At 43.2% G+C, this 72,089-nt stretch overlaps 1 protein-coding gene across 1 annotated transcript; it reads right to left on the reverse strand.

Annotated features, from left to right (window-relative positions):
* Positions 1 to 3,444: 3,444 nt before the first annotated feature.
* On the reverse strand, positions 3,445 to 16,134 carry LOC134601611 (ubiquitin carboxyl-terminal hydrolase 38-like). Its single transcript, XM_063446132.1, has 4 exons — positions 16,082 to 16,134; positions 12,787 to 12,880; positions 5,096 to 5,202; positions 3,445 to 4,327 (listed from the first exon to the last, which is right to left on the reverse strand). The coding sequence occupies exons 1-4, from the start codon at positions 16,117 to 16,119 to the stop codon at positions 3,445 to 3,447; spliced, it is 1,122 nt and encodes a 373-aa protein (XP_063302202.1). The 5' UTR covers positions 16,120 to 16,134.
* Between the last annotated feature and the right edge of the window lie 55,955 nt (positions 16,135 to 72,089).

Raw genomic sequence — 72,089 nt, forward strand, 5'->3', positions numbered from 1 at the left:
TTGTTTCCTGTACCCGGCCGCCGGCGGAATGACAGGAAATGCTCACTGAGTGAGCACTTCCTGTCATTCCGCCGGCGGCCGGGTACAGGAAACAAAGGTTCCTGTCCCGCGCCGCCCGGCCACGCTACATGGAGAGACCGGCAGGAGGGAGCGCTCTGCGCTTCCCTCCTGCCGGTCATAAACCCGGCCGCCCTCCATGCTGCAGTGCTGCGCCGCCTGGGGCTTGCTAAAGCGCTCAGGCGGCGCAGCATGAGGAGGCGCAGCGGGGACAGGGATCCGGCGCCCCCTGGTAAGTTGCGCCCTAGGCGGCTGCCTAGGTCGCCTTACAGGTGGCGCCGGCCCTGGTCCTAACTCTAACCATTCACCTTGCTTCCTTGAGCCTCTGGCAAAAATCTCGAATGAGACAGAAAGGGGTATTTTTTATATACACCCCTATACATTATTAACCCTTAATAGGGAACACATGGGATGGGCGGCTGCATTGTAACAAGGCCTGCGCTCACTCCCATCACTACTGGGCGGCTGCAATGACTACAGTACACATCAGCCCCAATATATAGTAAAAACCAAAGAAAAACAAGTTACCTGCGCTCTCTCCTTTATCCCTATGTATTTTTAAAACAAATGGAGGTCTTTTAGTTACCTCCAATGTATTATGTATACATAGGGATAAAGGAGAGAGCGCAGGTAACTTGTTTTTCTTTGGAAGGGGTCCAGTCGTGCTATTTTACGGCCGCAGCACTGACCGGGCCCCTGAAGAGCTAGGGCCCATTTGGTGGCCCTAAATGCTTGGCCCACATGATAGGCTCCATCAGCGTGTGAGCCCCGGATCAAACGTACCGGCGGCAGTTCCGCCACTACACATGGGGCCCATGACAACCGTCATGGTTGTCACCCCCTGATGGCGGCCCTGCCGCCCCTCTCTCCCCCCAAATCTATACCAACCCTACTCCTAATCCTATGCTTACCCTAACACATTTACGCAGGGCCGGACTGGCCAACAGACAGGCCTAAACATTAGGCTAATGCAATTTAAATTATTTTCCCCTTGGACTGTGACAGGAATTAAGGAGGGAGGTGGTGGGGGAGGTGCGGCCACATTTAGGCTGCTGGAGGCCACAGGGAGCACTGTGAGTCTAACTTCACAATTCCCAGCAATTAGGTGCCTCTAATGCTCCACCCTGCACTCAAGCCCTGCCTCCCACATGCAAGCCCCGCCCCTACACTCAAGCTGCTGACCTTGTCAGCAGGAAGAGCCAAGAAAATGGCAACTTCCCCTCCCAGTGGTCCCACAGCCTTCAGTTTTAAGCAGTGATAATTTTAGTGGCAAATTTCAATTTAGTTTTCGTCATAGTCTTTTGACTAAAAAGCGATTTTAGTTTTAGACATATTTTAGTCATCTGAATAGTTTTAGTCTAGTTTTATTCGACTAAATTTCACAAAGTTTAGTCGACTAAAATTGTTACTCGACAAAATTAACACTGGTGCCAGGTAGGCTTTAGCCCATGACAGTGATATTCTGTGTGTATGTGCCTGTTAGTGAGTGAGCCTGTATGTGTGTGTCAGTGAACATGCATGTGTCAGTGAGCTTGACTTTGTGAGCATGTGTGCTACAGTGAGCTTGTCTGTAGGAAGCTTGTTTGTGTGTTTGTCAGTGAACTTGACTGTACGGAGCTTGTGTGTGTGTCAGTGAGCATGTTTGTAGTGATCATGTGTGTCTGTAAGCTTTTCTATGGTGAGCTTGTATGTGTCTGTCAATGAGCTTGTATGTACATAGTTTGTGTGTGTGTCAGTGAACTTCTCTGTAGTGAGCATGTGTGTGTCAGTGAGCTTGTTTGTAGTGAACTTGTGTGTCAGTGAGCTTGTCTATAGTGAGCATTTGTCTGTCAATGAGCATGTGTGTCTGTCAGCAAGCTTATCTGTAAGTGAGCTTGTGTGTGTGTGTGTGTCAGTGAGCTGATCTGTAAGTGAGCTTGTGTGTGTCAGTGAGCTTGTCTCTAGTAAGCATGTGTGTGTGTCAGTGAGCTTGTCTGTAGTAAGCATATGTGTGTGTGTCAGTGAGCTTGTCTGTAGTAACCATCTGTGTGTGTGCCAGTGAGCTTGTCTGTATTAAGCATCTGTGTGTGTCAGTGAGCTTTTCTGTAGTGAGCATGTATGTGTGGCATTGAGCTTTACTGTAGTGAGCATGTGTGTGCCAGGGAGGTTGTATGTAGTGGTCATGTGTGTGCCAGTGACCTTGTATGTACTGGTCATGTGTGTGTCAGTGAGCTTGTCTGTAGTGAGCATGTGTGTGTTGGACAGTAAGCTTTTCTGTAGTAAGCTTTGTTTGTATACCAATAAGTTTGTCTGTAGTAAGCGTTTGCGTGTATATACAAGTCAGTGTGACTGTAGTAACATTGTGTGTGCCAGAGTTTGTTTGTACAAAGTTAGTGTGTGTGTACCAGTAAGCTTGTCTCTGTGTGTCAGTGAGCTTGTGTTTTTATGTCAGTGAACTTATGTGTATCAATGAGGTTCTGTGCTTGTCAGTGAGATTGTCTGGGTCTGCATGTGAGTATGCTTACCTATAATTTTATTTTTTACCCTAAAAGGACCAATATTTTAAATTAGAAAAAGAAACATACAAATAATATACACACACACACATACTCTCTTTCACACACACACACACACTACATGGCACAATGACTTATGAGGACGGCATGCATTTTTTTCCAGGGCCACTTTGTATCCCAAATCAAACCCTGCATATACCTTTCCTAACCTTAAACCTACACCATTGCTAACTCTAAAATAGACTAAACACTAAACCTACCCTAATCCAGAGAAAATTCTCTGCTAATATCAGTACTGTTAACAGCTGATGGGTTTCCTAGTTAAAAAAAAATTATAGAGTGGTCTCTGTCTGCTATCTACTGCCTGTTTTCAGCATAATGAAACACTAGCATGTTGATTAGACTGTGAATCATAGTCTGTGATCACTGCTAGACTGCTGGCAAACCCCAGCACCAATCACAATTGGGGTATGCAAGCAGACACTGTTACAGTGTGTTCACACCCTGGGAGTCTCCCTAAGACTGTTACAGGCTAATGGCAGCTAGAGAATCACTAAGGCTGAACACTACCATTTTAACCCAAGTTTAGGAATATTTTATGGCATATACCTCTTTTTTGTACACTTAATGAAAAACAGAAACAATATATTTTTTCCACATTTAAATGTCTGTTTTATCATGTTTTTCTAGGTTAAAAAAAACAGGAAAATACATCAGTCAATATTTCTATTATTATAGACACATTACTACTCAGGATTGTTACAAATAAATGTTATGCTTTATTTAAAATTTTTGAATATGTTTGTTATTTTTAATGATGACAGCTTTTGGAGTGAAAAATCCCAGTTTATCCTGACTTCACGCGTTTCGATTGCTTCTGTTTCCCACAGCTCTACTTTTTATAAATTAATATATATGCAGAGTCCTCTGGAGACCGCAGGCTGGTGTTTAATACATAGCGTTGGGATGTTACGGTAACGCTGGTGTCGTTTAAGCAAAGCCATTCTTTGGGATTACACGAGGATTCACTTCTAGACACAGAGGAACTCTTCACAGGCTTTACAGACCATAAACTGATGTCCCTGGCATAGCAATAATAATGGCCGCTTTCAGATGTTGCTCCTGAATGCACCACAACGGAATTTAAAACATAAGGCACTCGTCGTTGGGTACAGCGTCGATCGTCTATTGCAACTGATGTCCGCTCAATACCTTTATTCTCACCAGCACCAGAAATATCAGTGTCCAGAGAGGTAGATCTTTCCACGGGCAACTTCAGTACTGGTGGAATAGACACTGGATTTAATATTTTGCGCTTCACGTGGCGCTCTGGATCATAGGAAAACCTCAGCAAGTTTAGAATGAGGTATTCTGGCTCCTCCGTAATTTGCACGGTCTTCTCTGCTTTCTGGAGGGAAGCACATTTTCCACACTGATAGCAGTTGTCTCCATCAAGAATTTCTGGTGCGAGGAAATAGCTAAACATGTCGTTGACTGAAAGCTTTTCCTGGTGTTCTTTATTGCCAGTTTCACTGGATGATGTTGGAAATTCCAGTGAAAGGTCTGTAAAAGCTTCTGTCTTCTGGGAAATGATTTTACATGTTTGGCAGAAGATTTTCGTTTTCAGCTTTCCCTCAAACATGTCTTGTATCACAGTTGTTTTATCTTTCCCCCAGCTTGTGCTTTGTGATGCCTCCTTAGGTGGAACTTTTGTAGGCAGAGCATCGGCGGTAGTCTCTGAAGATAGAAGCTTTAATCTCTCTTCCTCGTGTAAGCTAACATAAAAAGTTTAAAAAATACATATATTTAATATGAATCATACCTAACAATAACCTTAAAAAAAGAATTGGTTTTAAAATAATGTATATTTTATTTGGTTGATGCAGTTCTAGCTAAAGGGTATTTTATTACTATTGGCTTACAGAGGAGGGCTGGAGAGGGAGGCAGGGGACATTCCTCCCCACCCCAAGTCTCTAGTGTTGAGAGGTTTCTGAGCTGCTCCATTCCCGCACAAAACTAAAAAGATTACGTAACTATATTATTATTATTATAGTCAGAGGTGAATCTATACTTTCAGAGGCCTTAGGCAAAGCTTGAGTTAGAGGCATTATAACATGGGTCAGCAACCTATTTCTGTACAAGGACCAGATGCTATGTCTGTGAATGGATGGACAGCAGCCTTCATCTCTATAGCTAAAATTAAAAGAAAGATAATAGCAGTAGATAATAGTAGATGGCTCCCTAATTTGGTATCCTTATTTGGAATTGCCATGTATGGGAGGGGGTAAATAGGGGTTGTAGTGTGTATGGGGGCAATAGGGGTTGTATTGCATGGTCTGCTTTGAGGAAACAAGCACTCAGACAGCCCTTTTAAAGGCACAGTGCCCTGTGTAACCTACTCTCTTACTTGCCCACTGTTCAGGACATTAGCAGGTTTGCTACTCTAGAGAAACTGTTCCTTTTGTAATTTAATACCATGTTTAACATTACAGTATACATTTAGTACTAAGTAAATAATCAGGATATAAGAATTTTTTAAATACCTGTTTAAAAGGAATCGAAGATATTCAGAACTGTCTTCCTGGGAGAAAGAACTAAACCACGGTGGACGAGACGCATTGAAAAATTTCAATGGAGAATATGCTTCTCGCTGATTAGAGAAGAGGGAAAATGCCAATGTTACTTTTAGTGGGGTTGGGAAATGGATATTAACATATAAAGAAGAATCTGTATTTTTCTTGTTTGTTTGGTAGGCAACTCTATTGACTCAATGGAAGAGATGTTTAAAATGCTGTGTCGTGAAATGGGCAAAACGGTAAAAGGGATCAATCACCAGTGGGATGTGCCTACTGTTCCACTAGTGACAATGGTGACTACGTCTTGCACCTTGATAAATCTTACCACTTGAAATAAGTTTTTCATATTGTTTGCTATTTAAATCCAATTCTGCATATTAATTAGTGTCTGTATTATGGAAAATTGTTTCATACTTACCGTAATTTTCTTTTCCTGATCATTATTCATGGCAGCATTTACTCATGGGTTAGCTCCTCCCCTCACAGCAGAAAGGACAGGAAATAGAACTCTGAAACTGGTATAAATAGATCCTCCCCCTTCCCATCAGGCAGTCTTTGTAACTAGTTTCACAACTCTTATAGTATATGGGTGGGAACGTAATGCTGCCATGTATAATGATCAGGAAAAGAAAAACTACGGTAAGTATGAAACCATTTTCCATATTCCTGATCATGGCAGCATTTACTCACGGGGAATACCCAAGCAGTATATATCGAGGGAGGGACAGAGTTCAAAAACAGCTAATTGCTATAAAACCATTATTGAGCTTTATAAACCTTAGAAGACTTTAAAAAAGCCAAACAAGTAATCAATAGGATATTGTCATAAAAATCTGCTCAGACAAGTTAATTTACCCTAGAGGCTACAAGGTCAGCAACCACCTGGCATTAAAATGTCTGAAATATCCCAAATAAATATTGAGCCAAATAGGCATTAAGGCCCTGACAGCCTAGTCTAGAGAAGGAACAAGGCTAGACAAACTCTCGTAAGAAATAAGGATATATAAGAACCCATATTGTGATGGATTAAAATAAAAATAAATGTAGAGAACCTCCATGAAAGCCAGGCTAGGTCTAGAAATTATAGATCTATTATGTCAACAAGAAAGGATAATGTCCTTCTCTGATGTAAATTTAAAACCAAATGGATGGCATCAGCAAATCAGAACCTTAACAAAAGGATTAACTTCCAGATATCTTACTGGAACAAGCAGATAATGTTGGATGAGAACAGTCACACCATGCTATTAAACAGGGGGAGAATTACACTGAGAATCCCACTATTTTCTGGATGTATTTATTAAAGACAATTCACATTGTGTCCTCTTGCCTAGTGAACTACTTACCTGTAGATACAGGAAACAAATCAATATCTGCCTGTCAGAAAGAGGCAGAGCCTAGTAGAGAAATAAGAGCCGGTTATAAAAACACTGCAACAATGAATATATATATTGCAAAATCAGACTCACAACAATACCACACACCGTGGATGAACTGATACATTAATGTTCAGTTACAGGAGAGGTATAAACCAATAACATTACTAGGCAAAGGCAAAAAGAATCATATACAGATTAGTTGAGGAAAAAATATATATCGGTATGAACCATAGAATTTGTGGCAACTACTAAAATATAAGTAGTACAGATTATGCCAAACAGTATATTCAAATTTATTAGAGACTGTTGTGTAACATGAGTAGGAGATATGCAATAGGCACATGATACATTGTGGCAACAGACATAAGCAGGATAGTAGAAGATATTCAGTTATCCTTATGAGAACAAACAACCGCATACTTACTCTTACCTTATCTTCAGTTAGTGATGAAGTACTTATGGCAGAGCCTATGGTGGTAAGCAGCTTGTTTTATCTGCAAGATATCAACACCAAACCAAGCATATAATCCACAAGTATTAAATCAACGCAATGTTAGGAGTGACCATAACTGATACCGATCTAGGTACAGAGACCATGTAAAAACATATCAGTCAAATGTTTGTCATCAACCAGCTGCATTACATTAAATTTTGCAGGATGAATCAACCATTTGAAGTCACACATTGGTTGCAAATTCCAGATATAAGGACACCTAGAAGAATCCCCATGGATATCAGAAGAGAGGTCCATAATGGAACTACCGGTTCAGGGATTTCCTCTATTGTTCTGGTAGCAGGTGAATTTTACCTGAAATAGTAAACCTAGTAGAATGGTCTGGGGACTGGAAAGACCTTCCAATGTCAATTAAAAATACTTGCAATACACAGCATCAAAGTTACCTGGAGCATATGAGCCTAAAAGAATACCTTTTATTGCAGAAAGGAAATTATAATGTCCCCCTTCACAACAGGGGAATCTGTGAGAAAATTCTGAACATTAACTCCTTAACCCCTTCAGGACCGGCCTGTTTTTGCGATGTTTGTACGTTAAGGACCAGAGCATTTTTAACACTTTTGTGGTGTTTGTGTTTAGCTGTAATTTTCCGCTCTCTCATTTACGGTTCCCATACAAGTTATATATTGTTTTTTTCAGGACAAAAGGGGCTTTCTTTACATACCATTATTTGTATTATGTCCAATATTGTATTTAAAAAAAAATAATAAAATATGGTGAAAAATTAAAAAAAAAAACATGTTTTTGGACTTTTACTTGAAAAATCTTTTACTTATCTACAAAAGCTAATGAAAAAAACTGCTAAATAGATTCAAAATTTTGTCCCGAGTTTAAAAACACCCAGTGTTTACATGCTTTATTGCTTTTTTTTGCAAGTTATAGGCCTATAAATACAAGTAGGAAATTGCTGTTTCAATATATATATATTTTAAATGTATCAATAGTGACCTTGTAACACCGTTATCTGTCATAAATCCCCGAAACACACCTAACATGTACATATTTTTTTAAAGTAGACAACCCAGGGTATTCAAAATTGGGTATGTCCAGTTTTTTTTAGTAGCCACTTGGTCACAAACACTGGCCAAAGTTAGCATTTATATTTGTTTGTGTGTTAAAAATGCAAGAAACGCTAACTTTGGCCGGTGTTTGTGACTAAGTGGCTACTAAAAAAGGCTGAACATACCCCATTTGCAATACCTTGGGTTGTCTTCTTTTGCAAATGGTATGCCATCATGGGGCTAATTCTCATTCCTTGGCTACCATACGCTCTCAAAGGCAACCTAACCAATCCGACAAATTTCAATTAAAAAAAAAAGTAAAATCAAGCCTTATATTTGACCCTGTAACTTTCACAAACACTATAAAACCTCTACATGTGGGGTACTGTTATGTCCAGGATACTTCGCTGAACACAAATATTAGTGTATCAGAACAGTAAAATGTATCACAGCAATAATATCCTCAGTGAAAGTGCTGTTTGTGTGTGAAAAATGCAAAAAACTTCACTTTCACTGACAATATCATTGCTGTGATATGTTTTACTGTTTTGAAACACTAATATTTGTGTTCAGCGAAGTCTCCCGAGTAAAACAGTACCCCCATGTACAGGTTTTAGGGTGTCATAGAAAGTTACAGGGTTAAACACAGTGCTAGCAAATTAAATTATCTGGACTTTCGGCCTGGGTTGGCAGGCAGGTCCCTCAAATTGCAATCATTAAAATTACTTAATTAGGTAAAAATATTACATAAATACACATGTAGAATTTTAATATATATACATATTTATATATTTGACGTCTACGTGTATATTTATGAAATTATTTATGTAATTATGTATATGGACATATGTATATTTCGTATTGTTTTTATTTATTTATTTATACATAGATATATATCATTACATTCTAAGTATATTTTGATATAAATATATATATATATATATCAAAATACTGTTAGAATAAAATTGCATATATAAATATTTTTTTATAATTATTAAAAACTATTTTTATTTTTTGTTATTTATTTTTATTAACATATTATTTGTATTTTATAATAATATATATATATACCATATATATAGCAATTATATATTGTATATATTCGTGTGTAATTTAAATATAAGTGTATTTTTATATTAATATACGTATATATAAATATAAAAATACACTTAATATGACATTATATATATGATACATATACATATATTATATATAGATATAATACATGTATATATATATATATATATATATATACACACACACATTTTTTATTTTTTTACACTGATTTTACACTGTTTTTTTTTAACTTTATTTTTTTGATTTTCCACTTGCAGGGAGACTGCCTGTCAGCACAGACAGTCCCCCTGCAGGCAGATACACAGACACCTATTGCGGTCATGTGATCGAGTGATCACATGGCCGTGGGGTCCTGATCTGCCGAGGGGGGACTGCCCGGGCAGACAGGCAACCCCCCTGGACCCGGTGGAGCACTGATCGCCGCCGTGGGACCGACGGCGATCAGGTAAGTTGCCCAAAACCGTTATGACGGTTCAGGACCGTCAGCGGTCCAAACGCACGTTTTACCGCTGACGGTCCTGAACCGTCAGCGGTCCTGAAAGGGTTAAGAACCAAAAGCATGCCACCCCTGACATATACTCAAGGGATTGCCAAACTTACAGGTCCCCAAGGAATAAAAGAGAATACTGAATAAAAAGTATAAACCAGACCAGGAGTAGTGAATTTTTCAGAGCAGAAGCTTGCAGAAAAATAAAATGATAGAAAAGTTATGACCAGGTGAAAGAAAAAGCCAATATGAACAGCTTTTAAATCAGGTAAATTCGATTTTAGAAAGAAAATATACCAGAAAAAAACAGTCAGGTAATTGTTTCAGAGTTACCTACTTATGAGATCAATTAATAGCCCAATTTGTGCTCCTGCAACCAGTATGATCTACTAAGCTGTGCATTAGTAATCAGCATATATCTGAAGGTTAACACTGCCACCAAACTTGAATAAAAAAAAACATTCCCTATCTTGATCAGAGAGGAGATGATACCTGGCAATAGAAACACTTCTATGGAATGGTCTCATGTATAAATACATAGGTGTGTGCACACAAAGAAACATTGATTTTGTTAAACATTACCATGCTCCATTTTGGAAATTAGGTCTCATTCTCTCTCCTAGGAGAGGCACTCAGACAGGTTCAGTAACACCTGCAATCTATCTGAATTGATAAACTGTGTTAATTGCTTATCCTGAAACACCTGTGGGAGAAGGAATCTAATACAAAGCCAAAAGCAGTATGTTTCCTTTTCCACTTCATTTAACCCCTTAAGACCGCAGCCAAATGTACAAGTTGTGATCCAAAAAAAATGTAAACAAACCACAGAATTTTACTATATGTCTGTTCAACAATAATTTACCTCTTTCATACTAAGTGCACCCACACTTATTATATATCATTTTGTTCAGGGGAAACAGGGCTTTCATTTAACATCAAATATTTAGGTATGGAACATAACGTAATATGAATAAAATATAAAAAAATGAGAGAAAATATGATTTTTTTTAAATTTTCTTAGTTCTATGTGACATTCTAACTGTGAATGTCATAATACTGTTTGCTTTTACTGCAATAAAATACACATATTTGTATTCAGCGATGTCTCACGTGTAAAACAGTACCCCCTATGTACAGGTTTTATGGTGTTTTGGGAAGTTACAGGGTCAAATATAGCATGTTACACTTTTCAGTTTTTTCACATTGAAATTTGCCAGTTTGGTTATGTTGCCTTTGAGACTGTATGGTAGCCCAGGAATGAAAATTACCCCCATGATGGCATACCATTTGCAAAAGTAGACAACCCAAGGTATTGCAAATGGGGTATGTCCAGTCTTTTTTAGTAGCCACTTGGTCACAAACACTAGCCAAAGTTAACGTTAATATTTGTTTGTGTGTGAAAAATGCAAAAAACTAATTTGAAAGCCAATTTTGGCCAGTGTTTGTGACTAAGTGGCTACTAAAAAAGACTGAACATACCCCATTTGCAATACCTTGGGTTGTCTACTTTTGCAAATGGTATGCCATTATGGAGGTAATTCTTATTTCTGGGCTACTATACGGTCTCAAAGCCAACGTAACCAATCTGGCGAATTTCATTGTGAAAAAACTGAAACGCAAGCCTTATATTTGACTCTGTAACTTTTGAAAACACCATAAAACCTGTACATGAGGGGTACTGTTATACTCAGGAGACTTTGCTGAACACAAATATTTGTGTTTCAAAACAGTAAAAAGTATGACAGCAAAAATATCGTCAGTGTAAGTGCCGTTTGTGTGCGAAAAAGGCAATAAATTTCACTTTCCCTGACGATATCATTGTTGTAATAAATTTTACGGTTTTGAAACACAAATATTTGTATTCAGCGATGTCTCCCGAGTAAAACAGTACCCCCCATGTACAGGTTTTATAGTGTCTTGGAAAGTTATAGGGTTAAATATAGTGCTAGCAAATTAAATTCCCTATACTTTCGGCCTGGGTTGTTAGGCAGGTCCCGCTAATTGTAATTAATTAGGATACCTCCTGCAGATCGCGGTAATTGGCCACAGGGGGAGTGCCTGGGTGGCCAGGCATGCCCCCCACCGCGATCTGCAGGGGGATCCTGCCTGCAGTTACTATGGGTCAGCCAATAGGCTGACACATAGTAACTCTGATCGCAGTGACAGGCTGTCACTGCGATCAGATCGCAGGGAGAGGCTGTCTCTGCATTCAGATCGCAGAGACAGCCTCTCCCTGCGATCATACTCTGCAGATCGCGGTCACTGACCGCAGGGGGACTGCCTGGGGGGCCAGGCATGTCCCCCGACCGCGATCTGCTGCAGAGAATTCCGTCGGCTCCATGTGTCAGCCGATTTTAAAATCGGCTGACACATGGTAAATACCGATCGCAGTGACAGCCTGTCACTGCGATCGGAAGCTGCAGACCGCGGTCCCCAGGCACAGGGGGGCTGCCTGGGGGGCCAGGCATGCCCCCCGACCGCGATCTGCAGCGGCCATGTTCCGCCGGCCACGTGGGGGGTAAGACCGCCCAGGACGTACCATGCCGTCCTGCGGCGTTTAGAGCCGCCCAAATAAGGACGGCATGGTACGTCCTGCGGTCTTAAGGGGTTAAAAACTGAAATAGAAAATCCACAGTAAGCAATATTTACTTACCCAGTACAACAGGGTATTTGTATTTTGCTAGAATGGGCTGTATTACATTAAAGCGCAAAACAGACCTTAGAATATTTGGATATATTAAATCTACCAAGGCTGTGAATAAATTGGGGTTATATATTAATACCAACCTGCATACAGAATATAGGAATCACATACCTTGTGGGTGTTTCTAACAGCACCTTATGTACAGATATATCAGATACATATACTGAGTCTGTTTAAACAGTAATCATACATAGCCAACATCTGCTATATACAGTGACACTGTGCCTGCACCCATATTAAGATTATATGAGTGAAACTGCCTGATGGGAAGGGGGAGGATCTATTTATACCAGTTTCAGAGTTCTATTTCCTGTCCTTTCTGCTGTAAGGGGAGGAGCTAACCCATGAGTAAATGCTGCCATGATTGATCAGGAAATATTATTTTGTGTAACAGGAAAGTTCCATTTTGTGTTCTGTTGTTTTCCTCTGTTACATGGACAGATAGTTATTGTATGTGCCATTTGCCCCCATTGTTTTTCCATTAACAGAAGCATACCTGAGAATAAGCCAAGATCTTGAAAAGCCGTTGCAATTTCTTCATCAGCGAATCGCATCCTTTCAAATTCATGGATAACACTCGTCTCCTAAAGCTGAAAATCAGACCATGATTTATAGACTTTGCACTAAAGGATGCCCGATTAAACAAAGGGAAAAAACTGTGTTTTCATAGAAGTAGACAAATTAACAGTTTTATATATTAACCCTCACACATAGGTCAGTGTGCTCCTGTTGTATAGTTGTATAATGCTAGAGAAGGACCTGCCAAGAATGGGGTACATTGATGTTGTGGCAGGCTTATGTGAGGTATGATCATATACTGTGTAACGGATCGCCTGGCACCCCGACTTGGTACCTCCGTTAAAGGATGCTCCTAGCGCTTCCTGAGGACTCCAAGCACTCTGGCAGACACCACAATCACTGAATCCGAGAAACCTTTAAATCCTCCCAAGCGTATGAATGCTGTAGACCATTGAATAGGAACCATACGAATAGGCTTGTACTCCTAGCAGTCAACTGGAACAGCATGCAATAAATCCTTCCCCCAATAATGAGACGACACATCACTTTGAGGGTAAAACAGGAACTCAGGACTGGCTCATCCAGCCTGGCTTTTATTTTCATCTTACACATACAGGCCACACCCAGGGGGAGGCATAAAATAACCAATCCGAGATATGGTACAACCCACACATCCCCTCCCCTTAGCCTGAGAGATAATCCACTTATTATACAGTTTAAAACATAACTTTTACACAATATCTGTAACTTCAAAACCATACATCACATTCACATAAAAATACATATCCACAATCAATCCATTCAGGGGAACAACATATTAAAAATGGCATGGATCAGACCAGGGGTTCAAAAGTTAGTAAAGTATCTTTTAAAACCCCTAGCTTTCCAGGTTTACAGGGCCTTCTCTGTGCTGGAGAAGTAATTCAATTATCTCCCAGCACAGAGACAGACTCCATTAAGCACATGGGGACACAAAGACAGTCAAACACTTTAAAATACATAAATTCACCTTTTACACATAACACACAGACATTTCACCTATCCCCAGATAGCTGGGATCTGCGCGCACAAAACTACCGAATAGCGCGCAGATCCTACTCACACAGTACAATTGCCATGGAGCTAAAGTCTTTCCCATAGTCTTTCATTATATGAATAGGCTCCATGGTATAGCTATCTGGGGTATCACATTCCCATAAAGTCTGGTCCATAGTCCAAAGGCAAGAGGCGGGCAATCAGCCCCCTCCAAGGACACGTGGCGAGGTCAGTTTCGCCACAATCCCAAAAAGTCCCAATATGTCCATCGATGATTTTAAAAGGGCCAGTAGCAGCAATATAAAGTACAATATGCCCCAAATAACCCAGGGGCCATAGTCAGCAGGTAGGAGGCTAGCAAACAGGCTTCTCCAGGGCCCAGTGGCGAGGTTGGTTTCGCCACATACTGTAACTAAACCCCCATTATTTTTTGCCTAGCGGTGGAGTTTTTAAATAAAACTATTATATGCTGTGAAACTTGAAATTGCTGATTAGTGGATGAGCGAGTACGCTGGATCTTGTATCTTGTATGCTTCAGTTGTATAATCTCCTTCAATTTAAATTAAAGGAACACTAGAGTGTCAGGAACACAAACATGTATTCCTGACCCTATAGTGTTAAAATCACCATTTAGGTGACTTGCCCCTACCCCTTAGAAAGTGGAAAAACGTACCTTTTTTCCAGGTCCGCGCAGGCCTGCCGGTGCTGGCCCTGCCCCGATTCAGAATTGCTGATCTCAGCCAATCCAAAGCTTTCCAGTGGCCATCTGAGGAGTGACCAATGGAGGTGTCCCTAGGCTTTAATGTAAACACTTCCTTTTCTCTGAAAAGACAGTGTTTGCATGAAAATGTCTACATTGAGCTGAAGTTGTTCTGGTGACTATAATCTGACTTTAAGCAGTCAGTAGGTTTTTTTGTAGCCAGCTGACTAAAGGACTCATGGTCTGCCATACGTCCAAAATGCCCCTCAGTGTCATTGTGCTGGATACATTGCATCGGAGAGAGATTATAATGCTCACTGTCAGGGGCAGACTGACCACTTGGGAAGATCAATCATGGGCAGAGGGCCCGAGACAGTCAGGACAGCCATGCTCACATAATTCCTCACATATTTCAGCGATAGGTTACGGGGTTCTTGCACCCCATCACACAGTAAATGACCCCCACCTTCTCGGTGAGACCTGGCAGCAATCATTCAGTTCTTGCTAGGTCTCTTCCATGCTCTCCTCTGCGGTGCTTTGTGTGAAGGGAAGAGGCGGAGTCTGGGAATGGGAAGTGATGTCACTTCCTGGCTCTCCTCCTCTCTTGCAGAATCTGCAGAGAGCTCCTGGCCTGTGAGTACTTTGAAAATAGGGTTTAGCAGTCTGACAGAAATAGTACCCGTATGCTCCTTGTAAATATCGTCTACTGCCCTTCCCCTCCCTGCACCCACCTAGGGCTCTATCCCTACCTGTACCCACCTCAGCCCCCCTGCACCCACCACAGTTCCTATGCTCCCTGACCCCACTTCAGAGCCTCTATTTCTTCCTGCACCCACTACAGCCTCTATCGACCTCGCTACTTTGTATCTTGTATTTCACTTGTGTCACTTAGCTATTATGTTTCTTAGGGATTAGTAATAGTTGTACTAATTTATGGGGAGTAGAGACAGGTGCCCTCGAAGGCACGGGGGGGGGGGGAGGCGGGTGTTTATCTAGATACACCTTGCAATTGCTACTCTCTATAAATATGTTTTCTGATAGTTACAGACTATTTAGTGCATAGTGCCACCTAGAATTTATTAGTCTTATTGAAGTGCTAACCACACTGATATACACTGGGGGTTACCACAGAATTTATAATACTATTTCTCCTATACACTTGCAGACATAGCTCCTATTTATGTACATGGTCACTTACAGCACTTTGAGTTTATTGTGAGTTTTTAGTATATTACTTCAATAGCATTTATTTATTTATTATTTTTAGTATTTTGAGATTATAGTTTAGCATTTAGTCTGGAAGGAGACTGGCTACCCTAGAAGTTATATTATTCCATATATACACGATACCATTTTCCTAGTTCCCTCAGAGGTACACTCTTTCTTTGTTCTATTACATTTCTCCTTGGGGTTACCCTTGTTACAAATGTACTCTCTCGATTTTTCTGGCTCTTTTTTTAATCACAGATTGAATCTAATTTAATCACAGATTAGTCGGATTCTCACATAAACATATAAACTCGAAAGGAGAAGTTACTCTTTCGCCATGAACAACGATTGTAAAACGCTGTTCATATAACACGTGTTTCCCAGGTTTTTTAGGCCAGTTCTGGTTATTGATCTCCCTGACCGTACGGGGACGTGAGAAACCAAAACACTGGATGAAGCTGTCTGGGAGCTTTGGAAATCTCAGGTTTTATCTCCTCAACAGACTGATTTGGTAACTCCTAAAGAAGAAGAAAAAAATCTTAAAACATTAATCTTAAAATCTTAAAATATTATTTTTATTACTATTGGTATTTATTTTCAATTTGACAATTTTTATTGAGTCAAAGGTAGTTAGTTGGGTACAGCAAAGAAGACGGTGTTTACACTGAAATCAGTGGGACAACAGGAACAAAATAAATTTTCCAATATACTCTGCGGACATTGAACAGTGCACAAAATGTCATACTCGGTAATTGCATGCATCATATTATACCTGAAGAAGGTACCTATTAACTCATACTCTGTTTTACATACTACGTTGCCTGGAGTCATCGGCCTAACATTCCCAAGGATTGGGCATTGACACCTTGTGCATCAGTACCAGTCAATCCATTTATGTTGGGGCATTTTGTTGTCTAGCGGTTCCTTTATGATGACAACGGGCTATTATTGGCATTTATATAGCGCCAACTTATTCCACAGCGCTTTACAATATTATAAAAGGGGGGACATTTTACAATAAATGAGACAATTACAAAATGCTACAGGTAAATATGCTCAAACGAGCTTACAGTCATATATACATGTCTGTATTTTCGTTATGTATTAAAGGGACACTGTAGGCACCCAGGCCACTTCAATAAGTTGAAGTGGTCTGGGTGCTCTGACTCTTTTGCACTTAGGGCTGGAATGTTAAACATTGCAGTTACAGAGAACTGCAATGTTTACATTACAACTCTAAGTCTGCCCTCAGTGGCTGTGTACCAGACAGCCGCTAGAGGGCTTCCGCATTCCAAACGGACTTTTGGTCCGTTAACTGACGCTGGACGTCCTCACGGACCTCCAGCATCAGATTTTTATCGGCGCTGGATTCAGGTTAGTGGCTTAAGGGGGTCCTGAGGGAGGGGGGTACTCCATGAGCCTATAGTGCCAGGAAAACAGGTTTTAAGTCTTTATTCTCGTTTTAATGCAACTATTCAGCGCTGGAGACTATGGTGGCATTCTGAAAATATTCATAATAAATAATGTTTAGTTACCTTTCCATATATTTTTAAGCTAAACCAACAGTTTACAATCATTATTTTAGCCTGAAATATTTGGTTGCATATACACTGCTCAATGCAAACCTTGTCAAAGATCTTAAAATATATATATATATATATATATATATATATATATACACATGAATAATCAGCATTACTAAATTAATTATTCTATTGAAAAATAATTTAAATTACTGCTCTGCCCTATTTCGCACTGAAATTGCTATTACACTCACTTTATATGATTTCTTTATTACCTCGTTTAAGTCTATCTTCTCGATTTGATCTGACTGTGCCGCGCTGGTGTCTATGGTAGCATTCTGAAAATATAACAATAATGATCAGTAACCTCTGTATGCATTTGTAGGCAATAACTACCATGTACAGCTTTTATTTTTGCATGACAGATTTGGCTATGTATACACTGCTCAATGTTAACCATGTCAAAGATCCTAATATATGAATACATGCATAATTATATAATAATAATAATTTAGATTACTGCTCTCTATTACACTCAATGTATATGAATTATTTATTACCTCGGTTAAGTCTACCTTCTTGTTTTGATCCAACTGATCAGTGCTAGTGTCTATGGTAGCATTCTGAAAATATTCATAACAATAATGATTGCTTACTTTTGTATGAATTTTTAGGCAATAACTACCGTATACAGTCATTATTTTTGCATGAAAGATTTGGCTACGTATACACTGCTCAATGCAAACCTTGTCAAAGATCCTAATATATGAATACATGCATAATCGGCATTGTTAAATGAACACTATAGTCACCAAAACAACTTTAGCTTAAATGAAGCAGTAAAGATCATGCCCATGCAGTCTCAATACTCAATTATCTGCCATTTAGCAGTTTAATCACTTTTGTTTTTTGTTTATGCAGCCTTTGCCACATCTCCCCTTGAAGAAAAAAGTTTAATTTTCAACCAGATGTTACTAAAGTTAAAAGTTTGTATCTCCTGCAAACAAATTGAACTTTAATTACATATGGGAGGCTCCTGTAGAGTCTAGCAAGCTATTTACACAGCAGGAGATAATAAATTCTAACTTTAAATCGAATTTGCAATAAAGGAAGTGTAAACATTAGATGACTCTTTACAGGAAGTGTTTAGAAAGGCAGTGTAAGTCACATGCAGGGAGGTGTAACTAGGGCTGTAAAAACAAAGTGATTTAACTCCTAAATGGCAGATAATTGAGCAGTGAGAGTGCAGGAGCATGATCTGTACACAAAAAGCAATTTATTAAGATACAATTGTTTTGGAGACTTAAGTGTCCCTTTAAAATAATTATTCTATTGAAAAATAGCTTATATTACTGATACCCCTATAGATTACCCCTATTTTGCTTTGAAATTGCTATTACTCTCACTTTATATAAATTATTTTTTACCTTGTTTAAGTGTACTTTCCCGATTTGATCCAACTGTTCAGCGCTGCAGACTACGGTAGCATTCTGAAAATATCCATAATAATAATAATAATAATAATAATGGTCAGTTACTTTTGTTTACAGTCATTATTTTTGCATGAAAGCTTTGGCTACATATACACTGCTCAATGAAAACCGTGTCAAAGATCCTACTATATAACACACATAATCTGCATTGTTAAAGGAATTATTCTGTTGAAAAATAATTTAGATGACTGCACTTCCTTTTCCTCTTTTAAATTGCTATTACGCTCACTTTTATTCAAACACGGGAAGAGTCTCCACGATGCTTCTTTGATCTGCCTCCTGTGAAGTCATTACTGATGACTTGTATCCAATCAGATACTTCTCATCCCATCTCAGCTGCTCAAACTAATGAGGAAACAGTGACCTGAGCATCAGTGTGTGGCTGTGATTGGCTAAGAGTGTCAGCTGACTGCTTTTAGCCTATCATAGTGCCCATTTAGGTGTGTATCGGTATAGCTAGAAGAAAGTGTGTAATGCATACTTAAGAAATACTTGGAGTCCAGAGAGCTAATACAAATACGCTGTGGAAATAAATCTGAAATCAGAAGCCAGATTTCCCCTGTTTGTCTATTTCTGCACTGTGTGGTTAACCTATTTTTGGATTTAGAGCGCTTGTTCTGGAATATATTTTTGGGCTCTGTAATGCATACTTCTCAACATTTAAATTGGACCTAGAAGAAAACTTAGGGGTGTGGCCAAGGCGGGGCTGTTCTGAGAACTTTTGCTTGAACCTACCAATTAAAATGTATTCAACTGGTTTAGAAACAGACTGGTTTAGAAACACCTTCAGTGTTAAACTGTTCAAAATGGTTTATCACTAAATGGAGGGACGGTGCCAGGGGACTCCACGCATTCTAACCATTTCAATGAGATGGAGTGGTTATAGTACCTACAGTGTCCCTTTAAGCAAGATGAAGGGGTTTAAGGGTCTGGAGTGTCCCTTTTAGAGCAATTAATGCAGAAGGACAACTAGACTCAGATACTCATTTATTAATTGTACTGAAAGGGACACTCCAATCACTTGGTATTAATCTAACGCAAATTAATGTTTAAATACTTTACTTTACGTAGTCATCTATCTCCCTTTCAAGAACATACTATGTGGAACTGTGTACTGATTAAAAAAAATTGTAATCCTGTTCGTTTGTCCTGCTGTAATTTCTTTTTTTGAAAGTAATATGAATGTTATTCTAAATTCAGTTTGATTTTTGATTTCAATTTCAGTATTTCATGACTTTATATTGAATTGAGTTTTCCTATTTTTCAAAAGTTTAAATGTATAAGACCATTGGACTGTAGCCATTTAATGACAGATATGTTTCGGTTGAGTATCTTCTTGAGAGTAATGCTGAAACCTTCTTACCTCGCTGACCGTTTCTTTGCATGCGCTTTCTTCAGTCTCTTTGCCGCTGTTATCATTAAAGACGGCAGAGATCTCTTGGTTGGAGCTGCTGTTGTGAGTTCTTTTGCGTCTGAAAATCTTTTTCACGCTCAGTTTCTTGAAACAACGAAGGAAACAGAAACAGCAGGAGGCATTTTGTTGTACTGGGCTCTCTTCCCTTTCTGAATGCTTTCCAAGTTTACCTAATTTTTTCTTAATTTTACACAGCCATGATTTGATCTGTTTTTTAGACCTTTTGGCTTCTGTTTGCGTCCATGAGTTTAGGGTCTTAATTTTTGGTTCCTTGATATCATATTACTTTTCAATAAAATGAATTATATAGCAATAAGGACAATTGAAGCGCTGTATACTGAAACTGATCCAGTTCACTAGTAAAGGAGACCACACTGAACCATTAGCTATGAGTTGTTTGTGGCATTGTAATATCATTAGAAAATTACCAGATTTTACTAATTACATGACGTAAAGTCATGATTTTATTAAGGACACGGAGGCGAGTATTAGGCTTATCTCTTTCTTTCATTCCTCAGCAGCAAAAAAAAGCTAAGGTATTTGTAATATAGAAAAAATGAACTAAATACCCTCACAGGGTTAAACCATTACATCACTATATCCTATCCAATAGGAACAGTCTACATACCATATAGTCCCATGTGACCCCCATCTCTTCCTCTTTCCTGTTGATTCCGAAGCTAATATTTAATAATCGCAATTAACCAATCAACTGAAACATCAGAGAACGTGCAGGTAACCGAAATTCTTGGCGACGGATCCTTCCTAGAGAGAGCCGGTTCTTCGGAACTGATCCTCTCCAACTGTGGAAGATGTCGATGTTGTCATGATGTCATAACTTTCAGGCTAGAGGGGGACAGAGAGAACAAATGGTAAAATAGGTTCTCCCAACTATTTTCATATTATCATAGTATTAAACCATTCTAAATATAATCCTTTGCTATCTGAATCACACATTTCTATGGTAACTGTTGACATTTTTAAGAGTCAGGCATTAAACAACAAAGACTCCACCATGTACTATGAACAACTTCTCACATATCTGGTTTGGGATACAAAAAGTCCAAACTTACCATGTATGGGTGGGCTAATACTCACCTCAGTGTCCTTAATAAAATTATGACTTTATGTCATGTAATTAGTAAAATCTGGTAATTTTATTAAAGGACACGGAGGCTCTTATTAGGCTAGTTTAAAGCTGTGAAATAACCGCAGATGAAACATGTTCTGTAGGTCTAAAATAGTATTCTCTAAACGTAGATTCACGGGACCAATCCGCTGTTCTGAGAAGGTCTTCACAATCTACAGCCCAAATTGACAATCTTTGAAGCCATGGCTCCTCTAGTAGAGTGAGTGCCATATATAGATGTATCCACATCCGCCAAGGTCATTATCCATTTCACCCATCGGGCTATCGTAATCGTGGATACCGGGTGATGAGGCATTTTGGTGGCTAAAAACTATTCTTGATGTACTGGACTCCTGAATTCCCGGGTTCATTTTTCGTATTCCTGTAGGCAAGCTACTGGGCAGAGGTTGACATTATGTGGGAATGACGGATAGGAAACCGAGGTAGTCGATGATTTCGTTCGTCTGGAAATATTGAATGACACTCCCGTGGGTGTGAAAGATCATGCATCTATGTCTAATGCCCGGACATCTGAGACCCGTTTGCAGGATATCAGGCAAAGTAGCATGGCCAGTTTTGCCGATAGTTGTTTAAGTGTGAGTCCCTCATTTCGTGGCCATGATTCTAGCAAACGAAGGACTAGGTTCCCATCCCACACCGTCATGTATTGAGGCTGGGGCGGTCGAGCAAATTTTATGCCTCGTAGGAGCCGGCACACCAACGGTTGTTGGCCAGACAGAGTCCCCTCTAGGCCTCGATGGTCGGCAGAGATAGCCAATCTGTAGACGTTAATGGTACGGTAGGGCAGCCCTTGGTTATATAGATTGGTAAGGAAACGTAACAGGTAGGTCAGAAGAGCACGTACGGGATCCACCTGTTGTTCCATGCACCAACTACGCCATCCGTTCCAGGCATATTGGTAGCATCGTCTCGTTCTAGGTGCCCATGCCCCTGCCAGTAGGTCAAGAGTGTCCTGTGAAACATCTGGTATGACCCAGAGTCCCCCGAAAGGAGCCATGCTAAGAGTCTGAGGTTCCCTTGAATTAGCAGGGGGTGTGGGTTGTCCTCTGGATCCAGTAAAAGGTGTGAGACATCGGGTAGTAATCTCGGAAGGTTGATGGACATTTCCATGAGGGATGGGAACCAAGGTTGCGCAGTCCAGAATGTAGTTATGAGGACCAACGATGTCTGGGCTCGTCTGAGCTGTACTAATGTCCGTGCTATGAGAGCGAAAGGAGGATATGCATACAATTGACTCCTTGGCCAGTGTTGGAGGAAGGCATCCGCTGCTAGGGCGTCTGGGTCTGGTCTCCAGCTGAAGAACGTTGGTAACTGGGAGTTCAAACGAGATGCAAACAGGTTGATGGACATCGGGCCCCAGAGCGTTTGAAGTTGTAGGAATGTTTTGCGATCCAGCCGCCAATCGCTGGCGTCTCGCAGATGTCTGGAGTTCCAATCCGCTACTATATTGGATAGACCAGGGATATATTCTGCTTGGACCGAAATATTGCGATCCAGGCAGTGTTGCCAAAACTCTTTGGCCAGGTCTGTCAGGATTCGTGATCTCGTGCCACCTAGGTGGTTGATGTAGCGGACTGTTGTCCATTCGTAGTACTATCGAGCAATTGGTCGTGATTCCGAGGAGGCTCTTCAGAGCAAAGGAACCTGCCATGAGTTAGCCACCAGGCTGTTGATGTGCAGTTCTTTTTCTGATAACGACCATGTGCCTCCGGTGGAGATAGGCCCTCAGCGCGCTCCCCAACCGTGTGTACTCAGATCGGACTCTATGATGAAGTCCAGGGCAGCTCTGAAGATTGATCTGCCTTTCCATGCTTCCATGTGTTGAAACCACCAGGTGAGTTCCTGTTTGGCTTTGTGGTCGAGAGGAACGGAGTCGGAGTATGAGTGGCCTTTAGCCGTTGAAGTGCCCTGTAGTGGAGGGGTCCTGGAAAAATTGCCTGTATGGAGACTGAGAGGAGGCCGATTATCCTGGCCAGTTGCCGTAAGGTTAATATAGGACGTGAAAATGTCCTTCGTATTTCTTTCTTGATGCTCTTGACCTTCATGGTTGGTAGACTGAGCGTTCCTTTTGTCACGTCTAGTTTGAATCCCAGAAATTCCATGGTTTGGGATGGGGTTAATATTGATTTTTTCCAATTGATTAAGAATCCCAAATTTTGTAGGAGGGACAGTGCCCAGGAGATGTGTTGTCGTAGTAGTTGGGTTTTGTGTGCCATGATCAGCATATCGTCCAGATATATGATCATCCGTACACCCCTGCTGTGTAGGAGAGCTACCGCGGTCTTTAGCAGTTTGGTGAAGCACCACGGTGCCGATGATAGTCCAAAGGGGAGGCATTGGAACCTCCACGTTGTCCCTTCCCATTGGAATTGGAGAAGGTTCTGGCAATCTTTTGCAATGGGGATTGTGAGGTAGGCGTCTTGTAGGTCTAGTTTGACCATCCAGTCCTCCAAACTGAGGAGGTCCCTAAGGCAATGGATTCCCTCCATTTTGAAGTGGTGGTATCGCACGAATGCGTTTAGGGGGCGTAAGTTGATGACTGGACGCACCCCTCCACCTTTCTTGGGCACTAGGAAGAGGTTGCTTTCGAAGCCGTGAGAGTATGGAGGGACATGACAGATCGCGCACTTCTCTTGCAGTGCGAGGATTTCCTCGCTTACCAGGGTCTTGTCGTGTGCGGAGAAGGCTATCCGATGTGGTCTGGATGTTTGGACAGGGTGTTGTATAAATTCGATTTGGTACCCTAGGACCGTATGTAGGACCCAAGCGTCTGTCGTCAGTGTGTGCCAGGTCTCTATAAAGTGAGACAGTCAGCCCCCCACTATAGACATACACAGGGAAAGGGGTGGTAGTACACTTACCATGAGGCCGTCGGCCATACGAGGTGCCCCTGGTTCCTAGTGCTTGCCCTGACCGGGAAGAAGGGCGAAGGGGGCTTGGTCTCCGGAGGTTGAAACCTAAGTGTCGCAGGGCATTGATATCCTCGCTATAAACCTCGGGAAGAGCAGCCGGACAGACGGCCCCGGTGTCTGCCGGCCCCGCCAAAAAGTTTGGGAGAGAACACTCTCTTTAAATTTGTTTGTGCCTTGTCCAACGCCGTAAAGGTGCTGACATAGTTAGCCAGCTCCTTTACGATTGTATCTCCGAAGAGAAATCCTTTTGCCTGTGGCCCAGGCTCAGATATGGCCATGTCAACCAGTTTTGGTTTGATTTTTATAAGGATGGCCTTTCTTTGCTCTGTGGCTAGAGCTGCATTAGCATTGCCGATAAGGCCAACCCCTAATGGCCAGCAGATCGATAGGGGTCCCATCAGTTAAGGCCGCTTCAACCATCTTAAATATTTCTGCACTGGGGCCTAACGTGTCTAGTACCTTGTCCTGGCAGTGGCGTAAGGAGTAGTCAAGTCCCTTTTTCGCCTTCCAGACAGATTTCCCCCAAAATTGAGCCACTTTAGGGTCTATGTCCGTCATGGCACAAGCCATGTCGGGGACTGTGGGGCGCGGGCATTCCGCCTAAGTTTGTTCCTTGTGGCCTTGTCCAGGGGTTTCCTGATCCTGGCCGCTATATAACGCGCCACATTCGGGAACCATTCTGCCGACCTTGGGTTCTGTAACTCATTGGGATCAAATAGAGGTTCCCCTTGTGGGTCCAGGATAGCGGATTTATCCGCGTTGTCTATGGTGGGTATGGCTGTTTTGCGTGTTGGGCTGCGGCCCGTGGAGGAAACCTCAGATTTAGTTGTCCGATATCATCGGACTCGTTCAAGGCCTCCTCCGAATCCGAACCCAAGTCGCATGAGTCTGACAAATTGCAGGCAAGGCACAGAACAAAAGACTGAGCTGTCAGCTTACCGAGTGTTCCCTCAGGAATGGCCGCTGGGGTGCACTGGCAAGCTGACAGACAGTTGTCTGGCCCACTCAGCTCGCGCCCGCCCCTCAGTGGGCCGCGCGAGCCGAGAAAAAAGCGCGTCAAAGTTTTGCCACACACAATATGGCCGCCGCGGTGCGCAGCCGCGACTGCGCATGCGCAAGCGGCACCCGACCGCAGACCGGGCCCAGACGGAACGGACAGTTCCCAGAAGGATGCCCCACATCTGGGTAGCCGGCCGCCGCGACCGGTGCGCGATTAGGGTAATAAACTACCCGGAATGCAAGGGAAAAACGGAAGGGGCGGCAGGCTGAAGCAGCTCACCCGTAGGTGGCTGCCACGAGGGGGCCAGCACAAAACAATTAACAGTAAGACATTAAACAGTTGTAAATTAAAACATTGTACTCAGATACAGTATTACATCAAATATACAGATATAAACACAGGCAGTAAAAACCTGTCCGAGTGAAATTAAAATGGTGGTACTTAGCTGAGGCAGCAGCAAAGAAAGAGAGGAAGAGATGGGGGTCACATGGGACTTTTTGTTATGTGGACTGTTCCTATTGGATAGGATATAGTGATGTAATGGTTTAACCCTGTGAGGGTATTTTGTTCATTTTTTCTATATCACAAATACCTTAGATTTCTTTGCTGCTGAGGAATAAAAGAAAGAGATAAGCCTAATAAGAGCCTCCGTGTACTTTAATAAAATTACAATGTCACCAGTTGGTCATGACATCAGAGCAGCTGAGCAGCCTTGTAATAGTTTTAATTTCTGTTTAAAAAAAATAGTGATTTAGAAAAATGAAACAATGCCTAATAAGTATTTCAAATTTTAGTCAAAAAAAAGGCAAATTGGAAACATAACTGACATTTTTCTAATTCAGCTATTTTGGCCTAAAAATTATTTTCGATTTGAATTCATATTGTATTATTGACTCTATAAACTTTCGTAAATATCCCTCTGGGTGCCTTGGTCACCATACGAATACTATTACATTTACTGTATCAGCTCTTCACCTTTTCAATCCACCACCTGAGCATCCGCTTTGTGAGACAACTATAATTAATGGGCCACAGAGACCATGATACACTATTTAACATTATTAGATTTCAAACTGGATTAGCATTTGGCTTTTTTTGACTGAAGATAATGGGCTCCCATGTATTACGTTGGGTTAAAACACAGGGCTTCCTAGGAAAATGCTGCAAATATGTAGGTCTGGGTATATCCACTACTGGCCCCATGACCATTACCATATTCTATAGTGCGTATGGTGCTTTTAATGTTTCTTAAGATATAAACTCAAGCCTGAATGCTGAGATGTGTTTTTGTAATTACACCGTTTATATGAACAATATTAGCTGAGATATTGAGAATATATATATGGATTTTTTTTCCCAAGTAAGTGGTTAATCTCATAAGAGCAGACATTAGACTGTGAGAGTAGGACCTGCCAAAGATGGGGTACATTGACGTTGTGGCAGGCTTATGCAATGTATGATCATATAATGTAACTAAATCCCCATTATTTTTTTTGCCTAGATTAGGTGTTTTTAAAAAAACCTTTTACAAACTAATAAAATCTGTCAACATTGAAGTTGCTGTTTAGTAGATAGGAGAGTGCGCTGGATCTTGTGTATTTATTGTATAATATGGCCCCCAGCAGCACCCCATTTAAGCATGTTTAGGTGAGTGCAACCATCCCCCCATGTTTCCTTGACCGGTGTATAGTCGCCATATGGGCTGGCGGAACCTTGGACAAAAAACCCCCCACATACCTAACCCAATAACACACTGACACCTGGTATATGGGAAAATTTGTCCACAGCTTTATTAAATAATTTATAATATATATAACGATAATATTGCTTTAAATAAGTTAACATATAAACATGGGTCATTGCCCCCACCTTCCGCCCCTCTCATCCGTATCCTTCTTTTTAATAGAGGGCAATGACCCCCAACATAACAAATACAAATATGTAACGACATTTTCCAACCTCGCCAACTTGAACCGAACAAGTGCCAACCATAAGTAACCATGGCAGGGGTATACCCGGATACCCCTGCCCCACCAGGTTCTGAGCCACCTCCAGGACTCGAAACCACCATTGACCATAATTCCACTTTTTTCCATGTTCCTCACGTTCCTCATAGGGAGCCTATGTCCTCTCTCTCAGCTCCCTATCCCGCCGCTGTGAAAAAACGGGAAACCCATATCTAAACATAAATATATATAGGGAGGGTGGGCGGGACAAACTGAACCCGGTAGGAAATTAGAAGTGAACCTTACAAAATGGCTCCTCCCTTAAATAGCCAAACCCACATATCCCATAACCCACCTGTCCTGTCTGTTCCTCCTGGGCCCGCCTCCTAACCCCTGTCAAGGCCCTGTTCCGCTTAAGCTGCGCTTTGGCTACATGGGGCTACATGACCGGTGTATAGTCGCCATATGGGCTGGCGGAACCTTGGACAAAAAACCCCCCACATACCTAACCCAATAACACACTGACACCTGGTATATGGGAAAATTTGTCCACAGCTTTATTAAATAATTTATAATATATATAACGATAATATTGCTTTAAATAAGTTAACATATAAACATGGGTCATTGCCCCCACCTTCCGCCCCTCTCATCCGTATCCTTCTTTTTAATAGAGGGCAATGACCCCCAACATAACAAATACAAATATGTAACGACATTTTCCAACCTCGCCAACTTGAACCGAACAAGTGCCAACCATAAGTAACCATGGCAGGGGTATACCCGGATACCCCTGCCCCACCAGGTTCTGAGCCACCTCCAGGACTCGAAACCACCATTGACCATAATTCCACTTTTTTCCATGTTCCTCACGTTCCTCATAGGGAGCCTATGTCCTCTCTCTCAGCTCCCTATCCCGCCACAAGCTCAGACCTTGACCCCTTAAGCTGTCTGAGCTCCGCCACCCCGAAGAAGGAACGCCCTCCGCATCCCTTCCTGCAGACCCAAGTTCAGCAGGTCGTAACCCACTGCCGAAAGGTGTACACCGTCCGAGCGGTAATACCCATCCAACCCCTCCTCCAGTTCCTGGTGCCTTACCACCACTCCCCCCAGCTTCCTGACAAAACTTGCCATCAGGCTGTTCACCTTACCCCTGCATCTATCAATGGCTACCGGGTCCCGGGCGTAACGCCACCGCTGCCTCGGAACAATCTCCGACCATACCAGCATCACCCCGGGAAGCAGATCAACCAACCGGTTAAGATCCTGCTTCATCCATTTTACCAGCCTCCGCTGCGGGGTGAGGCCCAGGTCATTACCGCCTGCATGTAAAACTAGCATATCCGGCCGCGCCCCGCCTGCGACCATACCAAATATTGCCCTGCAGACGTCCCCCCAGCAGAAGCCCCGATACCCCCACCAGCGCACTACGAGCTGGTCCTCCGGAAAGCCCAGCTGCTGGCCTTGAGCTCGAGCTGCAGCCCTCCGTCCGGCCCAGAAAATGAAGGAATGACCCACGATCCAAGCGACCCGGCCTGGGGAAGAAAGAAAAAACACAGGATAAAACCACCCGTACCCCCCAGGCCGCCCCAATGTCCCTTAGTGTTCCAACAAACCCAAGCGTACATATGAGCGGAACCTAACAGATTCCCATCTCCCAATCCGCTTGACTACCTCATCCCCCAAACCTAGACGTGTGGCCTCCGTGGCCGCCCCGATACGAAAGGAGTGGGTGCCGTATGTGCCGGCATCCAGTCCCATCCGACCCAGACCCAGACTGAAAACTTTCTGAAATTGGAAGCGAGAGAGCGACGAGCCATCCGCATGGACCAACAGGGACCCGCCAACCGCAGGCCTCTGACCCAAATACTCCGACACCGCAGTTACTGGGCACAATGCCGAGCCCGGCAGGGCCCCCAGCGTAACGTCCCGGCCCTTACCTTCCACATCCGTCTTGGACCTAGCCAAGTGTACCACCAGCTTCCCATCCAGTATACGTACCCCAGACACCTGTAGGCCCCCCGCGGCCGCCCGGGTGTTGCTCACCAACTCCCCGACGCGGAACGCCCCAAAGAAGGCCAAAAGAAATGCCACACGGAATAGCGACACCTCAAATGCATTGAAACAAATGGAGGGCAGCGCCTGAACAAGCCCTTCCAGCACATGCACCGACACCGGGCGCCTAGCGTCGGGGGCCCTCCGAGCCCTCCGATACCCTTTGAGTGCTTGCCGGACAATAAACGCCTTGGTAAGATCCGCTCCACCACGGAGCTTGAACCAGAACGCCATTGCAGCCATGTTCCTGTCAATCACCGCCGGGGAGGCGCCCCCCGCCAGTAATTGAAAGGTAAACCACAAGAAGGCATCCAGAGGCGGCTCCCCTCGTACCCCTCGGCCCAGCCCGCCCCAGGAACGTTCCCATGAACTCCAGACCTTACTGTATGCGGCCCATGTGGCCGGTGCCAGCGAAGCCTTCACGAGTCCGCCAAGCAGGACGCTCCTAGCTGCCACATCTCGATCGGGCACGGCTGACCCCTGTCCTGGGCCTCCGGGGCCATCGTTCGAAACCGGGACCACTGAAAACGAGACAGAGCGTCAGCCACCTCGTTCAAGTACCCAGGCACATGGCGCGCACGAAAAACCACATTCAGGGACATGCACAACAAAACAAAGCGCCGCAGCAGAGTTACCACCGGCCTCGATGCTGCAGACTGATTATTAACCGCGTGCACCACGGACATGTTGTCCGAGAAGAAAACCACTTTCCTGTCCCTCAACCGGTCCCCCCACAGCGCCAGCGCCACCACCAGTGGGAACAGCTCCAGAAACGCCAGGTTACGCATGAGGGGGCTCTGCCCCCATGCCTCCGGCCATTTTTCTGCACACCAGCTCCCGCTGAAGTAGGCCCCAAAACCCACGCTACCTGACGCGTCGGTGTACAGCTCCAGCTCAGCTGTCGACACGCCCCCTTGCCGAAAGAACACCGTCCCGTTAAAGTCCCTGAGGAAGGTATCCCACACCCCCAAGTCCGCCCGCATGGACGAAGATACCCGGATGAAATGGTGAGGGGACCTAATCCCCGCGGTAGCCGCCGATAAGCTGCGGCTAAACACCCTACCCATGGGTATCACCCTACAGGCGAAATTGAGCATTCCGACCAATGACTGCAGTCGGCGCAGGGTCACTTTCCGTGCCCGACGCACCTCTGCCACCACGCCGCGCAAACCTTCCAGCTTTGCCAGCGGCAGCCGACATTCCCCCCGCACTGAATCTATCTCCAGACCCAGGAAACTAAGGCACTCAGTCGGGCCCTCAGTTTTATCCGCCGCCAGCGGCACCCCAAAGCAGCCCGCCACCCATTGAATGGTACCTAACAAGTGCTGGCACGCGGGAGATCCGGCCGGCCCCACACACAGGAAATCATCCAGATAGTGCACCACCGCTTTATCTCCCGCTTCCGTCCGCACCACCCACTCGAGAAATGAACTAAACTTCTCAAAGTAAGAGCACGAAATGGAGCACCCCATGGGAAGGCACAAATCCACAAAGTAGCCCCCCTCAAAGAAGCACCCTAACAGGTGGTGACACGCCGGGTGCACCGGAAGCAACCTAAAAGCAGCCTCGATGTCCACTTTGGCCATCAACGCACCACGCCCGGCTCTCTTCACCAGCTCGACCGCCTGGTCAAATGATGCGTAAGAGACCGAGCATAGGTCCCTGTCAATGTCGTCGTTCACCGACTCCCCTTTAGGATAGGAAAGATGGTGAATGAGCCGAAACTTCCCTGTTTCTTTCTTGGGGACCACCCCGAGGGGAGAGACCCGAAGGCCCTCCAGTGGCGGGGCCACAAAAGGCCCCGCCATCCTACCCAACCGCACCTCCTTGTCCAACTTCTCCCGAACCACCTCTGGGAACTCCACCACGGACTTGAGATTATGAGGGCAAGCAGTGCCACCCCTCTCCCGAAACGGAATGACAAACCCTTGCCCAAACCCCGCTCTAAGCAGCTCCGCGTCTGCCCTGTTACCGTAGCGGTTTAGCCAGGGCTCCATCGCGTCTAATTTCACTGGGGTTAGCCCCCGAGGTAGTGGGAGACCCTCCGCCGCCAACCGCGGCAGAGGCTCCCGTCCCCCCGGACTTCCCTTTCTTGAAACAACGTTGGAGCCCATGAGCCCCACCGCAGCCCGAGCACTCGTGCTTGAAGCGGCAGGCTGCGCCCCACTTGCACTGGCCCTCATTAAAGAGCCAGCATAAGCCCTTCTGCGAGGCGGCCGACGAGGAGGACTGACCCTTAGCGCCAGCCGCGTGCTGAAAGGGCTGCGCCTTCTGCGCCATCATGAGCTTCATCCAGAGAGGCAGGTCCATCTGGTCCCACCGCATGCCCGGATTCGCCGCCAGCCGCTGCCGGAACTGCTCATCATACCGCCACCATGCCAATCCGCCATAGGTGCGGTATGCCTCCCATATGCCGTCCAAGTAGCAAAACAGGGACGAGCAGGAGCCCGGCGATTTTTCTCCGATCACGCTGGCTAGGATACAGAATGCCCTTAGCCAGTTACCAAAAGACTTCGGTATCTTGCGATACCTCCGCCGTTTCTCCTCCTCCTCTTTCTTTTCGTCCTTTTTGTCCTCCTCCTTGAGGTCAAGAAAGTCCTCCAAGGGAAGAAGCGAGAAGATCTCGCAAAATTCCCCCTTCCAGATTTTATCTTTCACCTCCTGCTTGAGGTGCACCCCCAGCGGGCCCGCGAAGGACACATACGCATGTTGCCTCGCTGCTTCCGTCACCCCCCCCGTCAACTCCGCCCGTTCGCTTCCCGCCTCACCCACGCTGGAAGCCGACACAGCTTCCCCGCCCGCAACTGCCGCCGGGGTCCCTAGACCGGACCCCGCCTCCCCTCCCCCTTGCGTCCACACCTGCCCTACGCTACCTTGTGTGCCACCCCCCGCCCCCAGTGAGTGGAGTAGTGACTGCAGTGTTTGTACTAGTGCACTGGACTGTAGCGATTCAATAGACTCACCGGCCAAGCCCCTGGGGCCGATGACACCCGGGGCTGCGCAGTCCGTCACTGCTCGTCCAGGATGAACGCCATCCGCCGATGTCCCGCCAACCAGGGATCCCACCCGGTGCCTGGAAAATTCAGATGAGGAGCGACTCCGGGACCTGGAAAGAGGAGAAGAAGTCCTGGGCAAGGCGTACTGTTCCCCCACCACCTTCCCGTCCCGAACCGGGGAGCGCCTGCTAACCGCCAAAGCCTCCCGCCGGGTATCCTCCCGCCGTCGCGCCCCAAAGGCCCTGAGAGCCCTGCCACGTGGACTACGACTCCTACCATCGCCTTTGGATGCCAACCCCCGTTGAGGCAACCTGGGGGACCCGGACCCTGCCGAACTCCCTGACATTGCGCGCCTGCGCCGGGGCCTCCGTCTGCGTGTCCTGGGGGCCCTAACCGGCGAGGGGCTAGCACTACCCGACTCCGAACTAGGCCCACCCTCCCCGCTTCCCGCCCCGCGCCCCAACCCCGCTGCAGCCCGACCTACCACTACACCTACGGAACCCGGACCAGGGGCACCTCCCCCGGGGCCCTCCACGGACGCGGATGGTGACACCCCGCTCCCCGAGACAGTTATCCCCGACCGACCGGACCTCGGAGCCTTTCCTTTCCCCTTACCCTCTACCACCCTCCTAACATCCATCGAACCCGCAGGCACTACCTTCCGCCCCGCAAGAGAACTACCGAGGGACCCCCCATCCTCTCCCACGGAAGCCCGCCCAGTCTGCACTCCGCGGGACCCCTTCGCAGCATCCCGCACCCCCCCCAGGGGCCTTCCGCCCGACCCCTGCTCCCCTTGGGCCGCTCGCCTACCCGCCCCCCCGTCCGCCCGCTCCCTGGAATCGGGCCTCACTCCCCGCCTGCCCACCACGCCAAGGGGACCCCCGGAAGGGGCCCCTGCACTTGCCTGCTGTACGTTGGGCCCGTCGTGGACCGTCCCAGTCCGCGTGCTGCAGTCCACCGCCAAGACCGATGGGGGTGCCTTCCTGGGCCGAGACCCCGCCCCGCCAGGCCCCGCACTAGGCCGTCCGGCCGCCATCTTGGATCCTGCTCCGCGCACGGCCCCATCCGGGTTAGGGGTTGGTGCATCGATGTCCAGGGCAGCCGCCCGTCTCGACTCACCACGCCGAAGCCCCGGCCGCACACTGGGAGGCAGAGCCTCAACCAGGCAGCTCCTGGGCCTGCTACGACTTCCACTGGCTGTCTCCTGCACTCCCGTGCCACCGACCTCCGGTTCTCCTCCCGGGCTCAAACGCCTCGGGGGCCTCCTGGCCCTCGCCGGGCGTGAGTCTCCGGCCTCCTGTCCTGCCGCCGCAGCAAGGACCGGGCCCAGCTGGGCCTGCACCCAATCCGCTCCTTGTTGTCGCGCCGCTGTCCTGATCCCCTCCAGAAGCTTCTCCACGATATCCATGGCCCTGCAGAGGAGACAAAAGAGAAACCCTACCCAGAAAGTATAGAGAGCACCGGGATGCACACAAACTGAACCGGGTAGGAAATTAGAAGTGAACCTTACAAAATGGCTCCTCCCTTAAATAGCCAAACCCACATATCCCATAACCCACCTGTCCTGTCTGTTCCTCCTGGGCCCGCCTCCTAACCCCTGTCAAGGCCCTGTTCCGCTTAAGCTGCGCTTTGGCTACATGGGGCTACAATATATATTTGGGAGTCTAGCCAACTCCTTGGTTCTGCACCCCTCCCTGTTACAGGTGCCTCATCTCAGGTCCCTATTTAGCCTTGTACTGCAGAGAGCCTCAGATGGAATTTTTTCCCAAGTAAGTGGTTAATCTCATAAAAGCAGACATTAGACTGTGAGAGTAGGACCTGCCAAAGATGGGGTACATTGACGTTGTGGCAGGCTTATGCAATGTATGATCATATAATGTAACTAAATCCCCATTTTTTTGCCTAGATTAGGTGTTTTTAAAAAAAACTTTTACAAACTAATAAAATCTGTCAACATTGAAGTTGCTGTTTAGTAGATAGGAGAGTGCGCTGGATCTTGTGTATTTATTGTATAATATGGCCCCCAGCAGCACCCCATTTAAGCATGTTTAGGTGAGTGCAACCATCCCCCCATGTTTCCTATATATATTTGGGAGTCTAGCCAACTCCTTGGTTCTGCACCCCTCCCTGTTACAGGTGCCTCATCTCAGGTCCCTATTTAGCCTTGTACTGCAGAGAGCCTCAGATGGAATTTTTTCCCAAGTAAGTGGTTAATCTCATAAAAGCAGACATTAGACTGTGAGAGTAGGACCTGCCAAAGATGGGGTACATTGACGTTGTGGCAGGCTTATGCAATGTATGATCATATAATGTAACTAAATCCCCATTTTTTTGCCTAGATTAGGTGTTTTTACAAAAAACTTTTACAAACTAATAAAATCTGTCAACATTGAAGTTGCTGTTTAGTAGATAGGAGAGTGCGCTGGATCTTGTGTATTGTTTATTGTATAATATGGCCCCCAGCAGCACCCCATTTAAGCATGTTTAGGTGAGTGCAACCATCCCCCCATGTTTCCTATATATATATATATATATATACAGGGAGTGCAGAATTATTAGGCAAATGAGTATTTTGACCACATCATCCTCTTTATGCATGTTGTCTTACTCCAAGCTGTATAGGCTCGAAAGCCTACTACCAATTAAGCATATTAGGTGATGTGCATCTCTGTAATGAGAAGGGGTGTGGTCTAATGACATCAACACCCTATATCAGGTGTGCATAATTATTAGGCAACTTCCTTTCCTTTGGCAAAATGGGTCAAAAGAAGGACTTGACAGGCTCAGAAAAGTCAAAAATGGAGTCCAGCAAGAACAAGCAGTGCCTGGCTGACTCTGGTCTGCAGCTTGTGTTCATCCGATTCCAGCTGGGTGCCATACGCCGTCCTCGAGGGCTCTTATCGCCTGAGATGTCGGATGCTTTGGCGTGGCTGAGTGCCAGGTATCCGGCATGTGATGGCGTGCTCCGCGGTTATGCAGGTCGGTAAGGTGATTCAGGCCCCTGGGTTCCGGTCTCATGCTGCGGGGCTGGTCAGTCCCTCGGGTGGTGGTTGTTAGAGGTGCCGGAGGTCTTCGGCAGTGAGCAAAGGTAGGGTTCAAGCTTTGCTTTTGTTTGTGTTGGGACGATGTATGAGGCCTGATCAGCCTTCTCCGCGTGATCCTCTTCCCTGCGGGAGCCGCGGGTATTTTTCGTGTGCGCGGGGGGCGTCGTCTAGGTGAGGAGCTGCTTGCCTGCTGCAGGGCATGTTGCAGTGCCCTTTTCTCCAGCTTCAGCCAGAATGCTGCCATGATAGCCTCTAGTTTGGTCTGCAGCGTGGTCTCAGTGCTGAGATCTTGTTTGTGAGGGAGGCACGAGGTGTCCGCCATTAGGGGTGAGTCGGCAGTTATGTGAGTCGCTTGTTTGCTGGCCTTCACCTCCCCCTCGCCTCTGCGAAGTGTAGCTCTCCCATGTTGGACCTTGTTCACCCCCGACGGTCCCGGGGGGGGGGGGGGGGTAACGGGGCATCTGCCTCTCCGTAGCAGTCGCTGGGTATCCTCTGAGCGGGAGAGCGGCCGCCTCTCCCGCCCGGTGCACACAAGGCCGCATGTTGTCACACGCGTGGTTACTCGATTTTTACCGGGGCACCGACCCCTACAACCAGGCCCAGCAGTGTCAGGCGCCGGAGTGGGCTCTAGGTGGTTCCGAAATTAAGCTTGATGGGGCCTTGTGTTGCTTTCGTTGGCAAAATTGTGGAGGAGCTTCAGTGAAACACGTCTGTCCTCCATGACAGTTAGGCCCCGCCCCTCCATAAATAAATATTAATAAAAAAATACACTTAGTATGACGTTATATATATATATATTTTTTTTTTTTTACTTTTTTCACCAGCAGAGGGACTGCCTGTCAGTTCAGGCAATCCCCCTGCTGGTGCGGCCATGTGATTGCGGCCCATGGGGGTCCTAAATTGGAGAGGGGGGATCAAAGTTCCCCCTCTCGCTTCCAGCACTCTAATTCCCCGCGGATGTATCAGGTACGTCCGCGGTCCTTAAAGGGACACTATAGTCACCTGAACAACTTTAGCTTAATGAAGCAGTTTTGGTGTATAGAACATGCCCCTGCAGCCTCACTGCTCAATCCTCTGTCATTTAGGAGTTAAATCCCTTTGTTTATGAACCCTAGTCACACCTCCCTGCATGTGACTTGCACAGCCTTCCATAAACACTTCCTGTAAAGAGAGCCCCATTTAGGCTTTCTTTATTGCAAGTTCTGTTTAATTGAGATTTTCTTATTCCCTGCTATGTTAATAGCTTGTTAGACTCTGCAAGAGCCTCCTGTATGTGATTAAAGTTCAATTTAGAGACTGAGATACAATTATTTAAGGTAAATTTCATCTGTTTGAAAGTGAAACCAATTTTTTTTTCATGCAGGCTCTGTCAATCATAGCCAGGGAAGGTGTGGCTAGGGCTACATAAACAGAAACAAAGTGATTTAACTCCTAAATGACAGTGAATTGAGCAGTGAAATTGCAGGGGAATGATCTATACACTAAAACTGCTTTATTTAGCTAGTCATTTAGGTGACTATAGTGTTCCTTTAAGGACCATTTTTTGTCGGACCTGCCTGATACGTCCATGGTCACTAAGGGATTAACTGTGAATGTTGTAATACTGTTTGCTTTTACTGTAATAAAATACACATATTTGTGTTCAGCGATGTCTCACACACAAACTGCATTTTCACTTATAATATTAGCATCATAATACATTTTTGATGTTTTAAAACACTCATATTTGTGCTCAGTGAAGTCTACCGAGTACCACAGTACCCCTCTTTGTACAGGTTATATGGTGTTACATATAAGGCTTGTAAATGTAATTCTCTTGACATGCGCATAGCCGTCCTTTTTGCATATGCAGAAAGATAAGTCCTGCGCTCACTCCCATCACTACTGGGCGGCAGCAATGACTACAGTACACATCAGCCCCAATATATAGTGAAAAACAAGTTACCTGCACTCTCTCCTTAATCCCTATGTATTTATAGACAAATGGAGGTAATTTAGTTACTCCAATGGCCACATATTTTATGGTTTTATGGTGTTACATGTAAGGATTGTAAATTAAATTCTCTTGACATGCGCATAGCTGTCCTTTTTGCATATGTCATAAAACCATTAAACCCCCCAAAAAGACACGGGCACCAAATTTAAAGTGGATAAAATATCACGGCTTTAATTTAAAAAAAAATATATATATATAATTAAATATATAAATAACAAAATGGGTCATTGCCAAACATACCCAATTTTAACAGACACATAATTCACCCCAACTTTTAACAGTACTATAGCCACTGACAATGACCCATAACATAAGCTAACAATAATCCATACAACCAGATATGAATAACATAACACAAGAAACAGCCACAACAGGCATCATACTCCAAGTGATTTAACATTGTAGGGGTATACTGAGATACCCCTACACACCCAGGTTGAAAACCGCCTACGGGCTCCAACCTACCAATTCAATTCAACCATGTGAATATTGTTACCAAACATCACAGCTACCAAACCTACCTACCTCCCAATGTCTTATCCAGCCCCCGCCGCCGTGACCAGATGGGATAAAAGAAGAAAATACTATAAACCAATAATAAGGGAGGGAGGGTGGGACAACAACAGGTGAGTATAGTATGGCTAATTAAAATGGCCCCTAATCTAAAATGTCCGTTAATAATAACTGATTTCAAATTAAGCCCCGCCCCCACAACCACCTAGCCAATAAACATCCACCACTCCATGTGCCCGCCTCCTAGCTCTGTCAAGGCCCATTCCATTAGCTTCGCCGGTCCCTGGACCTTCTGCCTGTGTTGTCAGACAATTCCCTCAAATTGTAATTAAAAAAATTACCTAATTATGTAAAAAGAAAAATTGTGCAGTAGATAAGTTGGCTCAAAAAATTAAAATATAGATAGGTTTGCAGCACCCACAATATACCCAGGTAATAAGGTACAGAAACAATCACAAAACAGAAAAGTGCTGGTGCGCATACATATGTATAGAACCCCTCAAGTGTTGAGAAGTATTTACAAACAGATGATACAGTGCAAGCAAGTGTGATCCCTTATAGGGTGTCTACAAACCCAGGTGTATATGTGTGTATACTTATAGCCTGTTACACTGTACAGTTGATATCTGCAATTAAGGAGACAAAAGTAGGGGGAAGGGAACAGAGAAAGCACTCCTAGTGCAATACAATTATTAAAATGTAAACTAAAATAAACTGTCTCTTTAAGAATGCAACTCACAAATGTAGAGTGGTATGAGCCCCACTCTAAGCTATCTGGCCCAGGGAGGATCAGCCCCTTGGGTACGTGGGATCTGATCAGGGCCGGCGCTACCATAAGGCAGCCCAGGCAGCCGCCTTAGGGCGCACCAGCCCTGGGGGCGCAATGTCAGGCTGACCGGAAGGAGGGAAGCGCACTGCGCTCCCCTCCAGCCGGTTACAATTGGTAGTGTGGACGAGCGCAGAGATTTCCGCTCGCGGAGCCCAGACATCATATCCCTGCTCCCTGTGTATCGCACAGCGCGGCTGGCTCCCAGTGATGGGGCTGGGCTGCAGGACTCCACAGAGCCGGAGACTCCATGCACCCAGGGGACAAGATTGAACTGATGTAAGTATGTAATTATGCATGTATGTATGTATGTATGTATGTATGTCTCTGTATGTATGTCTCTGTATGTATGTATGTATGTATGTATGTCTCTCTATGTATGTATGTATGTATGTCTCTGTATGTATGTATGTATGTATGTCTCTGTATGTATGTATGTCTCTGTATGTATGTATGTATGTATGTCTCTGTATGGATGTATGTCTCTGTATGTATGTATGGATGTATGTCTCTGTATGTATGTATGTATGTATGTATGTCTCTGTATGTATGTATGTCTCTGTATGTATGCATGTATGTCTCTGTATGTATGTATGTATGTATGTCTCTGTATCCATGCATGTATGTATGTCTCTGTATGCATGTGTGTAACTCTGTGCCTTTATGTCTCTGTATGTACGGATGTATGTATGTGTCTGTGTGTCTCTGTATGTCTTTGTATGCATGTTTCTGTATGACGGTTTGCCTCTGTATGTATATATGTTTGTATGTGTCTGTATGTCTTGTATGTATGTTTATGTATGCCTGTATGTCTCTGTATGTACGTATGTATGTGTATGTATGCCTGTATGTCTTTGTATGTATGTTTCTGTATGCATGTATGTCTCTGTATGCCTGTATATATGTATGTGTCTGTATGGCGGTATGTCTCTGTATGCATGCATGTCTTTGTATGCCTGTATGTATGTATCAAATTTAAAAAGCAACTTAATAGATAAACGCCAGTATCCACTGGTGAATAACTTTTCAAGTTTTAGATAATGAGACCGGATATGTATACCATAACCACTGTGTCACTGCAGAAATAACCGCCACCTACGGTTAGAGAGTATAAATATAGGATATCTATTGAAAATCAATAGTAGTTTGCAGGACTCTGTGGAGATGGTTGCAATACAATTACCATAAGTAACAAAATAACCAAATGATATAACAAATGTTTCAGCTGTTTGTATCTATTCTTCCCATATGAGGGCAAGAAAGATGAAAAAAATCAGCTGGAAATAAATAATCTAGTAAAGGTTCCACAATATATGTTGACCAGTACACTTGAAGATGAATAAATTAGGGAAAAAATCGCATGTAATCCCACTGTAGTGGAAAACGAATTATGTCAATTATACTGTGCAGCCGACAGATTGGTTAAAATATGCACGATTTTATTTAACAACAATTAACTGTCAAAGACTCACACATAAAATATAATATAAAAGACACTAAAAGTTCATGGGAGTTCCCAAATATGGAGAGCAACTGCTGTCTGGTTGGAGTTACGAGTGTCCAAAGGAATGTAAAAATCTTTTCTCACCGGCCGGATGAAGTCAGATGTGGACCTCCTCGTGTTATGGACAAACTTGCTGGCAGCCGCGTGCGTTCCACTGCGGCTCCGGTTTGCGTTCCAGCTTGCTCTCCTGGGACTCAGAGTAGAATGCCGCCTTACGCGTTTCGTGATCCAGAGATCACTTCATCAGAGGATGGCATTCTCGGTTTTCTCAACTGTTAAGTACATTCTGGTCTAATTGTTTCATTGAAACAGTAACTCTTTCTTTGCTGGAGCATATTTCTTTTTGGTATCGAATTAGTACTACATAAGTCTTTTAACATTCTTTATACAATTATCATAGTAGCATTAACTCTTTCTCTGCTAGAACATGTTTCATTTAAAATCAAATTTCTACTACATAAATCCTTTCATTATAAAATCCATACACTTAAATATTTTTCATTATCAGTAAAAAAATGAATTAAATCACTTTGTATTTTCAATGAGACAGGTATCAATCAGCCCATAATTACTTGAAAAAAACGAAAATTTAGTTAATTAAATGCTAGCATTGCTTGAGCATATCCCATCATAAGTCAAAAATAATAATGCTTGGAAGATTATGCATTAAACAACAGTTTATCTATATGGGTGAAAAGCAGTAAAGTACAAAAAATACAAATGGGAGATAATTGGAATAAAATTGGATTTGAATCTGGAAATACAAATGAAAGTATAAATACAAATAAAAATAAAATAAAAATAAAAATAAAAATAAAAATAAAAATAAATAAAATTAAAATTAAAATAAAAATAAAAATAAAAATAAAAATACATATAAAAATTAAAATAAAATAAAATAAAATAAAATAAAATAGAAATAGAAATAGAAATAGAAATAGAAATAGAAATAGAAATAGAAATAGAAATAAACATAAAAATAAAATAAAAATAGAATTAAAAATAGAATTAAAAATAAAAATAAAAATAAAAATAAACTGAAATACAAATAGATATAAAAATGGACTACAATGAAAGATTATTAAAATATGATATACTGGAAAATGTAATCTAAAAATTATCTACTCATTAAAAAATGAATGAAAATAGGGATACTTTTGACATAATGGCTAGTTCTCCTTTCGATGGTTTTCTGAAAGACATAAAAATTCCTCGTTATTGTTCCATCCTATCACAAAGGGATATAGTGATACTAAAAAGTATACATATTCATATAAGAAATGGTAAAACATATTACAAAAATGCATTCAATTCGAAATCGATATTGAGTCCTAATGGTTCCAGACTATTAAGTTTAAAAATCCATTTGGCCTCAGTTCTATCCAGGGCTTTCTCTGGATCTCCTCCTCTCCAATGTACGTTGACTTTCTCAATAGCTAAAAATTTGAGACCTTCTGGATTATTTGAATGGAAATTGGAGAAATGTCTTGAAAGGTTATGGGTGCTTAATCCTTTCTTAATATTCCGTATATGCTCACCCAACCTTGTTTTGAACTTTCTTTTGGTCCGTCCCACATAGTGTCTTCCACAGGGGCATATCAGGAGATAGATCACACCACTCGTATTACAGCTCAGAGTTGTTCTGATTTTAAAATCCTCATCTTGTTTCATGTTTTGAAATAGTTTAGTTGTTGGTGCCTGAGTCGGGTTATTCTTGCAACCCAAACATTTGCCACATTTGTGGAAACCCACGTTATCTGAATTTCCACTCTTTTGTTTTATATCTTTAAGTGTTGGGGCTAGCATGTTTTTAAGATTGGGTGCACGTGAGTAAATGACTCTAGGTTTTACATCTAAAGTAGTGCCTAATACATTGTCCCCCTTCAGAACTTTCCAGTGTTTATTCAGAATGTTCTTTATTGTTCCTGCTTGGTTACTAAATTGGGTTATGAAAGCTGGGGTTTCACTGTCAATTTTCCGTGGTTCTTGCCTAGTTTCTAAGGTTGCTTGTCTCGGCAATTCTAGGGCTTTCTCCATAGCACTAGTTAATCTTCTTTCATCATATCCTTTGTTCCGGAATTGTGTTTTCATCTTTTCCATTTGGATTTTACAAACATCCAATTCTGTACAGTTGCGTCTAATACGTCTAAACTGTCCATAGGGTATATTGTCAAGCCATGTCCTTTTGTGGTGGCTGTTCGAGGGAATGAAACTATTGCAATCAACGGGTTTGCTAAAGGTTTTGGTACAAAGCATCTCTTCTTTAACATATATCTCCAGATCCAGAAATTCAACTGAGGTTTTAGAGTGATTAAAAGAAAATTTCAAATTATAAGGGTTAAAATTTAAATACTCCTTAAAATCTTCCAATGACGAGAGGCTTCCTTCCCAGATGAATATGCAGTCATCAATATAGCGTCGCCATAGGACCAGGCTTGCGCCGAATGGGGAATTATTCCAAATGAACTCCTCTTCCCATTTGCCCATAAAAAGATTAGCATAGCTCGGCGCAAACCTGGTTCCCATGGCGGTGCCCTCTATCTGTAGGAAAAACCTTTGTTGTGCCCAAAATGAGTTGTGACTTAGGATAAAAGCAATAGACTGGACAAGAAAGCTAATCTGATCATTTTGTAGTTCTGAGTACTTAGCAAAAGAATGTTGGATGGCCTCACACCCTTGAAGATGTTGAATCACTGTATATAAGGACGTCACATCTGCAGTGACTAGGATGTATTCCTTTTTCCATTTTATAGTTGACAGCGTATTGATTACTTGTGTTGTATCTCTCAAGTATGACTGTAATTGGATCACCATAGGTTGGAGAAATTGGTCTACATATTGGGACAGATTTGATGTGAGTGAGTTTATTCCTGAGATAATGGGTCTCCCAGGGGGTTTGTCGAGGGTTTTGTGGATCTTTGGCAGATGGTAAAAAATTGCCGTTCTTGGATATTTACAGTATATAAAATCATATTCTCTTTTGCTCAGAATACCTCTGTCTTTCCCTTCATCTATTAGTTCAAGGAATTCTCTCATGAATTGTTTCTCAGGATTTTCTGTCAGAGGTAGATAAGTCTCCTGATCATTTAATAGCCTTGCAGTTTCTGCCTCATAGTCTGTAATATTCATAATTACCACTCCGCCTCCCTTATCTGCAGATCTGAGGATTATCTCGGGATTTTCCATTAGTGACTTTAACACTTGTCTTTCTTTCCGAGTCAAATTATCTTTGTCCTTCTTACTCATGGTCAGATTCCTCAAATCTTTTTCGACCAATCTTTCAAATACCTTGATATTATCACTCTTCACATGTTGTGGGTAAAATATCGATTGGGGGTGGAGGTTTGTGTGGATATACTCTTCCTGTTCATTTGTTTTGGTATATTTGTTCTCCAAAAAGAATTTTTTCACTGTTAATTTTCTGATGAATTTGTGGAGATCAATGAAGGTATTGAACTGTGAACTCTTAGCATTGGGGGCAAACTTAAGACCCTTCTTTAATAGAGTCATTTCTTCATTACTCAAATTATAATTGGATAGTTTAAATACACTTGTAGTTTCATCTTCAGCTTCTGCATTTACTAATTTTGGTTCAGTTCTTCTTCGTCTTCTTCTCTTCTTATTCTTTTCCTTTGTATCGGTGATCTTGGTAGATCCCTCCTTTCTCTCCAAGTCTTTTTCAGTGCTGTTCTTGTTTCTTCTCGTCTCTCTAAAAAATCTCCTAAAAAATTCCTGTTTGGTGATAAGTTGGTAGATGGTTCCACATGTTGTTTTGCTTTAGGAGATTTAAAGTGAATTTCTCTTTTTTCTCCTTTATCTTTCTCCAGCTTTCTCTCACCATGCGGAATTCTCATTTCACATCTCTCATTATATGGATTTCTATTCCAAGACCGAGTTCTCTCTTTTCTTGGAGAATGTTGCTGATTTCGATAATGATACTGATTCTGATAGTGATGTGATCTTTCTTTATCTTTCCTAGGATACTCTGTTCTTTCTTTTCTCACTGTTCTTCCTTGATTCCATCCTGAGTTTGATTCTTCATATTTTTGATATTTTGTTTGTGTAGGATTTCTTTTCACTTGTTTCCTCCAATTTCTCTGTATTCCTTTATCATAATCTTCTTTATCCCTCATGATTTTTTTCTTTTTACCATCTCTTATTCTGTTATCCAAATCCTTTACTCTTCTTTCAATCTTATCCAAGAGTTCTGCATACTGGCCATCTCGTGTTTCTGGGGATATTTCTTTTTTAATTTGTTCAATTTGGACCTCTAATTGTTCTAATTCCTTCTTTTTTTCATTAATTAGAAAGATAATGAGCAATAGAGACCCCTTATCTAACAATTGGTCCCATTTTTTAATTATATTTTCATCTTTATTTTTGTAAGCCAGGGGTTTTTGCAGCCTCAGCCCTCTTGGGACTAAATTATTGGATACATAGAACTCAAAGCTGGTAATGTCCCACCAGATCTGTGTTTCTTTTTCTAGTAGCTCTCCTAATTGGAAGATTTTTGATCTGGTGCAGGCTGGTTGTGGTATAGGGGTGTCATTAATCTCACTCCTAATTCTATTGGCTTCATTAGACATCATTTGCTGAAAGGCATTTCTCCTTTTTTCTCTAATGAAGTCCAAATTTCTGTTCATAGCCATATCTTATCTCAAAATAGGTGGAGAAAATAACAAATTTAAAAAGCAACTTAATAGATAAACGCCAGTATCCACTGGTGAATAACTTTTCAAGTTTTAGATAATGAGACCGGATATGTATACCATAACCACTGTGTCACTGCAGAAATAACCGCCACCTACGGTTAGAGAGTATAAATATAGGATATCTATTGAAAATCAATAGTAGTTTGCAGGACTCTGTGGAGATGGTTGCAATACAATTACCATAAGTAACAAAATAACCAAATGATATAACAAATGTTTCAGCTGTTTGTATCTATTCTTCCCATATGAGGGCAAGAAAGATGAAAAAAATCAGCTGGAAATAAATAATCTAGTAAAGGTTCCACAATATATGTTGACCAGTACACTTGAAGATGAATAAATTAGGGAACAAATCGCATGTAATCCCACTGTAGTGGAAAACGAATTATGTCAATTATACTGTGCAGCCGACAGATTGGTTAAAATATGCACGATTTTATTTAACAACAATTAACTGTCAAAGACTCACACATAAAATCAGGGGTGTATCCTGGTTTTGTGCTGCCCTAGGCAGGACAAAACTCAGGCGCCCCCCTCACCCCCACCCCCCCCGCCACCCCCACCCAACCCTTCCCCCGCCTTCTAAATACACACACACTGACAGATACGCATCCATTAGCTAACTGTTAGCTAATGGATGCGTATCTGTCAGTGTGTGTGTGTGAGTGTATGAGTGTGTCTGTTAGTGAGTGTGAGTGTGTCTGTTAGTGAGTGTGTCTGTTAGTGAGTGTGTGAGTGTGTCTGTTAGCTGCTAACAGACACACTCACACACTCACTAACAGACACACTCACACACACTGACATACACACACTAACAGACACACACAGTCAGACACACACACACTCTAACAGACACACTCTCACACACACACTCTAACAGACAAACAGACACACTCACACTCACTAACAGACACACACTAACAGACACACTCACACACACTAACAGACACACACACACACTAACAGACACACTCACACACTAACAGACACACACAGTCAGACACACACAAACACACACTAACAGACACACTCACACACTAACAGACACACACAGTCAGACACACACACACACACACTAACAGACACACACACACACACACACACTAACAGACACACTCACACACTAACAGACACACACAGTCAGACACACACACACACACACTAACAGACACACTCACACACTAACAGACACACACACACACACACACACTAACAGACACACTCACTCACATTAACTCGTTTTTTTTTTTTTTAATTTACCCCCCCAGCCTCCTTACCTTTGGGAATGCTGGGGGGGGTTCTCCCTCTCCCTGGGGTCTAGTGGGGCTGCCGGTCGGGCTGCTGGGCTGGTTGCTGGCGAGGGAGCACTTCCTCTGAGCTGTCTGCTCAGCTCCCTCGCGCGCCGCAGAGTGAGGCTGGGAGGCGGAGCCGGAATATGACGTCATATTCCGGCTCCCAGCCTCACTCTGCGGCGCGCGAGGGAGCTGAGCAGACAGCTCAGAGGAAGTGCTCCCTCGCCCGCCGCCCGCCCGCCCGCCCAGCAGCCACCAGCCCAGGGTGTCTGTTAGCCGCAAGGCTAACAAGGCATTTGCCCTGGGCGTTTGGGGGCGGCTTTTTTTGCCGCCCCCTGGAAAATGCCGCCCAAGGCAAATGCCTTGTTTGCCTCGCGGCAAATACACCCCTGCATAAAATATAATATAAAAGACACTAAAAGTTCATGGGAGTTCCCAAATATGGAGAGCAACTGCTGTCTGGTTGGAGTTACGAGTGTCCAAAGGAATGTAAAAATCTTTTCTCACCGGCCGGATGAAGTCAGATGTGGACCTCCTTGTGTTATGGACAAACTTGCTGGCAGCCGCGTGCGTTCCACTGCGGCTCCGGTTTGCGTTCCAGCTTGCTCTCCTGGGACTCAGAGTAGAATGCCGCCTTACGCGTTTCGTGATCCAGAGATCACTTCATCAGAGGATGGCATTCTCGGTTTTCTCAACTGTTAAGTACATTCTGGTCTAATTGTTTCATTGAAACAGTAACTCTTTCTTTGCTGGAGCATATTTCTTTTTGGTATCGAATTAGTACTACATAAGTCTTTTAACATTCTTTATACAATTATCATAGTAGCATTAACTCTTTCTCTGCTAGAACATGTTTCATTTAAAATCAAATTTCTACTACATAAATCCTTTCATTATAAAATCCATACACTTAAATATTTTTCATTATCAGTAAAATAATGTATGTATGTATGCCTGTATGTTTCTGTATGCCTGTATGTCTCTGTATGTATGTATGTATGTATGTATGTGCCTGTATGTCTATGCATGTATGTATCTGTATGCATGTGTGTAACTCTGTGCCTTTATGTCTCTGTATGTACGGATGTATGTATGTGTCTGTGTGTCTCTGTATGTCTTTGTATGCATGTTTATGTATGTATGTGTCTGTATGACGGTTTGCCTCTGTATGTAGGTATGTTTGTATGTGTCTGTATGTCTTGTATGTATGTTTATGTATGTTTATGTATGCCTGTATGTCTCTGTATGTACGTATGTATGTGTATGTATGCATGTATGTCTTGTATGTATGTTTATGTATGCCTGTATGTGTATGTATGCCTGTATGTCTTTGTATGTATGTTTCTGTATGCATGTATGTCTCTGTATGCCTGTATATATGTATGTGTCTGTATGGCGGTATGTCTCTGTATGCATGCATGTCTTTGTATGCCTGTATGTATGTATGCCTGTATGTTTCTGTATGCCTGTATGTCTCTGTATGTATGTATGTATGTATGTGCCTGTATGTCTATGCATGTATGTATCTGTATGCATGTGTGTAACTCTGTGCCTTTATGTCTCTGTATGTACGGATGTATGTATGTGTCTGTGTGTCTCTGTATGTCTTTGTATGCATGTTTCTGTATGTAAGTTTCTGTATGTCTTTGTATGCATGTTTCTGTATGACGGTTTGCCTCTGTATGTAGGTATGTTTGTATGTGTTTGTATGTCTTGTATGTATGTTTATGTATGTTTATGTAGGCCTGTATGTCTCTGTATGTACGTATGTATGTGTATGTATGCCTGTATGTCTTTGTATGTATGTTTGTGTATGCCTGTATGTGTCTGTATGATGGTATGCCTCTGTATGTATGCATGTCTTTATATACCTTCATGTCTCTGTATGCATGTATGTCTTTGCCTGTATGTCTCTGACTGTATGTGTCTGTGTCTGTATGTCTCTGTATGATTATTTCTGTGTTTGTATGACAGTGTACCTGTGTGACTGAAAAATGATGCCGGTGGCTTGGGAGGAAATACACACAGGTGAAGATGCATTTTTTTTTTTTAAAGGAGGGTGAGGGGCGCCAAAATGCATCTTCGCCTGTGTAACTAAAAATCCTAGCACCGGCCCTGGATCTGATAAATGCTCCTGTGACTCCAGTGTCAGGCAAAAAACATTTATTAAAAATAAAAACAACTTATAGTCAAATAGTAAAAAGCACAGTCCAGCTGCAGCTCACCACACCATGGGGAGTTTGATAACAGTTCAATGTAATTTCTCTCCTTCTGGGGCCGGTCCTGCTGGCTGGTGTGTGTATTCAGTTCACTTCCTTGTATCCTGATACCAGGACACGTGACGCGTTTTGTCCCGCCTCTTGGGACTTTCTCAAAGGAGCAATATCTCCTCCCACTGGAGATCCTCTTTTATTTAGGAGTCCCAAAGCCATGATCCAATCAGCTTGTAGCTCTCCAAAGTTGCACACATTGTCCATAATTACTTAAAATCCAAATAAAACATTTATTCACAATCTGTGTGTTTTTTTTTATTAACAAACACACATTTAAAAATTTCAATATCCAATATAGAAAATGACATAATTCAAAATCTTTATTAAGACCGGATGGGATAAGGGTGTCTAAAAGGAAGATCCAACGCATCTCCTCCTGTCCGATCTTACGAATAAAATTACCCCTTATCCAATCCCTGGGCACCTGTTTGATCCCAATGAATTCCAGGCCAGTGGGGTCCTGATTATGTCTGTGTTTAAAATGCTCAGAGACGCTATGACAATTCAGACCCTTTCTAATATTATAAATGTGCTCCCTGATTCTAATGTGGAGAGGACGTGTGGTCCTCCCCACATACTGTAAATTGCAGGGGCATTTTAGAAGATAAATTATATTATTAGTGTGGCATGTCATATGCTCCCTTATACTAAATTCTTTTTTCGTCCTTTCCGATTCAAATGTCGTTTCAACTTTGTTACTCTTCCTATTTAGCGTCTTACAAGCATAACACGTCCTAAATTTAAAAAAAAACTTTGTTTGTCCCAAGAAGGTGCCAAGTGACCTCTTAGGTTTGTCTTTATAAAAGCTGTGGACTAGAGAATTCCTAAGGTTGGGGACACCCCGAAAAGTGACCCTGGGTTCGGATGGTAGTACATCCCCCAAATCCTTATCTGCCTTTAATATTGGCCAGTATTTTCTAATTATATGTTTTATAGTTCTATGTTGATTGTTAAAATCGAAAACTAAAACATCCTTAAAACCGTCTAAAATCCCATCCTCTTCCTTTCCTTGTATTAAACCCGCCTGTGTTATCCCTTTCACTTCCTCTAGGGCTCTGTCCAAGATTTCCTCTGGATCTTCCTGCTCTCTAAATTTATCTATGAGGTCTTGGGCTTGTTCCTGAAACCTACTTTCCTCAGTACAGTTACGTCTTAGTCTGAGGAGTTGGCCTTTAGGTATATTATTCAGCCAAGGGGAATAGTGTCCACTATTATAGGTCACATACCCATTGACGTCCACCTTCTTAAAGAAGGTTTCTGTCTTAAGGACTCCTCCCTCTACTTGTATCTTCAGGTCTAGAAAATCGATGGACTCTGTACTAAAATTGTCGGTAAGTTGAATACCCCATGTATTATGATTCATAACATTTAAAAAATCTTTAAAATCTTTCTCTGGTCTGTCCCAGATGAAAATCAGATCATCTATATATCTGCGATAGGCAAGTACCCGTGCACTCCAGTCATGCTGCCCATATATAAAACTACTTTCCCAGTGGGCCATAAATAAATTGGCATAACTGGGCGCATAGGTACTGCCCATCTGTATGCATGATGATCCTTTTATATTGGATATTGAAATTTTTAAATGTGTGTTTGTTAATAAAAAAAAAACACACAGATTGTAAATAAATGTTTTATTTGGATTTTAAGTAATTATGGACAATGTGTGCAACTTTGGAGAGCTACAAGTCGATTGGATCATGGCTTTCGGACTCCTAAATAAAAGAGGATCTCCAGTGGGAGGAGATATTGCTCCTTTGAGAAAGTCCCAAGAGGCGGGACGAAACGCGTCACATGACCTGGTATCAGGATACAAGGAAGTGAACTGAATACACACACCAGCCAGCAGGACCGGCCCCAGAAGGAGAGAGATTACACTGAACTATTATCAAACTCCCCATGGTGTGGTGAGCTGCAGCTGGACTGTGCTTTTTACTATTTGACTATCAGTTGTTTTTATTTTTAATAAATGTTTTTTGCCTGACACTGGAGTCACCGGAGCATTTATCAGATGCCAGGTACCCAAGGGGCTGATCCTCCCTGGGCGAGATAGCTTAGAGTGGGGGCTCATACCACTCTACATTTGTGAGTTGCATTCTTAAAGAGACAGTTTATTTTAGTTTAAATTTTAATAATTGTATTGCACTAGGAGTGCTTTCTCTGTTCCCTTCCCCCTACTTTTGTCTCCTTAATTACAGATATCAACTGTACAGTGTAACAGGCTATAAGTATGATGTAGAATTATTAAAAAAATCTTATTGTATTTATATTGAATTGCTGCTCTAACTCTGTATTAACCTGATACTGTGACAAATCCTCCATTTTGTCCTCATAACCTGACTTCTTCATATGAAAACTACATTACATGACAGTATTTCTCAGCACATCTAATACAATAGACAAAGACTGTATTCTCCATAAGGATATGACTAACCCAGGAACTGTTGAATTTCCCCTAACTCGCAACATAGTATAATTTAAAGGCCATGAGAACACAGTAGTAATGAAATGTTCTATTCATAAGAGACCTTGCACCTAACCACGAGATTTGACATCACCGACCGAGTAAAATGACGCTCAAGACCCCTTGTCCCCCACCCGTGTCCGAAAAAGTACCACCTCTTGGTGGGTGGACACGGAACTAACCACTTAGCTTTTGATCCAATTAATTATATTGATAGGTGGACACTAACCCAGACACTTAACAATTAATCCAATTAATGATGTTTATTCACTGATATCTTGATAACCAATGATGACGAAAATGTCTCTTAAAAGGGCCTGCGCGCCCTTTGATCTTGCACTTGCCAATAAATTTCCTCGAAGTTATTTTAACCTGAACTCCGTGTGTCAGACTGAATTACTTCAGCGTATATACGCAATTCAATTCTCTTTAATTTGGACAGGAACAGATAGACACTTAAACATTTTGGTTTACTGAAAAAGTACCATAACAACTTTGGCGCCCGAACAGGGACTCCGGGCTATGTCTGGCCGGTGAGCCGTCCTAAGGAAGACAAGGGTGGACGGAGGAATCCAGGGGGAAGGAAGGGAGACTGATCACCTCCAGGTACACGGTAGAGACTTCTGCAGAGCCACCGGTATGTTCCGGCCCCTTTGATTGACCCGTCCACGTGTCTGTGACTGCTTCCCGGGAGGACATCAAAGACAGGTAATATCTTGCCCGGAGTCTTATTACCCATTTGTTACCTGCATTTAGTCTATCTGTTGCCTGGGTGTGTCTAGTTTGGTTGCCCGGGCTGAATGTTTATTTGTTTCCCCTTTTTGGGATAAAGGGGGGGGTGGACCAGTGGTAGTTTGCTTGAGGGTCCTGTGTTTGTCTGTTTTCCCCTTTTTGGGATAAAAGGGGGGGGTGGACCCGGGGGATTTGCCTGGAGTCCTGTTGCCTGTTTTACTCCTTTTAGGAGCCACGTGTTTGTGGCTGTAGGGAAAAAGGGGGGTTGACCTGTGGATGTGTTCCTGGGGGTCTTCTTTGCCTGTTTACTTCTTTTAGGAGCCTCGTGGCTGTGGCTGTAAGGAAAAAGAAGTTTGTGGAATTGTGGGATCTGTGTAGAATCATAGTTTCCTGTGATCCAATTTTGTGTCACTTTGATAGCCTAGCTAGCTTCACTGTGCGCTTTCGGACCATCCAGCTCTAGTTGAGTTGGGGACGTCCTGACCCGGACCATCCAGCTCTAGTTGAGTTGGGGACGTCCTGACCCGGACCCTTCGGCTCTAGTTGAGTTGAAGGTCCACTGATTATTTTAACTGTGGTAGGAGACTTAGCCTTGTGGCAGGGGACTCAGTTTCCTGGGGGGATTCAGGCAGGCATTGCTTGTTTTCCGCATCACGTGGTAGTGAGACTTATAGAGTGGGTTTTATAAGGGCACTACGGGAGTGAGGGTGGCGTGGCCACTTTAAGTGGACTGCTGTAACGAGGGAGGCTAGAAAGGATTTCGGACCGGTGTTAGCTGTTATCCTTGGCCGCTGGTAGTGAGACTTGAGGAAGTCATTCTCCGAGCGGGGACACTACGAGGTTGAGAAAGGTGACTTTGGAGTAAGCACATGTAGAAGGAAAGGGATTACTGTTGATTTCATTTGAACTGTGATGCATGCACTGTATTTCAACTGTACTGTTGTCTTGTTTGTTTAATGTGGAGTCATTTAAACTCCTGTATCTGTCTCTAAGGATTTTTCTTCCCTTACTCTTTACCTTTTCTACACTTCCTGTACTATTATACTATCCACTCCCATTCCTCTTAATAGAGAAGTGATTGGTCACACACTTCTCACCTCGCTCCAATCCGTGTCTACCACCCCGGGTAGGCGGATTCAGTGACTAGTCTACGTTTTGGGAAGACGCACTTGAGAAAGACCCACGATTCTCAGGTGGCAGTCGAGCATTGTAGACGTTCCGGTTCAATTTTCCTTATCTTTCCCTATATCTGGGACGCTGGTGTAGGGGAGAAGGGATCATGGGGCAGGATTTAAGTAAGCCCAGTAAGGGCTGGTTAGCATGTGATTTAGTTGATGACAGAGAGGGTGAGGAGATGGTTAAAGGTGTTGAAAAGATTGCAAAAGTTTGTAAAATAGCTGTGCCGACATGTGGTAGATTACAACCAGAAAGTTGGCGTAGATTGTTGATGGAAAAGAAAGGCAAGCTTGCAAATTATGATTTATTAAAAACAGCTGAAGCATGGTACAGAGTAGCAAAGGCTATTCAGCAAGAAGGTTGGGTTGAAGAAGAAATAATTCACAAGGGTGTGAAAATGTTTGTGTACCATAATAATTGTGTTGCTGGGGCTCTTCCTCAGCCAGCGCCCCAAAATGGCGCCCGGGGGATGTCTATCCCAAAGATCCAGTCAGTAATGGGAGATTGCCAGCTGATTAATCCTCCCAATCCCCATCCCGTCACCTCTCCCGTTTGCCCGGTCCTAAATTCTGATGGATCCTACTTTTCCCCTTCTCCCTCCCTAACATTCCCATCATCCTCATCCATCCCCAAGCCACCTTCTGAGTCTAATGCTAACATCTCATCTGCCATTCCTTCCTCACACTTTGTCTCCGTAGATAATCCTACCCTCCCATCTGCATCTGCCCAGTTCACTAACCCCTCCTCTCCTGCCACTGTCAATCTTGCTGATCCCACTCCGGCTCCTCCTCCTTCAGGCACCTTTACTGACTCTTCCCCACCCTCTCCCTCGCCCGCCCCGACCACAGCCCAGTTTCCCACCCCCTCTGCTAATCCCTCCCCAACCTCACTGCCCACTCCAGGTTCCGCCCCAACTCCCACCCAAATGGCCTGGCCATACCCCTTCCCATACCCCTATCCTCACTGGCCATACCCCTTTCCCCAAGTCACTCCCCAGGTTCCGGTCATGCCCAGTCCGGTTCAGTCTGCCCCGGATGTGCCCACATCCAACATGGCCGCCACGTCTTCCCTTAACCCCAATGCAACTTCCTTCCCCGCCTCCAATATGGCGGCCCCCAGCCATTCAGCACCCCTGATGCCGGTGCTTCCCGGTGATTACCGGTCCCAAGGTTATGACCCAATGGCAACTCCCGCCTCCGGAGCTCCCTCCTATCCCCCGGCCCTGTCTCCTCAGGTGTTCCCCTCACGCAGAAGGTCCCAGATAATAGAGCTAGATGAGGAAGAGGATGACAGGCTGTCCCAGGGTTCAATGGAGGCTGCGAGAGCCCACCGTTCTATTGAAGATCCCTTCGGCCATCAGGGTCGGGGAGAACAGGCCCCTCCTAAATATGTCGCTTTTAACCCCACACAAGCTAGTGCTTTAATGAAATCTCTCCCTGACCCAGAGAAACAGCCTATGCCTTTTTACCGAGGGATAGTTCAGATACAAAAGACTTATTCCGCCGCCTGGCGTGACCTACTGAGCATTTGTGCTATTAAAGCAGGGGATGCATATTGGCCCAGCATGGCCCGCCACCTCAGTACAGATCTGCTTACAAGTGATGTTGATTATCCCTCCGGAGTAACCTTTTGCAATCAATTGAGAGATTGGGCTAAGGATAAACTTGCAGATCAAGCTGCTGGCCTTACTGATGTTGTGCAAGACAAAGGAGAATCAGTGGAAAGGTTTCATGCAAGATTATATCAAATGTTTACAGATTTGGGATTTGATCTCACTGACAAAATTCATTCACAAATGCTATCAGGTGCGTTTGTCCAAGGTGTTAAAGATTCCATACGCAAGGGAATCATTGCTGCACGCCCTGAATACAAGGTTGTTCCCCTAGATACGTTACTCCTAGTTGCTAGAGGTTTGGAATCTGCCCAAACCCCCAGAAGACCCAATTCAGCTCCTCTCATGGTGGCCCGTGCCACCCCCATCACCCCTGGCACCAAGGGTGTCAAGTTAGAGGACGTAACATGTTTTAATTGTGGGGCTAAGGGACACTACAGAAGTGACTGTCCAGAACCCAAAAGGGAACCGGGGGAGCCCAAAAAGTTTCCTACAGGGGAGCCCAAAAAGTTTCCCAAGCCTGCCCCGGCCCCTAAGACCATGAAAACGGTTCCAATTGTTGAGGAACCAGATGATGATTAGGAAATTGGCAAACCTGTGTCATTAACCCCTGTCATGGCAGCGTTTACAGGGGATAAGGGGGGGGGGCCACTTGCCACAGTGACTTTACCCATTGAAGGCCAACCTACCACATTTCTTATCGACACAGGCGCAGCCCGAAGTGTTCTCAGAGAACAAGACCTGCCAGACCCATCTTTCTTGTCAAGTATTGATGTCTCCTGTGTTGGAGTGGATGGCCAACCAAGACACAGTCCTCTAACAACCCCTCTGCGGGTTGGCACAAGCTTACTTGCTCGTTTTGTAGTTTCCTCCACATGCCCAATTAACCTGTTAGGCGCTGATGTCCTTTCACGCCTGCAGGCGTCCATAACCTTCACTCCAGATGGACAGGTAGAAATGTCTACACCTCTATCTGTTTCTGACACTTCAGCCCTGTGCTCCTTACCTTTGATGCTGCAATTAGATATACCCAATGAGCAAGCAGCAGAACCTAGGTCCAATTTCCCAGATGAGTTAAAAACTCAGGTGCCTGCTAAGTTATGGTCCTCAGGCCCAGAGGATATAGGTCATCTAAATGTCCCACCTGTGGTGGTTAAGCTTATCCCAGGAGCTAAGTTACCAAGGAAACCACAATATCCTCTAAAACCAGCACAGGCTGCAGCCATTTCTATTCACATCAAAGCGCTCCTGGAAAAGGGTGCTTTAGTGGAGTGTAAATCAGAATGTAATACTCCATTATTTCCTGTGAAGAAGAAGACTCTAAAAGGTGAGCCAGTAAAGTACAGGATGGTTCAGGATCTCCGTGCGGTCAATGAAGCCACTGTCCTGGACACCCCTCTTGTACCAAACCCCCATACCCTGCTCTCTGGCGTCCCACCTTCTGCAAAGTATTTCACAGTCATTGATCTAGCTAATGCCTTTTTCAGTGTTCCACTAGATCCATCCTGTCAATACCTGTTCGCTTTCACCCATGAAATGCAACAATATACATGGACTGTCATGCCCCAAGGGGCACAAAATTCTCCAAGTCAATTTGCCAAAGCCATGTGTACTATTCTTGACCCATGGCAAGCTGAACACCCAGAAGTTGTTTTACTCCAGTATGTGGATGATTTGTTGCTCTGTGGAGATGATATACCCACTACTGAAAAATGTTCAATTAGTCTGCTTTGCTATTTGGCAGAACAAGGATGTAAAGCTTCGCTTCTCAAGCTGCAATTCTGTCAACCCTCTGTGATTTTCCTTGGACATTGCCTATCTCAAGGTACCAGACATCTCACTCGGGACCGAGTCAGAACAATTCTGGACATTCAACCCCCAAGGACTTCAAAATCTCTTCATGCCTTCTTAGGCCTCATTTCCTACTGCAGAGCATGGATCCCAGAGGCCTCTCTGCTTATGCAACCTCTCTACGATGCACTCAAGTCAGATCCATTCGGCCTGACCAACGAAGCTCTGGACAATTTCAAATCTCTTAAACGTGCCATTGTCTCTGCTCCTGCCTTGGGCCTACCAGACTATACCAAGCCTTTCAAATTATTTGTCTCTGAAAGACTAGGTCATGCTACAGGAGTTCTTACCCAAACTAATGACTTAAAAGGCCGCCAGAGGCCTATTGGATACTTTTCATGCCAACTGGACATTGTGGCTAGAGGGACCCCTTCCTGCCTTAGGGCTGTTTTTGCTGCAAGAGAACTTATTGAAAGAACTTCAGACCTGGTCCTTGGCCACCCGTTGGTTGTTTTGGCCCCTCATGACATCTCTGCCATTATCAACCAAGTCCAGCTCAAGCACGTGTCTCCCGCTAGACACCTACGTCTGCAATGTCATCTTCTTCTGCCTGACAACATTTCTATACAAAGGTGTCAAGTTCTTAACCCATCCACTCTTCTTCCACTCCCTGAGGGGGGTATCTACTATGGGTTTGTCACAGATGAAACCTACATTTACCTTCTCTGTGGATGTATCAAGAAAATGCATCCACATTTAACTTTTCACGAGGACAAGACACCTCTCTGTGAAGGTCCAGATTACGCCTTCTGTACCATGTGGTACAAGCCAGACATTACTCCTGAACCTTGCTATGAAGATGAGCTCTACCACTGGTTTGAAGTAAAGCTCACTGCCCAAGATTTCTATTGTGACTCGGAAGGCAACAGCATGGTCCTGATCCAACTGCCCCCAGAACTCAATTACCTATACCATCATTGGGATACTGCTATTCCACATATTCCTGTTACCAAGTTAAAGACAAGATCATGGAATGACCTTGGGCCCATGGCAAAATTATGGGCCACCATGGATGAATCACAACTACAGGAAAATGGCATTGCCAAATACCCAGCAACTGACCTTCTTGAAGCATGGCCACGACATTTCCTGGAAAAAGAATTTAAAGACCTAGTTATAACAAATGACTATGACCCAGAAACTCCTCATGACTGTTTCGAACAGATGAAAATGGAAACAGTACACTTACCAACTGTGCATGAGAATCCATTACCGGATCCGGATTTTACTCTGTTTGTGGACGGTTCAAGGTATGCTGATGAAGAAGGAAAATACCATACAGGATATGCCGTAACCACAACAGGGGAAGTTCTCAAGTCATCACCTCTACCGCCAGCAATGTCTGCGCAAGAAGCTGAATTGCAAGCCCTGACTTCAGCATGCAAAATTTCCAAGGGAAAGCGTGCCAACATCTATACAGATTCAAGATATGCTCTGGGTGTGGCACATGACTTCGGCCTCATTTGGAAGACAAGAGGATTTCTTACCACTGCCGGTACACCAGTCAAACACAGCTCTGCAATCAAGGAACTAATGGATGCCCTCCTACTCCCTGAAGAAGTGGCCGTTTTGAAAGTAAAGGCACATGGGAAATTGGATTCAGATGAAGCAAAGGGCAACCATTTGGCCGATCAGGCTGCTAAGCAAGCAGCCAGAGATTTGCAGGAAGTGGATGAAGAAGTGTCCGGTCAAGAAGAAGAAGTTCCTATCTTTACCTTACAAACTCTTCCTACTGACCTAAGAATTCTACGAGAACAACAAGCTATAATTACCCCTGAAGAAATCCAGAAATGGAAGAAGAAAGGAGCTGTCCTAAAGGACGGAATTTACTACAACAATTCTAAATTTTGCCTTCCAAGAAACTTATACCCAGCAGTTGTCCAATGGGCCCATGGGCCTGCACATCTGTCAAAAGACCTAATGGCCGCCCTCATTCAAAAATATTATGAAGCACCTGGAATCACAACCCTGATCAACAGCTTCTGCAGGGCCTGTGTCATTTGTGCAAAATGTAATCCAGGAAGACCAATCAAGGTGCCTGCAAAGCACCTAGCAAAACCCATGTACCCATTCCAGAGAATTCAAATTGATCATATCCAAATGCCCAAGAGTGGGTCTCATGAATATGCACTAGTAATGGTGGATATGTTCTCAGGCTGGCCAGAAGCCTACCCTGTAGCCAATATCACTGCAAAAACAACCGCAAGACGCCTACTTACAGACATTGTATGTAGATTTGGACTTCCAGAAGTCATTGAAAGTGATCAAGGCCCAGCCTTTACAGCAACAGTGACTAAAGAAATTTGGACTGCTCTGGGAGTGACCCTAGCCTTCCACACCCCTTACCACCCACAAAGTAGTGGTAAAGTAGAGCGCATGAATGGCACTCTAAAAGCCAGAATGTTAAAAATGTCACAAGAAACAAAAATGCCCTGGCCAGAAAGTCTGTCAATAGCTTTGTTCAGCGTTAGGCACACACCTAGAGGGAAACACTCGTTATCCCCATATGAAATTCTATTTGGGACAGCACCCAGGCTAGGTTGTTATTATCCACAGCAGTTACAGCTTCAATCAGATGTTTTAGTAGACTATGTAACTGAACTTGCAAGTGCCTTGAACAAAATACATGCCCAAGTTTTCTCTTCAATTCCAGATCCTGATCTGAACACAGGTACCCATAACCTGCTTCCCGGAGATTGGGTTCTGGTTAAGAAGTTCGTGCGGAAAAGCACCCTGGAACCAAGATTTGACGGGCCATTCCAAGTTCTCCTGATCACCGCAACTTCCGTCAAATTGGCCGGCAGGCCACATTGGATCCACGCTTCCCACTGCAAGAAGTCTCCTGCCCCAGAGGAAGCAGATACCGCACAACCATGTACCTCTGGTACATTGTCTCCTTAATTAGTTTAATTAAGGCCCAGCAAGTAGCCATCACTAAAGATGCTAGTGGGTACACCTTCTGGTATAATTCATCATGTACCCGTGTGGCTACCTATACCTTTGATTATTGTGACATCGTAGAATGCCCATTCACTACAACACAAATCCAGAATATCTATAGAGATATCCCTCATGTAAAAGATCCATATGTTTGTGTAGTTGACAAACAATGGGGGCATAATTGTGGCCATTGGGGGGCGGCGGGATGGAATGCCGGACCTTCCTGGGGCTACAAGCCAAAAAGTGCCTTATCTAAAGTAGATGATCATGGTAGGTCCCTCCTTCAAAGAATGACTCTGAGAAAGCCTGGAGGAGGCACACCAATGAAATTAATTCTTAATGTTGAGCATCCAAGCCCAACAGATGCAGACCAGTATGTATTGGGAATGTACTGGAAAAAGGGTTCCTATACTAAATTAGGGCATTTCTACCTTAAAGATATGTGTAATTCCCCTGAGTGGCAAGGAGCTACTCATATGGTCACAAACCCATTAAAACCACACATCCAGTCCTTTAAGGACATGATGGCCATTGCTAACCCCACCTTTGAAGATACTATGGCCGCTGAAACAGGTTTTAATGATGTTAACCTATGGTTAGAATGGATGAAATATAATGCCAACAAACATAACCGAACCGCATGCTATGTGTGTGGTGGTGCCCGGCCTCATCTGGGCACTGTACCTTTAACCCTGCCAGTAGATGAAGAAAATTGCATTTTAAGTCTTTTTGCCTACCAATATAATTTCAACAGGTCTCAATGTCAAGCATGGACAGCGGAGTATCCTCTTATAGCCAAAAATGTAAGACCTCCTCATGGTGTTACCGTATATAAAGGTAATTACACTTGCTATGTCAAACATGATGGGATTGGTAAATTTGTGGGTAACTTTCCCGCAGGTTATTGTACTACATATAGAACTGTTCCTGTACGTTTGCTGCAGCAGCACACTAGGTCACTGGGAGATATTTACTGGTTGTGTGGGGATTTACAGTTAAGATCCAGAATGGACACAGAGTGGTGGGGGGAGTGTACATTGGCCAAGGCCATTATGCCTATACACATTATTTCTGACACACACACCAACACCCATGAGTCCAGCCACACTAAGGCCAAGCGTGAAGCCCCAGTAAAAGGAAGTTTTGACCCTCACATTTACATTGATGCCATTGGGGTGCCTAGGGGGGTACCCAATGAATTTAAAGCAAGAGATGAAGTTGCTGCAGGATTTGAATCAATTTTTACCATAGTTACTGCAAACAAGAACTTAAATTGGATAAACTACATTTATTACAATCAACAGCGTTTCGTTAATTACACCAGAGATGCCCTCCAGGGATTAGCCGAACAATTGCAGGCAACATCCCAAATGGCCTTCCAAAATAGAATAGCCCTGGATATGATCCTAGCCGAAAAAGGAGGGGTATGTAAAATTTTGCCCGACACCATGACATGTTGTACCTACATCCCAGAAAACACAGGTCCTAATGGTAAAGTTACATTAGCCATAGCAAAATTAAATGACCTCTCAGAAGAATTAAAAAGGAATTCCGGGATAAAAGATCCCTGGGACAGATGGTTTGGTTGGATGACGGGTTGGAAAAAGGCTTTAATGCATATTGGTATGGCAATACTAATTTCTTTTTTTATCTTTGCTCTTCTCTTTTGTTGTGTCTTCCCCTGCCTGAGGAAAGCTCTCACGAAGACTATTGACCAAGCGGCACCCACTTTCACACTACTTGATGTTGATGACCAAGATTTCCAGGATCTCAACTCACCCTGTTTGCCGCTGCAATCCATCCCTTTTGATGATAAAGTGCGAGAGTTCTAGGAAGGGACCACCTTAGGGACAGCATCTGTCAGTGAATGGTAAAGGCCCCGTGTGGAGAAGCGGTGGGTTAGCTGCCGTGGGATACCCATGGGTGTGAAGTGTTCGAGAGCCATACTGACAGATGAGCTAGCCTAGTAGGGTCAGAAAATAGGGACAGACTTGCACTTTGCATTAACACCTAGCTAGCGGCCACGGGGTTTCTGTGCCTTTGGGCTAACACGTCTTCTGGTATTAACAAATAAAGTTTTTATCTCTTAGAATCTAACATTTCATAGGGGGGACTGATGTAGAATTATTAAAAAAATCTTATTGTATTTATATTGAATTGCTGCTCTAACTCTGTATTAACCTGATACTGTGACAAATCCTCCATTTTGTCCTCATAACCTGACTTCTTCATATGAAAACTACATTACATGACAGTATTTCTCAGCACATCTAATACAATAGACAAAGACTGTATTCTCCATAAGGATATGACTAACCCAGGAACTGTTGAATTTCCCCTAACTCGCAACATAGTATAATTTAAAGGCCATGAGAACACAGTAGTAATGAAATGTTCTATTCATAAGAGACCTTGCACCTAACCACGAGATTTGACATCACCGACCGAGTAAAATGACGCTCAAGACCCCTTGTCCCCCACCCGTGTCCGAAAAAGTACCACCTCTTGGTGGGTGGACACGGAACTAACCACTTAGCTTTTGATCCAATTAATTATATTGATAGGTGGACACTAACCCAGACACTTAACAATTAATCCAATTAATGATGTTTATTCACTGATATCTTGATAACCAATGATGACGAAAATGTCTCTTAAAAGGGCCTGCGCGCCCTTTGATCTTGCACTTGCCAATAAATTTCCTCGAAGTTATTTTAACCTGAACTCCGTGTGTCAGACTGAATTACTTCAGCGTATATACGCAATTCAATTCTCTTTAATTTGGACAGGAACAGATAGACACTTAAACATTTTGGTTTACTGAAAAAGTACCATAACAAGTATACACACATATACACCTGGGCGTGTAGACACCCAATATGGGATCACACTTGCTTGCACTGTATCATCTGTTTGTAAATACTTCTCAACACTTGAGGGGTTCTATACATATGTATGCGCACCAGCACTTTTCTGTTTTGTAATTATGTAAAAAGATAACCTAAATATACACGTAGATTTTAAATATATATTAATACAATACATTTAAGATCCACACACTCGCTCATTCACTAAACAGCTATTTTAAGTCTCACAGAATGCAATAGTTTTATTTAAAAACAAGCCTCAGGTCTGAAGCAATACTGATCAATTTGATAGAGTTTAACCCCTTAACACCGCAGCCAAATGTACAAGTTGTGAACGAAACAAAACGTAAACAAAACCTGGCATTTGCGCTATATGTCTGTCCAACCGTAATTCACCTCTTTCATATTAAATGCACCCCCCCTTATTATATATCATTTTATTCAGGGAAACAGGGCTTTCATTTAATATCAAATATTTAGCTATGAAACATAATTTAATATGAAAAAAATGGGACAAAATAAGATTTTTTTTTTATTTTTTTCGTTCTACATGACATTTTAACTGTCAATGTCATAATACTGTTTGCTTTTACTGCAATAAAATACACATATTTGTATTCAGCAAAGTCTCACGTGTAAAACAGTACCCCCTATGTACAGGTTTTATGGTGTTTTGGGAAGTTACAGGGTCAAATATAGCGTGTTACATTTGAAATTGAAATTCGCCAGATTGGTTACGTTGCCTTTGAGACTGTATAGTAGCCCAGGAAATAAATTTACACCCATAATGGCATACCATTTGCAATAGTAGACGACCCAAGGTATTGCAAATAAGCGATGTCCAGTCTTTTTTAGTAGCCATTTGGTCACAAACACTGGCCAAAGTTAGCGTTCGTATTTGTTTGTGTGTGAAAAATGCAAAAAACGCCAATTTTGGCCAGTGTTTGTGACTAAGTGGCTACTAAAAAAGACTGGACATACCCCATTTGCAATACCTTTGGTTGTCTACTATTGCAAATGGTATGCCATCATAGGGGTAATTTTCATTCTTGGGCTACCATAGGGTCATAAAGGCAACGTAAGCAATCTGGCGAATTTTAATGTGAAAAAAATTAAACACAAGCCTTATATTTGACGCTGTAATTTTTGAAAACACCATAAAACCTGTACATGAGGGGTACTGTTGTACTCAGGAGACTTCGCTGAACACAAATAGTAAAAAGTATTGCAGCAATAATATCGTCCCTGTAAGTGCTGTTTGTGCGTGAAAAATGCAAAAAACGTCACTTTTACTGGCGATATCATGGTTGTAATACATTTTACTGTTTTGAAACACTAATATTTGTGTTCAGCGAAGTCTCCCGAGTAAAACAGTACCCCCCATGTACAGGTTTTATGGTGTCTTGGAAAGTTATAGGGTTAAATATAGTGCTAGCAAATTAAATTCCCTATACTTTCGGCATGGGTGGTCAGGCAGGTCCCGCTAATTGTAATTAATTAGGATACCTAATTATGTAAAATTATTACATAAATATATGTGTAGAATTAATATATGTATATATATACATATGTGTATATGTATATATATATATTTTTTTAATATTTTTATTTATATATAGGTATATATATAGTGATATATACGTATATATTTATGTATATAGATATATATATTATTTCGTTCTACGTGTATTTTGATATAAATATATATATATTAATATCACAATACAGTTAGAACGAAATAAAACACATCTATATATTTTTTAATATTTTATTTTTAATTATTTATTTTATTTTATTTTTTTACGTATTTACATATTTATTTTTTTTATATTATTTATAAATATATATATAACAATAATTATATATATATTTAATCAGTATCAGTCTACGTGTAATTTGATATTAATATATATATATAATTATATATATATTAATATTAAATACACCTAGACGGTGTATGTGTGTGTATGTATATGTGTATATATATACTTAGATCATATATATATAATATATATATATATGATCTAAGTATAAATTTTTTTTTTTACACTTTTAACATTATTTTTATTTTATTTTCAGCCAGCAGGGGGACCAACTGTCATTACAGTTAGTCCCCCTGCTGGCATTGCTGGAGCCAGCTATACCGGCCATGTGATTGTGAGGTCCTCGCAAGGACCTCACTCTCACATGACCGGGAGGCACCGGAGGAGGAAGATGTGCCGCGGGGGGGCTCCCTGGGAGTCCCCCCAACCGCGATCGCCGGCGTGGGACCGCTGGCGACTGGGTAAGTTACTAAAAACCGGAGGGCGTACTATTACGTCCGGCGGCGTTTAGAGCCGCTTTTAAAAGGACGTAATAGTACGCCCTCCGGACTTAAGGGGTTAACAGTTAAAATAACTAATGTTTTTTTCAAACAAGGAAAAAAACAAAACAGAACATGGCAGGGCATACAAATATACAGCTGCATATATATATATATATATATATATAATCCAAATGAAATAGGCTGCTCTCCGGACTTAAAAATTCCAATCTTTATTAAAGTTGATTAAAAAATACGACCAACGTTTCGGTCCCCGTTCGGGACCTTCTTCAGGGTCAAATTCAACAGGACAATACAACACATTACAAACACTAACAATATATACCATTAATAATTAAGAAAGTGTTTACCGCCCAATCCGCCATCACCAAGTGTACTTCCGGGTATGCGCGCGCACCTCTGAACGTGCCCCGCCTCCCGTGACGTGATCGTGCGTGTATACCTACCCGGATAACCGGGAGCTGCGGTTTCCATGGTGATAATACACAATGTGAAATATGAATGAATCGAATGTGTTCCCAGATATAAATACTATAAGGGGAACATAGATTTAAAGTGCTAAAAGGTGCATAATATGTATAGAAATAACCCTTGAATTTTTTTTTATGGTTATCCAATATAAAGTGTATAGATTGTCTAATATAAAGTGCTTAAAATAAAGTGTACATCCAGTAGCCAATATTAATATATAAAGTGCCCAGTGCAAAAATGACTACAAAATCAGTGCTTAAAGTGAACCACACTAGACTTAGTGCTACCAAATGCTATATACCTCTAATCCCCATGGTACATAAATCTACAAATATTTAAATACTATACATATAAATTAAAAGCATTATAATTAAAAACTTTTTAACTAGCTGGTTATTCCTACAAGAAAGAATGATAAGTAATGTTTTCATTAAGTCCCAGAGGTGACACAGTGTTCAATTGGTTAATCCAAAACGCCTCTCTTTGGAGCAACAATCTACCCCTATTGCCCCCTCTCCGGGGGGGAGGGATATGGTCTATCCCTATAAACTTTAGGGATGCCAAAGGGTGCTTTTTATCCAAAAAGTGCTGAGCGACAGGTTTATCTGTTTGTCCATCCCTCTACGCCAACCTTATGCTTGACCGGTGACCCCTAATCCTCTCGCATAGGGGTGTTTCAGTCTTGCCCACGTAATGTAAACCACACGGGGCACACCAATTTGTAGACTACATAAGGAGTTTTGCAGGTAATGGTATGTCTTATGTCATAGACCTTGTTAGTGTGTGGATGGTTAATTTTTTTTGCTGTAATCATATGCCCACAAGTCACACACCCTAAACATCGGATGCATCCCCTTATGTTGTGCTTGTCCACTTTGGAGTAACTTTCCACTGGGTCGGTATGTACCAACATGTCCTTGAGGCTTTTACCCCTCCTATAGCATATCAGTGGTTTCTCTCTAAAAATCTTCGGCAAAGTTTCATCCAAAGCGACCATTCTCCAATTGTCTTTGACAATTGCTGTAAATTCACTTGAGGTATTATGAAACGTCATCGGGAATACCATCCTCTGTGCGGGATCCTTAATGGTAGGTACCGGAGCCATTTTAGCTTTCAACAGTGCCTGTTCCAACTCCCGACGGTCATAGCCTCTATCCAGGGATTTTTCAGTCATAGCCTGCAATTGTAACTCAGCTTTACTTACATCTGAATTATTACGAATAACTCTTTGGAATTGCGCCTTAGGAATGGATTTTTTCAACGGGGCTGGGTGTGCACTGCCTGCATGCAGCAGAGTGTTACGATCTGTCGGTTTTGAAAATAACGTATGTTGTATTTCCTTAGATGCAAATGTGAGTTCCAAATCCAAGTACTGTACACTAACATCACTAACACTTGCCGTGAATTTGATAGGTGTTTGCAGTAAGTTGAGCTGCTCTATCATAGAATGTGCCTCACTGCAAGAACCCCTCCAGATTATCAACAGGTCATCTATGAAGCGGTAGTAGCCAATGATCTTATCCTTGTAGGGGGTCAAGATATATGTTTGCTCGTATACGCGTTAGCGTACATAGGGGCCATGGCTGACCCCATCGATGTTCCCGCTACCTGCAAGTACCACCGATCCTCAAATCTGAAGTAGTTGTTGTACAGTACCAGAGATAAAAGTTCCAATGTGAATTCAATCATAGGACCTTGGTAAACCGTAGAGCCACATAACACTTGTCGCATTGCTTCAATGCCATCTGTGTGGGGAATAACCGTGTACAGGCTATTAACGTCCATGGTGATAAATATAGGAGGTTGGTCTCCAAATTCCAATGTCTTGATTCTACGCAAGAGGGTCTGTGTGTCCTTAATGCAGGTGTCTAACTCTTCCACAGGTCCTTTAAACATATGGTCTAACCACTGTGCTATGGGCTCTAGAATGCCCCCTATGGCGGACACAATGGGACGACCCGGAGGTTTGTGCATACTCTTGTGGATTTTCGGTATACTGTATATGATGGGAGTCCGAGGGTGTTGTTTATTCAAGAATTTATGTAAATCTAGACTGATGTATCCAGCTCTAAGGCCCATGTCTGTAACATCACAAATCTTCCTTTGTATTTCTGCAGTAGGGTCACCCGGCATGGGACGATAAGTATTCAAGTCTTGGAGTTGATGAATCAAATCCTCCGCGTAATCCGTGTAATTCATAAGGACCACGCCGCCGCCTTTGTCCGCTGAGCGGATAACTATAGTGCGGTCTTTAGATAAACTATCAAGGACTTGTCGCTCCTTTTGTCAGGATCGGGACAGGGATCCAACACGCAGAGTACAAACAGTAGCCAGATACGTATACCGGACCTTAGAATGGCCGGACTAACGTAAGTAGCACCGTATAGAATGGTCAAAGACAAGCCGAGGTCGAGGGTAACAGAAGACAGGTAAGCGAGAGACAAGCCGAATCAAGGGTAACAGAGATAAGCAGAGTAAGGTAAACAAGCCGGGTCAAAACCAAAAGGAATAATAGAATACACAAGCACTGAGTGACTAGAACAAGCTAGAACCACGACAGGGCAATGAGCTAATGAAAGAAGCTCTGTTAAATACCCTGTTCAGAGCAGTAACCACGCCTCCGAGGCGTCTTGATTGGTCCTGCAGTAATTGACTGACAGGTCGTTCCGGGGGAGTGTCCTGATGACTACTTCCTGCCTAGATGCTGTAAAAGGCAGTCACTCCCTCGCGGCCGGCCTAGAATGACCGGATAGACCGCGGGGAAGGGAGCCATCAGACCGTCTGGATGGAGGAACAGCTAAGTCTCTACCTCTTTCGGAGGTAGAGACCACAGGTACCCTGACAGTACCCCCCCTCTCAGATACGCCCACCGGGCGGAATGAACCGGGACGAGATGGGAAACGAGAGTGATACGCCCTGCGGAGACGGGGAGCATGAACATCCTCCTGAGGTACCCAACTCCTCTCCTCAGGACCATATCCCTTCCAATCAACCAGATATTGTACTCTCCCCCGGGAGATTCGAGAATCAATAATAGAGTTAACCTCATACTCCTCCTGACCCTCCACCTGAACGGAGCGAGGAGGGGCTATTGTGGAGGAAAATCTGTTACATATGAGTGGTTTCAGCAATGAAACGTGAAACGAGTTCGGGATGCGTAAGGTATTAGGAAGAGCTAAACGATACGCAACTGGATTGATACGGGTCAGCACCCTGTAGGGTCCAATATAACGAGGAGCGAACTTCATGGATGGCACTTTTAAACGGATGTTCCTCGTGCTCAGCCATACCCTATCACCTGGAACAAAGACCGGAGCCGCCCTTCTACGTTTATCAGCGTGTTTCTTAACCAACATAGAGTTGTGCACAATGATTTGTCGAGTTTGATCCCACAACTTCCTCAAATTGGCAACATGAACATCAACCGACGGCACCCCCTGGGAAGGAGAATCCGAAGGAAGAATAGACGGATGAAAACCATAATTCATGAAGAAGGGGCTTGAATGAGTAGAATCGCAAACGAGATTGTTGTGTACAAACTCCGCCCAAGGAATCAAACCGACCCAATCGTCCTGGTGTTCTGAAACGAAACAACGTAGATATTGTTCAACTTTTTGGTTAGTGCGTTCAGCAGCTCCATTGGACTGAGGATGATAGGCAGAGGAGAAATTCAATTTGATGCCTAGTTGGGAGCAGAATGATCTCCAAAAACGGGAAACAAATTGGGAGCCTCTGTCAGAGACAATTTGGGAAGGTATCCCATGCAACCGGAAAATCTCCCTGGCGAATATCTCCGCTAATTCGGGTGAAGATGGGAGTTTAGGTAAGGGAATGAAGTGAGCCATTTTAGTAAATCTGTCTACCACAGTGAGGATGACAGTCTGCTTTTTAGAGATAGGCAAATCAACAATGAAGTCCATTGCCAGACAGGACCAAGGCTTTTCAGGAACCTCTAAAGGGTGCAGAAATCCGCATGGAAGCGAATGGGGTAGCTTGGTCTTGGTACAAACTTCACATGCCCCGATGAATTCTTTAATATCCTTGCGTAAGTCAAGCCACCAAAAATCTTTAGAGACCAGCGCATAAGTCTTGCGGATACCAGGATGCCCAGCCACCTTGCTGTTATGGAGACAGCGTAGCACCTCCAGTTGGAGAGCGGCAGGAACGAAGTGTCGATCCCCAGGAGTCTGTTTGGGTGCCAAATGCTGAAACTTCATGATCTCAGAAAGCAATGGAGAGTGAATCCTGAGATTCGTGTTCGCGATGATATTCCCCTTAGGAACTATGGATGACAGAAGTGGTTCAGTTATAGTGGATGGTTCATATTGACGAGACAAAGCATCGGCTTTAGAGTTCTTAGAACCAGGTCTATACGTAAGTACATAATTAAAGTGAGTGAGGAACAAAGCCCAGCGAGCCTGCCTGGCGGACAAGCGCTTAGCCTCCCCAATATAAGACAAGTTCTTATGATCCGTTAGGATAGTAACAGGGTGTAGTGTCCCTTCCAGTAAATGTCTCCACTCCTTTAAAGCCTTAATGACCGCTAACAGTTCCCTCTCCCCGATGTCATATCTGCTCTCAGGCCCAGAAATTTTTTTAGAGAAGAAACCACAAGGGTGTAATGGTTTATCCACCCCTAACCTTTGAGACAGAACAGACCCAACTCCTGTCTCAGAAGCATCGACCTCGAGCAGGAAAGGCAGAGTCGTATCAGAATGAACTAGAATGGGAGCTGAGGCAAAAAGTTCCTTGAGAGTCTTAAAAGCACCAAGAGCTTCCTCAGACCAGAATTTAGTATCAGCCCCTTGTTTCGTCATATTGGTAATAGGCGCAATGATAGAGGAGTAACCCTTAATGAAGCGCCTATAGTAGTTGGAAAAACCAATAAACCTTTGGATAGCCTTGAGTCCTTTGGGCAAAGGCCAGTCTAAAATAGATTGGAGTTTACCAGGATCCATTTTAAAACCTTCCCCAGAAATCACGTACCCAAGAAAGTCTACCTGAGACTGATCAAAACTGCACTTCTCCAATTTGCAGTATAGACCATGTTGCAGAAGTTTGTGTAACACCTTTCTGACCTGTCTATGGTGAGTCTCAATCTCCTTAGAGTGTATTAGTATGTCGTCCAGGTAAACAATAACACAATCATGCTGAAACTCCCTAAGTACCTCATTAATCAACTCTTGAAATACTGCAGGAGCATTGCATAGTCCAAATGGCATAACAGTGTACTCGTAATGGCCATACCGGGTATTAAATGCCGTCATCCACTCGTGACCTTGCTGGATTCTCACCAAATTGTAAGCCCCTCTGAGATCTAACTGTCATGCCTTAATTATAATATCCTCTTACTTCCTGGTTCCACGGAGCTTAGCCACACCTCTTTATGACACGGTCTCCCTATTTAATCTGACCGCACCAGCTGATCGACGCTGGATTGATGAACTACGTTCCGTACTCACGAACCGGCTGCAACATCGTTGTGAAAGCCCGCTGTTACCGGACCGGACTGGAAGACTTCAAGTTCCCTTCACCTTTCCTCATCCACGGCTAAAGCTGAACTCTATCCATGCAGGATAAACCGCCTCTGAGGAAATCTCGGGAACCAGTGTTCTATGTGCCGGAAGCTAAGTAAAACCTCTGTGATAAGCGTTGCATCTCAAAGCTGTTATTTCCTGTCTCCAAAGGTCTTCGTTAAAGCCAACCCGTTACAGCTAACTTCAACTCATACTTTGTCTCAGTTAGCTGCATCTGTCTTACTTCAGTTAAAGTCTATGGAACAGCTATTGTAACTTCTTATCACCTAATTAATTAATACTACTAAAGGACTCTTGCTGATTCAGTTACCGTTTACTACTTAAAGCTACAGTGCATATAATTGTGGACTTCAGTTATCGTTTACTACTTAAAGCTACAGTGCATATAATTGTGGACTTCAGTTATCGTTTACTACTTAAAGCTACAGTACCTGTAAATTGGAATTAAAGTCAATACCTTTTACTTTCTATAATAAATATTCAAACTGTAAGAAATCTGCAGTTGTGTTCCTTCATAACAAATGTTTAGACGTGACAGATTAATCCAGCCTTTGTAATGGATCCAGCAGATTTCGATTCTACTATAACTACGCTGAATCAAAGAGTTGATACACTAGCCCAAGGTGTGCAAGACCTGCAAGTTACTAACGAAAGAATTCTCACTTATGTCAGAGATCTACAAACTCATACTCCTCATACTATTCTGCACTCGGCTAGTGATCCTGCTGTGTGTAACCCTGAAAAGTTCTCTGGAGATCGTTCAAAATACAGGGAGTTCCTCAACACCTGCAAATTATTAATTGCTTTGAAACCTCGATCCTACCCTACAGAAAGAACTAAAGTTTGTTCGGTTATCTCCTTTCTAAGAGGTGAACCTATGTCATGGGCCCATTCCTTTCTGGAAAACGATGACCCCATCTTAGACTCACTGGATGAATTTTTTGAAGCCATGTCTCTCCTCTATGAAGATCCTAACAAACAAGCTACAGCTGATTTGACAATCAGAAAACTACAACAAAGAAATAGACCCGTTGAAGATTATATTGCTGAATTCAAAAGATGGGCTGTAGAAACGCAATGGAATGACATCACATTGCGCAACCAATTTCGAATTGGATTATCTGAAGCTGTAAAAGACGAATTATCTAGAACAGAACTTCCTACTACTTTGAACGCTCTAATTCACTTATCAATCAGCATTGACAGAAGATTAAGAGAAAGAAAGGCCGAAAAAGCCCTTTTACATTCTAAAGACCGCAAACCTTTCACTCCCTCAAAAGCTCCAGAAAAGACTTCCTTACCAAGTGAACCTATGGAAATAGGGGTAATAAGAAGTCCTCTTACTCCTGCAGAGAAGAACCGAAGACATCAATTAAACCTATGCATGTATTGTGCCTCTCAAGATCATCTGGTTTCTGATTGTCCCTTATTAAAACGGACAAAGGCCGGTAGACAAGCCTATACCTCTGCTATCTTCAGTGCACTCCCTTCAACATCGACCACTCCGTTCACAACTGTATCCCTTGTAATACAGTGGGATAAGGTGAGAATTGTGACTGAAGCTCTCATCGATTCTGGTGCACATGGAGTATTCATCGATTCAACCTTTGTAACAAAGAATAAAATTCCTTGTGTTCAAAAAGCTAATTCTGTTCCTATTAAAGTGATTGACGGCTCCTTTATCTCCTCGGGACCGATTCTTCATGAAACCATC

This window comes from Pelobates fuscus, chromosome 3, assembly GCF_036172605.1.
Source record: "Pelobates fuscus isolate aPelFus1 chromosome 3, aPelFus1.pri, whole genome shotgun sequence".
Classification (NCBI taxonomy): Eukaryota; Metazoa; Chordata; class Amphibia; order Anura; family Pelobatidae; genus Pelobates; species Pelobates fuscus.

What these genes read in the sequence shown, in the direction of transcription:
- LOC134601611 (XM_063446132.1), bottom strand. Translation starts at nt 16,119, where the DNA reads ATGAACAGCGTTTTACAATCGTTGTTCATGGCGAAAGA. An exon ending in AGATCTTGGCTTATTCTCAG is followed by an intron (nt 5,203 to 12,786) that starts GTATGCTTCTGT and finishes TTCTCTAATCAG; the next exon opens with CGAGAAGCATATTCTCCATT. An exon ending in CTTCGATTCCTTTTAAACAG is followed by an intron (nt 4,328 to 5,095) that starts GTATTTAAAAAA and finishes TTTTTATGTTAG; the next exon opens with CTTACACGAGGAAGAGAGAT.